This window comes from Neoarius graeffei, chromosome 23 (genome assembly GCF_027579695.1).
Source record: "Neoarius graeffei isolate fNeoGra1 chromosome 23, fNeoGra1.pri, whole genome shotgun sequence".
In the NCBI taxonomy this organism is placed as follows: Eukaryota; Metazoa; Chordata; class Actinopteri; order Siluriformes; family Ariidae; genus Neoarius; species Neoarius graeffei.
In genome coordinates this window covers 32,721,981-32,794,069 of record NC_083591.1, presented here as the reverse complement: position 1 = coordinate 32,794,069, position 72,089 = coordinate 32,721,981, and the positions used below count along the sequence as shown (strand labels likewise).

The window sequence follows — 72,089 nt, the reverse complement described above, 5'->3', positions numbered from 1 at the left end:
GAGGGCCTTTCTGTGTGGAGTTTGCATGTTCTCCCCGTGTCCGCGTGGGTTTCCTCCGGGTGCTCCGGTTTCCCCCACAGTCCAAAGACATGCAGGTTAGGTTAACTGGTGACTCTAAATTGACCGTAGGTGTGAGTGTGAATGGTTGTCTGTGTCTATGTGTCAGCCCTGTGATGACCTGGCGACTTGTCCAGGGTGTACCCTGCCTTTCGCCCGTAGTCAGCTGGGATAGGCTCCAGCTTGCCTGCGACCCTGTAGAAGGATAAAGCGGCTAGAGATGAGATGACTAAGCGTATCAGCAGGCAGAGCAAGCGTATCAGGCCTGATACCAGGGCTCTACAGTGCGCACATTTCACTCGCATTTGCGAGCGAATTTTTCGGCATGCGAACGATGAAAAAAAAAACATGCACATTCGTGCGAGGGCTTCTTGCGGCCGACAATTTAGGAAAGCACTGAGCACAGATGCGACGAGTTTAACATTCTAAAATGTATCAAACATTAAACTGCAAAGTATGTAAATCCAGCGCTGGATAGCCTACCTAATATAGTGTAACGAGTAACGGCCTGTATTGTTGTGTGTGTGTGTTCAGTGTTGTGTACGTGCATGTGTGTGTGTGTTCTGCCTGCGCCTTGCTCCCTGTCTGTAGTTGCGTGTATTGCCTCTGTCTTGCACTGCGGTGGTTCCCACGGTATCCAGGGGGAGTGAAAAAGTTAAATTTTTTTTTGCCGTTCTGCCATGCCAGTGCGTTTTACCGGGACATGAGATTTCAGCATTTTTATTCTTCTCGGTCTGTAGCTTGAATAAGTTTAGGCTACTGAATAACACTTTCAGTTAAAGTTGAGTCTGGTGCTTTTGTGCTGACGCTACAATAGCCTACTATCACAATAAATATCCCCCGTAACATTTCCCGTTTTCTACTCATCTTTCTGTGATTGCCCCTCTTTCCCACGGTTGTATGTTGTGGGTGTGGCATTAGGTGGGAAAAGTGCTTTTTAGGGATTCATCAGATCATTCAACTGAGAGATAACTGAGAGCTGGTTCGGACCGAGCTGAGAAATATATTTGCTATGCAGAGAATAATGGCGTTTTTTAAAAGCAATGATGGTGGAAACAAGAATAAAAGAATGGACGAGGAAGAAAGTGTAGTGAAGAAAGCTAGAATGATGGGAAAAGGTGCGGGAAAATTATATAATGAGATGGAAAGCACACACCCCAGTGCAAACATTTAGATGGGAACATACAACACAGCAGAAAAACAAATAATATACAGTATATACAAATGGTGCATGTCACAACACAGCAGAAAAACAAAGAATATATATATACACAACTGGGCGTGTTGAGTTGCAGATGTTAATTGCACATTAGTTATAGAAACTCAGTTCAGCTACAAAACTCAGAATATTGCACTGTATTTGGTATTGCATTGTATTGGGTATGGATGTAAAAGTGTAGAAATATAAATATAAAATATACAAAAGCTATAAAAACTAAAAAGTTGCTCTGTGAGGTTGCACTGTAATAAGTATTGCACTGTATCAGGCAAGTGTGAGAATATTGTCCTTTTAGGTCCTTGTTGGTGCATTGTTGCACCTGCCAGAAGTGGCATCAGTCAGTGCATGTAATTAGCCTTTTTCACATTACATCACTTGCAGAAGAGCCTCACATCCATTTTCAGCCTTTTGAATGGAAGAAGAGGTGGCATGCTAATCTGCTGGCTAACAAGTAGTAACCATAGAAAGTCAGTAAACTTCCTTTCCAAAACAAGGCAGATTGGTGACTGGAATTGTCGCTAACAATACGTAATGATAAACAACAATGCGCAATATTATTATCAATCTTATCTGTGAATGACACAGTTTTGTTAACATATGTTGCCGCCATATACCTCTTCTTCCATTCAAAAGGCTGAAAATGGATACGAGTTCCCCTGCAAGTGACATAATGTGAAAAAGGCTAATTGTTCAAGGTGGTTATGGCCTGTGGGAAAAAACTGTTTTTGAGTCTGTTGGTCCTTGCTTTGATGCACCTGTAACACCTGCCTGAGGGCAGCAAGTCAAAGAACTCAGAGCCAGGGTGGGAGCTGTCCTTGATGATGTTGTTAGCTCTGCTGAGCTACTGTTTGTTCATTCATTCAGTTGTTCGTTATTCATTTGTTTGTTCATTCATTCATTCATTCATTCATTCATTCTCAATTGAATTTTGCATTTTATGTGTTGGTGTGTCTAAGGTTTGCGCTGCAATAAACCTTTAAAATGAAAACCTACTTGTGCTTGTGCCCCCATTTTTTCCCTGTGCTCCTAAAATTTTTAACTTAGGAGCACATGTGCTCCTGAAAAAAAAAAAAAGTTAGTGTAGAGCCCTGCCTGATATGCTAAAACGCTTTGGGGAAAACCATGCAAGAACAGGCATGTACAAATATTGGAAATTTTTTTAAAATCAAAAACTATAAGTTCATCTCGGCCTAAAAAATTTGGGCAGACGCTCCCACACGGCACATGCCAGCAATTGCCCCCCCCCATGAAATGAGCAATAAGTAGGAGAGTTATACACGGCATCATACCTAAAATTTTATCAGAAATATAGATATGATACTATGGTTCTCCCCAACACGCTACATTAGATAAGCTAACCCCATTTATAAAAAGATACACACTTATATATGATATGTATTTGAGATATATATATATATGCACACACACACCATGGCATTGATTCGTGCGATATACATTATATTATGAATCACTGAACAGGCAAAATAATTTTCGCCCTACCTTTGGGGTTTTTGGTGTATATGTGAAGTTCAATAGCCCTTGCCCCTCTACTAGCGTAGTTTATCATGTCAGAACACAATGAGCAAAGTACTTTTCCTGGGACATCTATTTTCTGTATGTGATCACCGAGCTTCATTGGGACAGTCTGCTTGTCGATCTCGACATTCAGTGTTCTTGCTAACCAAGCCCATCGAAAACAGTTCTTTATTCCTGCACATTTATCAATCTCCCTCGCTCGATCCTCTTCTTTCTTATCTCGGACTTTTGCCATTGTTGGTATGCTAAAATATCCCGCCTGAATACATGTGTCTTTCCGATGTTACAAATGCGTATCGTCAAACAGCGTGCACGGTCGGTGAACGGCGATTGCAAGCCACACGTGGAGAGCATACACACTTGTGTTTATACACTGCACGTGATGGGATTTCCCAAAAATTCTACCGCAAATAAGTCAAACACTGTCGCAAAAGTGAATGTTAATTACGACATGTCGAAAGACTCGAGTGTGTTAACCCGGAGCCCACCAAGAATCAAGATGTTTTAAGGTGACCACAGATCGTTAACCATGCCCCCCGAAAATTTCTCAACGGATTTACATCGATCTCAAAAACGATCATTTTGGTCTGAAAAAGTCAGAAATCCGCCAATCTGCAGAAAATTCTCATCCCTGCTGCTGTATTTTGTCACACAACTCATTGAACATGTTAAATTGATGGTCAACCTCATTTACATGCTCTTTATCACCCATCAATTTAGCAGTAGATTCTTTTACTTTAGACAATTTACCAAAATTAGACTTTCTTTTCTAAAATGCTTATTATTTCCAACAAAGCTTTGGGTGTTAATTTAACCACACGTTTTTCAGTTACAGATTTTACCCCTGCACCCACACCAAGTTCAGTCTCATGGCCAAGTTGGCCTTTTTCCTCTTCGGCCATAATGACCACACAGAGTGAATTGGCTTCTTAATCAACAAGCCAGCAAAATAGTTAGTTGCGCAACAACTCGTCTAGACGCACAGAGTTATTTTTAGATGGTAACGAGTCTGCTACCAATGCATTGGATTTACGCGAATGTGTGCGCACACAAATTACCATGGCCATTCACAATATCAGCGCTGATCAACACATACCCCAATCGAGTGTTGGCCGGCTTTGATGAATGATGTCCCGGTGTGATGATGCTGGTATTCCGCTGGCCCTGTAGCTCGCTCCTGTACAGCTCCAATTAGCAAACGGCAACCCTAAACATTTGCCCACCTCACATCCGTGATTTCCAAACGAACACATACATAAATCCACAAATGTAACAGGTCCGTGTCCTCTTGATGAACAGTAATCCAAATCGAAGCAGTTTTTCGACCTAAATTGTATTGACTAAGTCCTAAATGAAGTCTAGTACTGGTTGCTAATACGGAGGATTTAGTTTAGACGTGCGCCCAGTGCACGCGAACATAGAAAAACGGAGAGTTCAGTATAGTTACAATTATCTCGAAGGTTTATTTTCCTTCACATCTAGGGCGTAATTTTGGGTAAGGACGCTAGGGACGTGTCCCTACCAATATTCAGCCGCTACTGTGTAATCACGATCAATAAATCCGATGTCCTAACCTGAGCAATGATTATATGGCACACAAAGGGTTAAATGTATGACACTGCTAATAATCCCCCCTCTAACGTAGATATACATTCTCTGATTAGCTACCTGTTTCTCACTAACTTACATGGTTGGCTATCCCAGCTGTCACTCCATCTGCTGTAAAAGCAGCACACTTCCCACAGCAGCCGTGACTACCCGCCCATCAACCCCCCGTATCTCACACATACACACCTGACCTACCCCACGCACCCCCCACTCTCCGTCAGCCTACAAATTGAGCTGGACTTTGATGTCCATGCATGCTTGCCCTACGACTCGCATGCTGACTTGAGTATCATGGATGGGGGCCGTCATCCATGATACTCAAGTCAGCATGCGAGTCGTAGGGCAAGCATGCATGGACATCAGTAGTAGAAAGAGGTCTCTGTAAAATGGTGAACGCAGCAGACTCAGCGGCTGTCACGCTGTTGATTCTGAAATGCAAGTCGCACAACTGCATGGCCATGCAGATGTGCGACTTGCATTTCAGAATCAACAGCGTGACAGCCGCTGAGTCTGCTGCGTTCACCGTTTTACAGAGACCTCTTTCTACTACTACTAGGCTAGGCTAGATACAACAAATCCATGGTCCTTTACTGCCACCTACTAACAAATATTGGTAACTGCAGCATGAACATAAAAGAAGTCACAAGCACATCTGCAGTGAACATCATAACACACGTTACGAACACAGAAACAGGCAACAAAAAGACATAATATGGAAAATGGAGGGGCAACAAAAAGACAAAAAAATGGGGGGTATACTACAAATGCAATACTAATGTAATCATAATCATGCTATAATAGGCAATCACTAAATTATACCGTATATCCAAATATCATTTTAACTATATTTGAGCTTAATTACAGAATAGAAAATGCCACCAGTAGCACCTATTTATGAGTGTCTCAATAAGGCAGTCAGTGAATTTTGAGACACCCCCCCATGTCAAACAATACAGATATTGAATTTAAAAAACAATATTTAATGCTAAAAATGCTTAAAGTCTTTAATACTTATTTTCATGTATTTCTGTGGAAGAGACAGAACGACTGCTTAAACACAAATTAGGAATTGTGTGGTGTAAAAGTAATAAATCATCAGATTCTAGCAATGTTGGGCTAGGTGCCTTGCTCAAGGGCACTTCAGCCATGGATGGAGATGTAAGGGTGGGATCTGAACCTGCAACCCTGGGATCCAAAGACCAACTACCTAACCATTAGGCCACGACTGCCCTTGTAAACCTATAAGATCTGCATGACATGAAATTATGATTACTCATGGGAAAAAAACACCTTTCAGAAGCTCTGCCTTGGATCACTTTTGTGTCCCCACCAATGTCAAAATCAAAGTTACTCCCTTGCTTCACATATCATACAGCGGCAATAACGCTAACTCATAATACATGTAACTAAAAACAACACACCAAATTGCTATCAAAGCACATAGGCACAGTAAAAAAAAAACCTGTTTGTTTCCTAACTCAGCAACACCTGTGTCTGGGTTTCCCTAGGCTAAATGGCCTAATTGGGCCGACCTGAGGTCAGTTGAGCTACACAGCAATTACAGCCCCCTAGTGACACGGAGTACAATTACATAAAATAAAGCAAAATGAATATGGCTCATACATGCTGCAGCATTCCACCGGAATTGATGGTATATATATATTTAGGCACTGCTTAAAAGCTGAGCCCCCAGTGAGTGTAAAATATGTTTGTAAGTGGCGACCAGAGCTGTCACTCATTATTCAGGTTATGGATAGAGCTGTCAGCCCAGAAAGTTGTATTTGTTACGCTACAGACACTCACTGCTGTGTTTATATTCAAGTGCCTCCATCAGAGGTTTAGCGTGGTATGTTAAAGCCTTGGTGTCTTTCATCCTGATATGTTATTTATGCACAATGTAGAGTTTGTGTGTGCTGTTTATTGAGTGTTTTGTTTGTGTTCAGTGAACTATAATGTAGCACAAGACTTTGAACACAGAGGATAATGGTGCACATTTGGCTAACTTGGAGAGGTTTGTGCCCTTAGTTGAGCGGAGCAAGGTGTGTACCATTCAGAACATGGTCTGTAAACATTACTCTGCAAAAGTGTGTATTTGTTTATAACAAAATTACATAATTACTTTTGCTTTCTTTAGTTTTCATGTTGCTTGGTGTACAGTGTTTGATGCTGTACTTGTGTTCCAGAGGAATAAAATACATGCACCCATCAGAGACTCTCTGCTGTTGTTGGTAATGCCAAGAGCTGCTCCATTTTTAGCAAATAAGCCCACATTATGTTTAAAAAAAGTAAAATAAAAATAAGCACTGGATAAAAACCCATCTATCTTATGGAAATACCAATACAAATTTAATTGTCTGGTGGTCAATCATTTGAGATACATAGCCTTGCACTCACACTGGGGTACCCCTGTGGTGGTACACGTATGGACAGATGTCATACGGTCACAAAAGCCATCAAAAATCAGGTTGGTGCATCACCAGATTCTCTTAAGTATGGAGCTTTGCTCTGCTGTCATGATTACTGCTGAGGCCAACACCATCAGCATTAACATTACTACTTACTGTGAAAGAGTTAAATAATATTATATTGCCATGATTTTAGTTACCGACTCTCCCATTACACCCCCAAGCTTCTACTGATTAACATTATCATAAGACAGAATGCAGAATCAACAAAACAGACAATGGTCAGGCAAGGCACAAACATTACATCAGAGGTGATATCAAAAAAGCAAAATCTAAAACAAAAACCAGAGAAGGGATTCAATAATCACAAGGCTGAGTAAAGTCAGACATAAGGAAATAAACTTATACATCACAATTATTGAGTGCTGAGTGTGTGCTTATGGAGTGTGCTGCGGTGATTGGGTCTGGGTGTGTGCAATCAGTAATCAGGAGACTGTGAGTGCTGAAGTGCAAGGCTGGTAGTTGTTGTCTGTAGTGGCCATATTTGAAGGCCACTGTGAAATCTGGGAAGTGGAGTCTTGAGTGTAAGAGGGTGCAGATGTGACAAATTTGCATTTGCCTCCTGATATATGTTTGGCATGCTTGAAACTGGTACAGGCTGGTCTGATTTGCTACTGGTTTTTGTTGGTTAAATCCTTGAGATTTCTCTTCACTCACACATTCTGCTCTCTGCTTAATGAAGGTCACTTTGACCAGTAATGTCTTTCTTCTTTTCATAAGATTATGATCCTGATGGATGATGTAATGGTACATAATGTCACTCTTGTTTCATATAGTGTAGTCCAAACCAGTGATGTAATGCTTCATCACTCATTTACATTACCCTGTCATACATAGATAACTTACCTTCATCAATCACATCATCATTATCCAATCACATAGCAAAAATACATTCTTGAATGTGGATATTTCATGGGAAGCCATGGCCTAATGGTTAGAGAAGAAGATTTGGGACCAAAAGGTCGCTGGTCTGATTCCCTGGACCAGCAGGAATGACTGAAGTGCCCTTGAGCAAGGCACCTAACCCCCAACTGCTCCCAGGCTGCTCTGGGTACATTGTACCATATGTCGCTCTGGATAAGAGCATCTGCTAAATGCCATTAATGTAATGTAATGAATATATACTCATGTTTGTCTTACAATAAACTGTGAGAACATCAGTGACTGTTTGCTCCTGGAAATCTGTGAGGTAGAATTTCCTGGGTGGCAGAGGTCTACATCACACTTTGTCAATTCAACCTCCTTCAGTGGAGACAGATCAAAACCTGTCACCTCTGAGTTAGGTATTAAAGAACATATTTTATTGACATCTAAAAAAATATGTTTATGTTTTAGCATTGTTGTGTAACTTTTAAGGCCATTTGAAAAACATTCTATGTTTGAAAAACTTTTTGTAACTGTCACTCAAAAAGATACATTATCCAGGTGGAAATTTATGTCAAAGAATCCACAAAAAAAAAAAATAATACAATAAAATAGAAGTAGCACATTCAGAGCAAACATAAGTCAATGTCAGTCAGCCTGAGTCATAGTCTGATAAGGACTTCACAGTACAATCATAAACCGAGGCATAATAAACTACCCTTTTGCCAGTGTAGACGTGAGCCTAATTACAACACATGACAAGCAGATAAGAGTTCAGACAAAGAATTAGCAGTATAATCATTCATTTTTTACTGTAAGCATTGACCAATCTATGTCATCAGACATTATGCCTTCAAGACACTCCTTGATTCTTAAGTCTTGCCCCAACACCCTTCTCCCTCAGTTGACAGGACACATTGTTTTGATAGGCTACCGAACACATCAGTAAAAATAAGATAGAAAACTACCACAGCTCCCACTGCTGAATCTTAAGGTAGAAGTGGTAAACTAAAAAGGAATACAATGGCAAGGCATGCATGGCTTTGCCTTCTATTAATAGCTGTGATGATCACTGAAGCATCATTCAGGTAAGTTTATATAATAGGTACGTGTAATATATATATATATATATATATATATATATATATATATATATATATATATATATATAAAATGTGTGTGTGTGTAATGTAATATATATATAAAATGTGTGTGTGTATTTATTTTTTCCACAGTAAGCCTTCGATTAATCTTCCTGATTGGAAGCCAAATGCAGGTTAGAATTTAACCTTTATACTTTGTTGTTTGCTGTCTGATAAATTTGTCTTAAGATCACTGTAGTATCATTGACTTGGTGATTTATTTAACAGGAAAAAAGTTCATCATGGTTTGTTCTTCCCTTCATCTCTTAATAGTTTTTTTCCACTGCTTGTATTTGTTCCAGATTATATTACAAAGTGTGATTTTGACAGTGATCTCTCTCCATTCTGTGACTGGACTGCACAGGGGTTAATCAGAAGCCAAGCAGGACACGGTAAATTTTCCTTGCAGAAACACTTTTAGCAAATGCTATACATTCCCATACTCACTGTACAGATAAAAGACACATTGTATGACTAACATTTTAGCTACTACTGCATATAATTTAAAGAGCTTAGACAGCTGCATTTGAAATCAGGTTAATACACAGAGTGATTACTAGATTGGGCAATAACTTTCTTTAATATGTCATTAATAGATGTGAACAAATCATTAGGTATTCAACATTTGACACAAATAAACGTTTATAAAGGAGTTCATGTTAGTGTTAATGTGTCCATGTAGTTGCTCATGTGGTGACCATCCACATAAGTTAGTCAGACTAACCCAGAAATGAGCCATTTTGTGGCCCACTACAGGTGTGGAATACTGACCAGTTCCTGGATGAGGGCCTTGCAATCATAATTATTCAGTCTCTCTCAGGAAGTAAAATTTTGTTGTTCATGCATATGTCACAGATATGGTTTGGAATCTCAGGGAAAGAGAGTCACAGAGCTATCAGCTAAACACCACTTGGTGTTCCATACAGCTCTGGAAAAATTAAGAGTCTCTTTTTTTTCCCCATAGACGTATGTTAAAAAATAAAATTAATTTCAATTTACACAAATACCTCATCTCATCTCATCTCATCTCATCTCATCTCATCTTATCTCATCTCATTATCTCTAGCCGCTTTATCCTGTTCTACAGGGTCGCAGGCAAGCTGGAGCCTATCCCAGCTGACTACGGGCGAAAGGCGGGGTACACCCTGGACAAGTCGCCAGGTTATCACAGGGCCGACACATAGTACACAAATACCTGATTCAGTAAATCTGTTAAATTAAATAAATTGTGTTCAATTCAAGTATTATAGCAAACAAATAATTCAGTACTATTTCCAATATTATTCTGAATTATTTAGCCATCAGTTTAATTTTATCCAATTAGAAAATGAAAAGGAAACAGTACTTCCGAAAATGCTCAAATAAAAACATACAATAATGAGCCTTATTTGGCAAAAGCACAGGAATCATTATATTTATCTAACAAACATTGTTCATTCTGTTCACTGCCCTATACGCTTCAGAGAAATTCTACCTCTCAAGAGATCCAATGAGCCCTGTAACTTGGCTAAAGAGCGAGGTTTTGTATCTCTCTGGCAACTCGTGTCTTGAGTTCTGGTATTACAAACCAGGGCATGACAGCTCAGAACTGAGAGTCCTGCTCGGTGATGATGATCGAACACAAATTTGGAGCTCTCTGCACACTCAGGGCCACACCTGGAGGCAGGTGCTCATTCCACTGAGTAACTTGGAGATTCCTGTGAAGGTATTTTTTTTAATCCTTGTTATTGCAAAGAGCATTTTAAGGTATTTGCTAGCTTTATGAAAAGGTATAATTCTTTATAAGTTTATTCTGTACAGTATTAATATTACGCTTTGCCTCACAGTGTTTATTCTACACCTGAGTTTCTGTAAAAAAAATCTAAAGTCTATTTTTAAATTGCAAAAATACTCATGTCATTGTTGATTTTGCTTAGCTTTATGCATAGTCACAGTGTAATATACATTTTAAATGCTTGTTCATGCCTACAGATTATTTTTGAACTTATACAAAGACAAGGAACAGAAGAAGCTGTCTTTGACAGGATTGGAGTACAGCGGGGACAGTGTGGTGAGTGGATCTGTTATTATACTAATAATTCGTCAGTATATTTGTAATAACTAAATTTAACCACCTTATACTGTATACTCTATACGCTTATATTGTATATACTGATTACTGTATATAATGCTAAACCATTGTATTCACCACTTCTTCCACAGACTCTCAGTGCCAGTCAGGCACTCAGTTCTGGACAGATGAATCCACTCAGTGCACCTGTATTGAAAGTCAGTTGACCTGTGCCCAAATTACCTGTGGGGATGGTCAACCCTGCAGTAAGACTGTTCAATACAAACAGTCAAGTGACTCATTCGCATCTGGGATCTGCAAAGTTACGAGTGATTTGCGATACACCACATTTGATGGGATCAAATCCCTTTTCATGGGTCATTGTATTCATGTACTGACAGAGGTGTGTGATGAGGCTGGACTGCTTCCAGGCTTTGTAGTGGAGGTGAAGAATGAGCAAATAAGCAAATCATCTAAATTCCAAATCCAGCAAGTGAATGTGAATATACAAAGTCTAACAGTGACTCTGCTGAGAAGAAACAAAAAAAAAATCATGGTGAGTAGATTCACTGCTTTTATATGGATATCTAATCACTGTGGTACTCAGGGAGGGATGCAGTTATTTGCTTTATTCTTTGACAACCTAACCTTAGTTAATTAATGAAGTCTACTGCGATCTGATTCAAGAATGAACAGAATGTTTTTAGTATAATTGGCTGCTCTGTTGTTAGTTGGAATAAATGTCTGAAACTACAGGCTTCCATATCATTAATGTTCTATGGTGTTAACTAAGTGAATTTCTGAGTTTATGAGATTCACTGGCCACCACAAATAATTAACAGTTACTCCATGAAATCGAGTCATAGCGGAGCTCCCGCGCGGGCGGAGCACCATACCTAAGAAAAAATGGTAAACCCGTCGAGTCGATTTTTTGTGGTTTGTACGTGTACCACCACTCATACACATCACCTAGTGGTCAGTGTTAGTAATTACCACTCATACACACCGCCTAGTGGCCAGTGTTAGTAATTACCACTCATACACACCGTCTAGTGGTCAGTGTTAGTCACTCATACACATCGCCTAGTGGTCAGTGTTAGTAATTACCAGTCATACACATCGCCTAGTGGCCAGTGTTAGTAATTGTCAGTCATACACACCGCCTAGTGGCCAGTGTTAGTAATTACCAGTCATACACACTGCCTAGTGGCCAGTGTTAGTAATTACCACTCATACACACCGTCTAGTGGTCAGTCACTCATACACATCGCCTAGTGGTCAGTGTTAGTAATTACCAGTCATACACACCGCCTAGTGGCCAGTGTTAGTAATTACCAGTCATACACACCGCCTAGTGGCCAGTGTTAGTAATTACCAGTCATACACACCGCCTAGTGGCCAGTGCTAGCCAGTAAAGAAATAAAACAAAAGAGACTGGCTATGATATAAGAAAATTCTACAACCCAGAAACAGATGGGAGCTCCGCTTTTAGGCAGTGCCTAAATCTATATATTATATGAGCTGATAGCTGACGAGCCATGGAGTGCTGAGTTGGCTATAAGTCATGTACAATGAGATTGAGTGGAATAATTCTTTTATTCTATCCACATTCACTGGATTTTGAGAAACAATATTTTTTTTTGCAAATTCCATAAATAAAAACTTCATACAAAATGTCTGACAAAATCATTTCCACTTAGAATGTAAACAAACCAGTGAAATGACAGTAGCAATTTGTGGAAAATGCTGTAATAATAATTCTTGAAAACTAAAAAAGATACATTCTTACCATGAAATACTTTCACTCCATATTTTGTTTTTTTTTTTTTGTATTTCTGGCAGTTTTGTTTTTGAGTAGAGTTTTTATTTCATCCTCAGTTGGTTCAGTAACACATTCCATCATTTTCTTCTTCTTCTTTTTTTTTGGTGGTTGGCAAACCAACTTAAAGGTGCATTACCCCTAGCAACTGAGCTGGAGTGTGGAAAAGAGATATTGGGGGAAAACTATATTCTTTTAGCTCTTTCTTTTAAATACTTGATTACAAAGTGATATATCTGACTTGATGCACTCCGCCATTTTGTTTTTCTCTACTCACAGTATATGAGCTGAGATCCTAGTAGCAGAGTAGCCAATCAGAGCACATGGTTCCTCATATCCAGTGAATGTGGATATAATAATAATAAATATTCTAGAGTATATTTAAAATGCTATTACATTAAAAGGTAAAACAAAAAATTGCTTCTATGTACATGGCTGCTAGATAAGTTTGATCGTCTGTATTGTTTAGTATTTTAAAAGACTAGTGCCACAATTATCAACAACCAGATAAATAATTTGCTATTACTGTCTTTTTTTAGGTCAATGGGATTTGGAGGAATCTCCCCCTGAGTCTAGATAAAGACACAATAAAAATCAGTGCCAATGGACCAGCTGTGATGCTTCAGACAAACTTCAACCTGTCCATTTCCTTTGCCATGTCTGGTGCCCTTCATGTAACTGTACCTATCCAGTACTCAGACAAACTATGTGGCATGTGTGGCAACTTTAACACTGTAATGGATGATGATAAGAACATGCCAGACATATCTCTGATCAAGGACACCCAGATTCTGGGCCAGAAGTTCTGGGCCAATTCACTCTGCCAAGAGCCCATTGTTTCAGGCATGTGCTCAGAATCTGAGAAGTTGGAATATGCAAGCAAGATGTACTGTGGAGTTCTGATGTCCCAAAATGGCCCATTCTCCAAGTGCTCTTCTTCTCTTGATACTTCAAGTCTCTTCAGGAGCTGTATATCTGAGATGTGTACTGCTAAAGGAGATCATGAGGCCTTCTGTAATGTCTTGCAGGCAGTTGAAAAGTCCTGCAGTGAGGTTGGAATTTCTGTGACTGGTTGGAGAAATGCAACTAACTGTTGTACGTCTCTCAATATTTTCTTTTCTTCTTCATCACAAAGAAAACCATTATTTTTAGTTTGGAAAAAAAATAAATACTAACAAATAAAAACCATTTTTTAACCAATGAGTTAAGATTATACCATTTAGACCTCCCTAATTATCCCTATGGATGTTTGTCAAACAGTGAGTCCTGAATTACACAATTTCACATACTAAATGTCCTTTGTTGCTACTAGTGACATGCAATCATTGAGGAACCCTAAGTATGATATTTAGTTTAAAAAAAATCACATCAGTAAAGCTAATAGGTTTCCTGTGGTTCTATTCTAGCTCTGACCTGTGGGTCTAATAGCCACTTTAATGCATGCTCAAGAGATTGCCCTGCCACTTGTTCTGGCCTGGATGCTATAGAGTATTGTGGAAGGTGTCAAGAGAGATGTGACTGTGATGATGGTTTCCTGCTAAGTGGAGGAAGCTGTGTACCTATCAAAGACTGTGGATGCTGGGTGGATGGACAGCACTATGAGGTAAATATAGAGAAACACCAGGAATAGATAAGCACATAAGTACCACATATGGCACCGGTATGAACTACAATCACACATTTTTGCACTTGGAATTTTTTTTATATTGTAAATAAATAATGTATAATGAATATATCTTGTGGGCGGCACGGTGGTGTAGTGGTTAGCGCTGTCGCCTCACAGCAAGAAGGTCCTGGGTTCGAGCCCCGGGGCCGGCGAGGGCCTTTCTGTGTGGAGTTTGCATGTTCTCCCCGTGTCCGCGTGGGTTTCCTCCGGGTGCTCCGGTTTCCCCCACAGTCCAAAGACATGCAGGTTAGGTTAACTGGTGACTCTAAATTGACCGTAGGTGTGAATGTGAGTGTGAATGGTTGTCTGTGTCTATGTGTCAGCCCTGTGATGACCTGGCGACTTGTCCAGGGTGTACCCCGCCTTTTGCCCGTAGTCAGCTGGGATAGGCTCCAGCTTGCCTGCGACCCTGTAGAAGGATAAAGCGGCTAGAGATAATGAATGAATGAATGAATGAATATATCTTGTAGGACTGCTTTTTTATCATTGCTGTTACAACTCTTCCATTTGTGTGACTTTCAGAGAGGAAAGACATTTATGGAGGCTGACTGTAAGAGACTGTGCACATGTGTAGGCCATGGCAATATTGAGTGTTCAGCTACTTCCTGTCTGGCCCATGAAGTCTGTAAAGTCAAGAATGGGGCCATGGGATGTTTTCCCTCCAGTCCAGTGACCTGCAGTGTCTATGGTGATCCTCATTACATCACCTTTGATGGCAAGGCCTATTCTTTCCAGGGAACCTGCAACTACACTATTGCTAAAACATGTAGTGCTGATGCAGTTCAGTTCACACTAACAGCGCGGAATGAGGGGCTGAAAAATTATACATCATCTCTGAACTCTGTGGTTCTGAATGTGGATGGCTTGCACCTTGCAATCAGAAAGAGCAAGCTGGTTTATGTGAGTACTGCTACGTTTATTATGTTATTAGATAAGTTAGATTGTTTAAGATGTGTCACGTGGCATTTTGCTACAGCTTTGTAACTTTTTTTTTTTTTTAATACAGGTGAATGGAAGCCAAATCACGCTTCCTTTTTTACACAACACCTCAGTGAGTGTGTCCCAAGCAGGTCCATATGTGATTGTGGAAACAAACTTTGGTTTGAGGGTCCTGTTCAATGGAAATGACCGACTCTTTGTGCAAGTAGATGAGAGACAAAAGGGCAGGATGTGCGGACTCTGTGGAACCTACTCTGGAAGTCAGCTTGATGACTTCTTGACACCTGGTGGCAATGTAGTCCCATATCCACACGATTTTGCTAATAGTTGGAAAACTCATGACAAGGACTGGCCGTAAGCAACCATTTATTCAAATTAAGCCAGAGTATGTCTATAAAGGGGTTGCACGGTGGTGTAGTGGTTAGCACTGTCACCTCACAGCGAGAAGGTCCTGGGCTCAAGCCCAGTGGCCAGCGAAGGCCTTTCTGTGTGGAGTTTGCATGTGCTCCCCATGTCTGTGTGGGTTTGCTCCGGTTTTCCCCACAGTCCAAAGACATGCAGGCTAGGTTAATTGGTGGCTCTAAATTGACTGTAGGTGTGAATGTGAGTGTGAATGGTTGTTTGTCTCTGTGTCAGCCCTGCAATAACCTGGCAACTTGTCCAGGGTGTACCCTGCCTCTCTCCCATAGTCATCTGGGATAGGTTCCAGCTTGCTTGCGACCTTTTAGAACAGGATAAGCGGCTACAGATAATCAATGGCTGGATGGATATGTTTATAAAGACTTAGAGGCTCAGTATCAAAATCTGTCTGAATACAGATTTTAGACATAAGTACTACAAAGTGGTCTGCAAAATTAACATAATGGCTGTTTTAAAAATGTTTGATTAATAGGATTCTTGTTTATTGACCTTTTTAATTCAGTTGTATCAACGGCTCTCAGAATAAACCCGCATGTTCACCTGAGCTGGATAACAATGGATTTCAGGAGTGCAGTAAGCTGTTTGGAGATGCCTTCAAAGCCTGCCACTGGTTCGTGCCCCCTCAGATTTTTGTTAACAGCTGTGTGCAAGATTACTGCACCTCAGGGGGGGATCAGAGCCAGCTATGTACTTCTCTACAAAATTATGTGGCAACCTGTGAAGTGTCTGAGGTGTTTCTGGGAGACTGGTGGAAGGGCACAGTCTGTGGTGAGTGCAGACTTAAATGAATCCTCTTTTTTTATATTAGTAAAGGCTTTGTTCCAGTTTGATTAAGCATTGAACTATTAACAAAGACTACAGTGTTTACATCATTGTGGTAACTATGCTAAATACAAAAGGACCATATTGTTTTATCCAAGACTTTTAATGTAACCTTGGATGAATTAAATAATAATGTTAAACGAATACTTGTAACAGAATCAAAATAACGATGGTATGAAAATCCTTGTGTGAGATTTTTAACCATCGTCTTTTATTGTGTAGATGTTCCAACCACACCACCAACAGTAGAACCAAGCACCCTGACACCATCACAACCCACTACCCCAAATTCCAGTGCAAGTAAGCCATGAGACTGTCCATACTCTCATTCATTTCTCTGTGAGTTAACAAAATTGCAACTAATTGGTCACGGATTGGATTACACAGGTTGTTCATGGAGCTGCAATTTTGACCAGAATGAATGTGGATGGGAACAATTAATCCAGGACAGTTTTGATTGGAAAAGATGGTCTGGATCAACACTTTCAAGTTTCACTGGCCCAACCAGTGACCACACCACAGGAAGTGAGAGAATGGCCAAAAATTATTTGGTCTGGCAAATTTAAATGTAAAAGCATAGTCTATGGATAAATGTCATGTTTAAGATTCATGTAAAATAGTTTACATATTAAAGAAATATGTATTTTCCATGTATCAAAAGTATAACCTATAGACATTTGATTATTGTATAAAATACTTTAATTAGATTATTTTATTACTTGTTGCCTATTGCTCTTCAGGTGGGTTTTACATGTATATTGAGGGTGATGGAGTCTATCATGGTGACTCGGCACGTATGATGAGTCCAGTATGCAATAGTTTGGGCACCCAGTGCATGACCTTCTGGTATCACATGTATGGTTTGGCAACATCCATGATGCTTAATGTCTACTTGCTAGAAGATAACCATGTCACCAAAATATGGTCTAGATCCAATAGTCAGGGTAACCACTGGCACCTAGCCCAAACTGAGATCAACCCACTGGGACCATTCCAGGTATGTATTGGATATGCAAATATGTACAGTAGGTCTGTAAAACTACAAAAGATTTTTAATCTATGGATATTTTATATCCATCACTGCCATTTATTTTAATATCCTATTAATACAGCCCTGTGATGACCTGGCGACTTGTCCAGGGTGTACCCCGCCTTTCGCCCGTAGTCAGCTGGGATAGGCTCCAGCTTGCCTGCGACCCTGTAGAAGGATAAAGCGGCTAGAGATAATGAGATGAGATGAGATCCTATTAATACAAATTTAGAAATTGGATCAATGTATTTACAATAGTATGATAAAATAAATATTACATGCAACTAAACTCTGAAAAAATTTAAATAATGTGGCATGGATCTACTCTTAAATAGGTTTCTAGTTTTCATATGTGCTGGGAAGATTCATATCAAAAAACACTTACATACATTGTTTCAGATTATTGTGGAAGGCATTAGAGGTTCAAATGCTCAATCAGATGTGGCATGGGATGATGTTACCATAGTGCATGGAAAATGTGGAGCAGTTAGCATGATGCCAGAGTCTGAGGTACCATCACCAACCAGTGGAAACATGTCTGTTACTGCCTCAGGTAAAGTCTGAACTTAGCCCATCATCATTCATCTAAAAAAAAAATCAATTCATTAAGCGAATGTGGTACAGAGAAATGAAAATGTAAAATAAACTTTAATTAGAAATTAACACACAATGAAACTACTGCATAGTCTGTCTAATTCTTAGGCAGTACAATTAGACACTGTGCTGACAATTTTCTGCAAGATAATGAGTATTTGATTTAACTGTTGACCATTTTTGAAATATGTTATGTGTAGTATGAGAAAGTGTTTCAATAATTAATTTAATATATTGACAGTATGCAGAATGAACTGCAATTTTGATAACAGCCTTTGCACGTGGACTCAACTGTTGACTGATGTTTTCAATTGGACGAGACACCGCGGTCCTACCCCTACATCGATGACTGGGCCCTTGTCTGATCACACAACAGGAAGTAAGAATCCTTATTTTTTTTACTCTTATTGTAATTGACGATCTTTATGAGATTACCAGATAAGCAAATCATGACCAAAAATATGTTTATCGTTCCCCCTCTTTCTCTAATTCTCTATCACCAGCTGGTTACTATGTGTATATTGAGGGTGACAGTGCTTCTCATGGAGACACAGCACGTCTCCTCAGTGAGGAATGCTCAAATGTCCAACCCCAGTGTCTACAGTTCTGGTACCACATATACGGCTCCAGCTGGACTATGGGTCTGAGTGTCTACCTATTGCATGGGAATGTGGCCCAGGAGGTCTGGAGAAAGAGAGAAAACCAGGGGAACACCTGGCATCAGGCTCTAGTGGACATCACACCCCATGACAAATTCATGGTCAGGTTACCAACATACTAATTGCAATCATTGTTTGTATGACTGGTCTGTCTGTCAAATTAATACTTTTGTAAGGGTCTACAGTATGCTGAAAATTTGAGTATATCATTAATAAAGACTGAAGAGTTAAGTTAAATGTCAATCCTGTCTCTGAGAAGAAGAGACAGGGGACATCTTACAAAATGTTAAATTCATACAGATAACTGATTAGTTTCATCTGCCTAACAAGCACTGACATCAGCAACCAAAAAAAATTGTCTTGTCTTTAGATTTTGTTTGAAGGACGCAGAGGAGACAATGCTCGGTCCGATGTTGCTCTGGATGATATTTCTATGCACAAAGGATCGTGTGCAGGTGGGTTTTTTTAAATTATTATTATTATTATTTTTTTTTTTTTTTAATTCATGGAAACCATATCAATGTTCAAGATTGGGCTTAAATCCAATAAAGGCTTATTTATACACACACACACACACACACACACATTTTGTGTGTGTGTGTATATGGGCGGCACGGTGGTGTAGTGGTTAGCGCTGTCGCCTCACAGCAAGAAGGTCCGGGTTTGAGCCCCGTAGCCGACGAGGGCCTTTCTGTGCGGAGTTTGCATGTTCTCCCCGTGTCCGCGTGGGTTTCCTCCGGGTGCTCCGGTTTCCCCCACAGTTCAAAGACATGCAGGTTAGGTTAACTGGTGAATGTGAATGGTTGTCTGTGTCTATTTGTCAGCCCTGTGATGACCTGGCGACTTGTCCAGGGTGTACCCCGCCTTTCGCCCGTAGTCAGCTGGGATAGGCTCCAGCTTGCCTGCGACCCTGTAGAACAGGATAAAGCGGCTAGAGATAATGAGATGATATATATATATATATATATATATATATATATATATATATATATATATACACACACACATATACTGTACATACATACATACATACAGGTACATATACATACACACACACACACAGTATGTGGCAGCGGGGGCGTGGTCAAGCATCGGTCTGTGACAGGAGGGCGGAGTCAGGGAAGGTAAGTGGCAGAATCATTACACCTGTCGTTAATTAATGTGTTTGTGTGTCTTCCCAGTGACCGCGCCCTATTTAAGGAGAGAGAGCGAGAGAAGAGGGAGCTCTCTCCCGAACCAGATGGCTGATGTGTGTGCGCATGTGTCTGAGTGTTTAGAAAAGCTGAATAAAAGAGAGTGAACTCAGTTCTGGCCTGCCGTCCTTCTGTGCTCATTCCCGGGTCTCGGCACCACTGTGACAGTTCATGTAGGTGGGTGGAGTACAGAAGGACGGCAGGCCAGAACTGAGTTCACAAAACTCTCTTTTATTCAGCTTTTCAGCTTTTATAAACACTCTCACACACTCAGGCACACACATCAGCCGTCTGGTTCGGGAGAGAGCTCCCTCTTCTCTCGCTCGCTCGCTCTCCTTAAATAGGGCGCGGTCACTGGGAAGACACACAAACACATTAATTAACGACAGGTGTAGTGATTCTGCCACTTACCTTCCCTGACTCCGCCCTCCTGTCACAGACCGATGCTTGACCACGCCCCCGCTGCCACACAGTCACTTAAAGTTTTTATGTTAGGTTGTAGATGATGATAAATTCACAATAAGTGGACTCATAGAAAAAGAGTTCCCCAAGGGTTATTTGACTAGTTATCTATCATAGTTTTCTGAAAAGATTTTATTTGGAATATTTTATAAGTGAGAGGGGTTTTTTTTTTTTTGCATCGTTATATGTAGATTTGGAATAACTGCATGTATGTAGATTGTATGTAGATTTGCAATAACTTCAAGGGTTCCACCACAATGACAATCCAAAATAATGTGAAGTTTTTAGAATTACTTCATGACATATGAAAAAAAAAATTTAAAAATTGGAACCACATTTTCTCATTAGTTATTTATTTTTGCTGTTTTTATCTATTAGTGCTTGTTAAATTGTTATTTTCAACATGCACTGTGCCACCTGTTTAAATTTGTCAGGATGCAGGCACTTACAGATGTATATGCAGGGGAGAGCAGGGAAAGCAAACTGGAAACAAAGCCAAAACACGAGACTAGAATCAAGGTCATGGGAAAGGTGAGGGTCGATTGATTGGTAGACGGGGCAATTCGGACAGGGCTAGAGAATAACGAGAAAGATATGAGCATGAGAGTCGAGAACACAATAAAGCAGGCATTAGAATAAAGACTTGGTATGACATGAATGAACAATACTTCACATCGAGTGAGAGTGGGAGAGGTGAGTATATAGCAGGGACCAATGAACCAGGAAATGAGTGACAGGTGTATTTAATAAACAGATGATAGAGGACACTGTGGTTTGTGGGTGTTGTAGTTCTGAGCGGCCAAGTTTGTAGTTGGGTTTGGACTGGCTCTCTTGACAGCATTACTGACAAAATTAAATGACCTGGAATCGGTATAATATGAGAAAACTGACAAAAATAATTGATAGTAAAGAAAAAGCTGAAGACACGACAAAAAAAATGACATCTAAGCATTTGAAAATATTTTGAAAATAGTTAATTTTTCTTGTGTTATATGATTGCAACAAACCAAATGTTAGATTATTAAGCATATTTCCAGATAATAGTAATGTTGTGTTGACATACAATGTTCATTGTAAGCATTTATATTTAAAAGGTAAGTAAAAATATCTGCAAATAGAATAAGAAATTTAAACCTTGAAATTAGTTTGTAAATAAATACATCTCATCTCATTATCTCTAGCCGCTTTATCCTTTTACAGGGTCGCAGGCAAGCTGGAGCCCATCCCAGCTGACCACGGGCGAAAAGCGGGGCACACCCTGGACAAGTCGCCAGGTCATCACAGGGCTGACACACAGACACCCATTCACACTCACATTCACACCTACGGTCAATTTAGAGTCACCAGTTAACCTAACCTGCATGTCTTTGGACTGCGGGGGAAACCGGAGCACCCGGAGGAAACCCACGCGGACACGGGGAGAACATGCAAACTCCGCACAGAAAGGCCCTCGCCGGCCACGGGGCTTGAACCCGGACCTTCTTGCTGTGAGGCGACAGCGTTAACCACTACACCACCGTGCCGCCCCTAAAAGAATGAATTAATTAATTAATTAAGTCTAGACATAGGTTTCATAACCTTATATTTTATTGACTGTAATCATGGAATTGGAAATACTACATGAATAAGAATATATTCAAAATATTTTCACTTGCTGAAATGGCTTTTTTATTCTGTATCAATAACACTTATTATTTTTATATTTGCTATCATTTTGGTGAACTATAGATTTAATAAACCATCAGATTGTTTCACCCATACCTGGAAAGCCAACACCAATCCCTACAGTCACCAGTGCAACTACAAAACCTGCATCATCACTTATGTGCACATTCAACTGCAACTTTGACAACAGCCTGTGCACATGGAGTCAGTTAGCGACTGATGTTTTTGACTGGACAAGACACAGTGGTCCCACATCTACAGCAATGACTGGCCCCCCATCTGATCACACAACAGGAAGTAAGCATCCTCATTTATATAATAACTTTGAATTATGAAAAAGAGTATGTATTAAAATGAATATACAGTGGTGCTTGAAAGTTTGTGAACCCTTTAGAATTTTCTATATTTCTGCATAAATATGACGTAAAACAACATCAGATTTTCACACAAGTCTTAAAAGTAGATAAAGAGAACCCAGTTAAACAAATGAGACAAAAATATTATAATTGGGCATTTATGTCTTCATAAATTTTTCGCAAAGGGTTCGCAAAATTTCAAGCACCACTGTACTGTATACACACACACACACACACACACACACACACACACACATATATATACAATTTCACGTGGAACATTATTGTATCTCGACTATAATATGAAAAAGCATCATGAATTCTATATCAGTACCTCTAAACGATCTTCTTCCTCCACCTCTCAATTGCCAGCTGGTTACTACCTGTACATTGAGGGTGACAGCGCTTCTCATGGAGACACAGCACGTCTCCTCAGTGACGAATGCTCTGATGTCCAACCCCAGTGTCTGCAATTCTGGTACCACATATACGGCTCCAGCTGGACAATGGGTCTGAGTGTCTACCTATTGCATGGGAATGTGGCTCAGGAGGTCTGGAGAAAGAGAGAAAACCAGGGGAACACCTGGCATCAGGCTCTAGTGGACATCACGCCCCATGGCAAATTCATGGTCAGGTTACCAACATATTAATTGCAATCATTGTTTGCATTACTGTTTGTTATATCATTCAAATTAACACTTTTGTAAGGGTCTACAGTATGCTGAAATTGTTTTGATACATCATTAATAAAGATTGGAGAGTTAAGTTAAATGTCAATCCTGCCCCTTAGAAGAACAGACAAGGGACATCTTACATATTGTTAAATTCATACAAATAACTGATTAGTTTTGTCTGTTTAACAAGCACTGACATCAGTAAACAAAAAAAAATTGTCTTCTTTTTAGATTTTATTTGAAGGACGCAGAGGAGATAATGCTCAGTCCGATGTTGCTCTGGATGATATTTCTATGCACAAAGGATCCTGTGCAGGTGCTTTTTTTTTTTTTTAATTCATGCAAACCACATCAATGTTCAAGATTGGGCTTAAACCCAATAAAGGCTTCATAGATACAACAAGTCACTTAAAGTTTTAATGTTAGGTTGTAGATGATACTAAATTTGCAATAACTGGACTCATAGAAGAAGCGTTCCCCAAGGGTTATTTGACCAGTTATCTATCCCAGCTTTCTAAAAAGATATTATTTGGAATATTTTCTATGTGAGAGAGATTTTTGCTTTTTTTTTTTTAGTTTTTCTTTGTCTGTTTGGGGTTTTTTGTTTTGCATGATTATGTGTGGATTTGGATGTAGATTTGCAATAACTTCAAGGGTTCAACCATAACGACAATGCAAAGCAATGTTACGTTTTTAGAATTACTTCATTATGTATGAAAAAAAATATAAAAATTGGAACCACATTTTCTCATTAGTTATTTATTTTTGCTGTTTTCATCTATTAGTGCTTGTTAAATTATTATTTTCAACATGCATTGTGTCACCTGTTTAAAGTAAATTACCTGGAATTGGTATAATATGGCAAAACTCACAAAAAAATAATTGATAGTAAAAATAAAGCTGAAGACACAACAATAAAAAAATGATACCTAAGCATGCGAAAATGTTTTCAAAATAGTCAGGGTTTTTTTTCTCTGTTATATGATTGCAACAAACCAAATATTAGATTATTAAAACATATTTCCAGATAATAGTCATGTTGTGCTGGCATACAATTTTCATTGGAAGCATTTATTTTTACAATGTAAGCAAAAATATCTGCAAATAGAATAAGAAATTTAAGCCTTGAAATTAGTTTGTAAGTAAATAAATAAATAAAGTCCAGAAATAGGTTTCATAACCTTATATTTTATTAACTGTAATCATGTAATTAGAAATACTACATGAATAAGAATATATTCAAAATACTTTCACTTGCTAAAATGGCTTTTTTATTCTGTATCAAATAATTTTTATTTTGATATTTCCTATCATTTTGGTGAACATTTTCTATCATATCATTTTATAGATTTAATAAAGCATCAGACTGTTTCACCCATACCTGGAAAGCCAACACTAATCCCTACAGTCACCAGTGCAACTACAAAATCTGCGTCATCACTTGTGTGCACATTCAACTGCAACTTTGACAACAGCTTGTGCACATGGAGTCAGTTAGCGACTGATGTTTTTGATTGGACAAGACACAGTGGTCCCACATCTACAGCAATGACTGGCCCCCAATCTGATCACACAACAGGAAGTAAGCATCCTCATTTACGTAATAACTTTGAATTATGAAAAAGAGTATATATTAAAATGTGTGTATATATATATATATATATCATCTCATTATCTCTAGCTGCTTTATCCTGTTCTACAGGGTCGCAGGCAAGCTGGAGCCTATCCCAGCTGACTACGGGCGAAAGGCGGGGTACACCCTGGACAAGTCGCCAGGTCATCACAGGGCTGACACATAGACACAGACAACCATTCACACTCACACCTATGGTCAATTTAGAGTTACCAGTTAACCTAACCTACATGTCTTTGGACTATGGGGGAAACCGGAGCACCCGGAGGAAATCCACGCAGACACGGGGAGAACATGCAAACTCCGCACAGAAAGGTCCTCACCGGCCACAGGGCTCGAACCCGGACCTTCTTGCTGTGAGGCGACAGCGCTAACCACTACACCACCGTGCCGCCCCATATATATACACACACACACACACACACAGATACTAGTGCATCTCAAAAAATTAGAATACCATGAAAAAGTTCCTTTTTTCATAATTTAATTCAAAAAGGTAAGCTTTCTTATATTCTATATTCATTACATGTAAAGTGAAATATTTAAAGCCTTTTTTTGTTTTAATTTTGATGATTATGGCTTATAGCTCATGAAAATCAGAAATCCAGTTATCTCAAATTATTAGAATATTCCCTAAGATCAATCAAAAAAAGGATTTACAATACAGAAATGTCCAACTTCTGAAAAGTACATTCATTTATACACTCAATACTTGGCTGGGGCTCCTTTACCATGAATTACTGTATCAGTGCGGTGTGGCATGGAGGTGATCAGTCTGTGGCATTGCTGAGGTGTTATTGAAGCCCAGGTTGCTTTGATAGAGGCCTTCAGCGTATCTGTATTTTTGGGTCGGGTGTTTCTCATCTTCCTCTTGACAATACCCCATAGATTCTCTATGGGGTTCAGGTCAGGCAAGTTGGCTGGCCAATCAAACACAGGAATATCATGGTCAGCAAACCATTTGGTAGTAGTTTTGACACTGTGGGTAGGTGCTAAGTCCTGCTGGAAAAGGAAATCAGCATCTCCAAAAAGCTTGTCAGCAGATGGAAGCATGAAGTGCTCTAAAAACTCCTGGTAGATGGCTGTGTTGACTTTGGACTTGATAAAATACAGTGGACCAACACCAGCAGATGACATGGCACCCCAAATCATCACAGACTGTGGAAACTTCACACTGGGCTTCAAACACCTTGGATTCTGTGCCTCTCCACTCTTCTTCCAGACTCTAGAACCGTGATTTCCAAATTAAATGCAAAATGTACTTTCATCTGAAAAGAGGACTTTGGACCACTGAGCAACAGCCCATTTCTTTCTCTCCTTAGCCCAGATAAGACACTTCTGACATTGTCTCTGGCTCAGGAGTAGCTTGATATTAGCTACTCAATTTGATCAAGAAAGTTGTATCCCCTTTCTTGAAGATGTCTGTTTGTGATGGGTCTTGATACACTGACACCAGCCTCAGTCCACTCCTTGTGAAGCTCTCCAAAGTTCTTGAATCAACTTTTCTTGACAGTCCTCTCAAGACTGCAGCCATCCCTGTTGCTTGTGCACCTTTTCCAGCCACCCTTTTCAGCAATGACCTTTTGTGGCTTACCCTCCTTCTGGAGGGCATCAGTGATCATCTTCTGGACAACAGTCAAGTCAGCAGTCTTCCCATGATTGTGGTTGTGTGTACTGAACTAGACCGAGAGATACACTGTGTTCATACTGTTTTACTAAAACTCGAAATGAAATATTCTAATATTTTGAGATGTTTTTTTTTGTTTGTTTTTGTATTGTATGCCATACTGATTAAAATTAAAATAGAAAAATGCTTGAAACATTTTAGTTATGTGTAATGAGTCTATAATATATAACATTTTCAGTTTCTTAAATAACTGATGGAAAATATTGAACTTTTTCACAATATTCTAATTTTTTGAGATGCACTAGTATATATGAAGACATTCATTTACCATTTCACATGGAACATTATTGTATTTGGACTATAATATTAAAAAGCATTATGAATTCTATATCAGTACCTCTAAACCATCTTCTTCCTCCACCTCTCAATTGCCAGCTGGTTACTACCTGTACATTGAGGGTGACAGTGCTGCTCATGGAGACACAGCACGTCTCCTCAGTGAGGAATGCTCTGATGTCCAACCCCATTGTCTACAGTTCTGGTACCACATGTACGGCTCCAGCTGGACTATGGGTCTGAGTGTCTACCTGTTGCATGGGAATGTGGCTCAGGAGGTCTGGAGAAAGAGAGAAAACCAGGGGAACGTTTGGCATCAGGCTCTAGTGGACATCATGCCCCATGGCAAATTCAGGGTCAGTCTGTTCAGAAATGCTATTAATTATGGCACTGGTAATTGTTTACATTCATGTACTGTGTCTCTTAGTCTATCAATTAATGTTAACAGAACAAAACATCAATTAAAAAAAAATACCAAACAATATTAATGTTAATTAAGAAAATAAAATGCTGCGCTACTATTGTATATGATACTGAAACATTCTACACTAAAATGTTTACATTCTGAAATGTTAGAGGCATGGAGAATGTTTTAAGACTCAAAATTTCACAAATAAAATTATAAATAAGGATACAAGATAAAGATGTCCACCAAGAGGCAATGAATAAGTGAGAAAGTCTTTACTTATCACTTATGTCCTCGGGATAGCTAAAAACACTGCCTGATGAAAAACCTCTGGTATTAATGAACCTAACAATTTTGGTTTGCTTGTAGATTTTATTTGAAGGACGTAGAGGTCACAGTGATCGGTCAGATGTTGCTCTGGACGACGTCTCTTTACACAGAGGACCCTGTGCAGGTGCTTATGTGTTTATCCTAAACTAGATCAAGTTTACAGATCTAAGCAGGAAAAGATTGATATAAATAGCAAATCACTTAAAGTATTCTGTTAATTAAATTAAAGGAATTCTTCATCCAAATCTCAACAACAGGAGGTTTTTTTCATTATTATTAATCATCTTTGTTTTCAATTTTAATGGTGCTAAATTACTTTTCTTGGTTACATTTATATTGGAATTCAACAGCTTAAATAAACTTCTATGACATGTCATTTATAAGATTTACAAAGACAAAATATAGAATAACTACAGCTCATATTATAATTATTTCAGTTGTATTTATATTAATGATATTTTTGCTATACAGGTTTACTGGAAGATCCAATTGTTTTAACTTTACCTGAGATATCAACAGTAATCTCGACAGTCAGCAGCACAACTACATCTCCACAGCCATCTACAAAAAACACCCGAATTGCACCTGTTCAAAGAAACATCCCTGTACCAGTGAAATCTAATTTCTCACCTGGTTGCAGAATGAACTGCAGTTTTGACTATAATTTGTGCACATGGACTCAGTTATTGACTGATGTTTTTGACTGGACGAGACAACAAGGCTCCACCCCTACATCAAAGACTGGTCCCTCATTTGATCACACAACAGGAGGTTAGCATCGTACCTTTTATATAGTGCTCAAAGTAGGTGACTCCATTACAAGCAAAGTGGGGCACAAATGTTAGTCAGAAGCAAGTTGTGTATAACGAAAAGCTTTTTTCTATTGTATTTAACACAGTAAATTCATGCTGAACCTAAATTTTATGTCTATTGCCCCCCTTCTTTCTTTAATCCTCTATCACCAGCTGGTTACTACCTGTATATTGAGGGTGACAGCGCTTCTCATGGAGACACAGCACGTCTCCTCAGTGAGGAATGCTCTGATGTCCAACCCCAGTGTCTGCAATTCTGGTACCACATATACGGCTCCAGCTGGACTATGGGTCTGAGTGTCTACCTATTGCATGGGAATGTGGCTCAGGAGGTCTGGAGAAAGAGAGAAAACCAGGGGAACACCTGGCATCAGGCTCTAGTGGACATCACGCCCCATGGCAAATTCATGGTCAGGTTACCAACATATTAATTGATTGATTGATATATTGATTGATATATACTTTATTATCCCAAAAGAGAAATTTGTCTTGGACTCATGCACTGCGTACAATGCTCAACAATAAAAAACAAACAAACAAAAACTTACAAGACAGACAACTCAATATAAATAACCAGGGCTTAATTTGAGCCGGAACATGATGGAACAAGATCCGGAACCTGCGTTGTCAGATCTGGCAGCTATTTTCATTTCATTCGGTGTTCTGGCAACTATTTAAATGGATCAGATCACCTCCGTGACCATCACAAAGGGAAAAAAATCAAACAATAAATCTCATCTCATTATCTGTAGCCGCTTTATCCTTCTACAGGGTCACAGGCAAGCTGGAGCCTATCCCAGCTGACTACGGGCGAAAGGCGGGGTACACCCTGGACAAGTCGCCAGGTCATCACAGGGCTGACACATACAGTGGTGCTTGAAAGTTTGTGAACCCTTTAGAATTATCTATATTTCTGCATAAATATGACCTAAAACATCATCTGATGGCGGCACGGTGGTGTAGTGGTTAGCGCTGTCGCCTCACAGCAAGAAGGTCCTGGGTTCGAGCCCCGGGGCCGGCGAGGGCCTTTCTGTGTGGAGTTTGCATGTTCTCCCCGTGTCCGCGTGGGTTTCCTCCGGGTGCTCCGGTTTCCCCCACAGTCCAAAGACATGCAGGTTAGGTTAACTGGTGACTCTAAATTGACCGTAGGTGTGAATGTGAGTGTGAATGGTTGTCTGTGTCTATGTGTCAGCCCTGTGATGACCTGGCGACTTGTCCAGGGTGTACCCCGCCTTTCGCCCGTAGTCAGCTGGGATAGGCTCCAGCTTGCCTGCGACCCTGTAGAAGGATAAAGCGGCTAGAGATAATGTGATGTGATGTGTGACATCATCTGATTTTCACACAAGTCCTAAAAATAGATAAAAGAGAACCCAGTTAAACAAATGAGACAGAAATATTATACTTGGTCAATTATTTATTGAGGAAAATGATCCAATATTACATATCTGTGAGTGGCAAAAGTATGTGAACCTCTAGGATTAGCAGTCAATTTGAAGGTGAAATTAGAGTCAGGTGTTTTCAATCAATGGGTTGACAATCAGGTGTGAGTGGGCACCCTGTTTTATTTAAAGAACAGGGATCTATCAAAGTCTGATCTTCACAACACGTGTTTGTGGAAGTGTATCATGGCACGAACAAAGGAGATTTCTGAGGACCTCAGAAAAAGCATTGTTGATGCTCATCAGGCTGGAAAAGTTTACAAAATCATCTCTAAAGAGTTTGGACTCCACCAATCCACAGTCAGACAGATTGTGTACAAATGGAGGAAATTCAAGACCATTGTTATCCTCCCCAGGAGTGGTCAACCAACAAAGATCACTCCAAGAGCAAGGCATGTAATAGTCAGTGAGGTCACAAAGGACCCCAGGGTAACTTCTAAGCAACTGAAGGCCTCTCTTACATTGGCAAATGTTAATGTTCATGAGTCCACCATCAGGAGAACACTGAACAACAATGGTGTGCATGGCAGGGTTGCAAGGAGAAAGCCACTGCTCTCCAAAAAGAACATTGCTGATCGTCTGCAGTTTGCTAAAGATCATGTGGACAAGCCAGAAGGCTATTGGAAAAATGTTTTGTGGGTGGATGAGACCAAAATCTAACTTTTTGGTTTAAATGAGAAGCATTATGTTTGGAGAAAGGAAAACACTGCATTCCAGCATAAGAACCTTATCCCATCTGTGAAACATGGTGGCGGTAGTATCATGGTTTGGGCCTGGTTTGCTGCATCTGGGCCAGGACGGCTTGCCATCATTGATGGAACAATGAATTCTGAATTATACCAGCAAATTCTAAAGGAAAATGTCAGGACATCTGTCCATGAACTAAATCTCAAGAGAAGGTGGGTCATGCAGCAAGACAACGACCCTAAGCACACAAGTCGTTCTACCAAAGAATGGTTAAAGAAGAATAAAGTGAATGTTTTGGAATGGCCAAGTCAAAGTCCTGACCTTAATCCAATCAAAATGTTGTGGAAGGACCTGAAGCAAGCAGTTCATGTGACAAAACCCACCAATATCCCAGAGTTGAAGCTGTTCTGTACAGAGGAATGGGCTAAAATTCCTCCACACCAGTGTGCAGGACTGATCAACAGTTACCGGAAATGTTTAGTTGCAGTTATTGCTGCACAAGGGGGTCACACCAGATACTGAAAGCAAAGGTTCACATACTTTTGCCACTCACAGATATGTAATATTGGATCATTTTCCTCAATAAATAAATAAATGACCAAGTATAATATTTTAGTCTCATTTGTTTAACTCGGTTCTCTTTATCTACTTTTAGGACTTTTGTAAAAATCTGATGATATTTCAGGTCATATTTATGCAGAAATATAGAAAATTCTAAAGGGTTCACAAACTTTCAAGCACCACTGTAGACACTGACAACCATTCACACTCATTCACACCTACGGTCAATTTAGAGTCACCAATTAACCTAACCTGCATGTCTTTGGACTGTGGTGGAAACCGGAGCACCCGGAGGAAACCCACGCGGACACGGGAAGAACATGCAAACTCCACACAGAAAGGCCCTCGCCAGCCACGGGGCTTGAACCCAGACCTTCTTGCTGTGAGGCGACAGCGCTCAAACAATAAATTAAATAAGTAAATAAAATTTTGTTTAGTGTTCGGTTTTGATTTTGATATCTGTTGTTGATTTCTCTCCTATGACATCCACAAAATCTATGCGAAAGGGGAAGAGGGAGGGACATGGGGTGTATACTTCCGCTCAATAGAACACCGGGTTTTTTGTAGCCGTTAGCTTGTGCTGTTGAAAAAATGGCAAAAAAAAAACCAAGAAAGCTTACTAAAATTTTTAAAATGAATTTCCGACTTGTTTTGTAAACCCTTTATTTCTTCACTATTACTTGAATTGATTGCACTTATGTTTGCTGGCACTGCTTTTAAATTATTCTCTTTTTTGGGCTTTTTCCACCTTTATTGGATAGGACAGTGTAGAGACAGGAAATGAGCAGGAGAAAAACAGGGAGGGCTCGGAAAAGGACCGCAGGGTCCCCGGATTTATGGTATGGCGCCTTATCCACCTGAGCCACCAAGTCCTGCTGGAGCTGCTTTTAAATACTCATTTAACTCATAAATAGTCATTTAACTCAAGTCTTGTGTGATCTGGTCTCCAATGGTGAAATAAACCGGTTGTGATATAAGTGCAGTCTGTTATTTTAGAAGATAAATTTAATATATAATTTAATATATAGCCTAAAAAATATTTTATAACATATCACGACATATTACTGTCTGTAACTGTTCATCACTAAAGCGTTTTCTAAGATCATAATGTCTGATATTATTATTATTTTTTTTTTACACACACAATAGGCGTGTGCGTAAAGTAAACCACCCCCCGCCTTTTTTTTTTGAGCCGCCGGACCCACCCACCTCCTGCGTTCCGGGACCTCCCACTTTACAAATTAAGCACTGTAAATAACACATAACAAACAGACAACCCCCCCACCTCCCCAAAGATTGCAACCTTCCCATAAACACCATGGCACCATTGCACAGTGACTACAGCCTCAGGCAGCATCAAGCCAACAATCAAAATCTCACAAGACAAACAACTCAGCATACATAACACATAACAGCCTGCCCCCCCCGAATGCACACTTCCCGTAAACACCATGGCACCATTACCCAGTGACCACAGGCTCAGGCCGCATCATTTAAAAGTTTGATGGAAGTAGGCACAAATGACTTTCTAAAGCGGTTCAGTTTACAGTGTGGAACTCTAAATCGTCTACCTGAGGGCAAAAGTTCATACTCTGCATATAGAATATGTGATGGGTCAGTCAATATCCTCTGAGCTTGCCTAAGAACAGATTGATCATATAAAGTTTGAAGGGACTGGTAAGCCTTCCTACCCATAACCTTCATGGCAGTTTGAATCAGACGGTTGAGCTTGTTTTTCAGTTGCACAGTGAGGTTGCCAAACCATACTGATATCCCATATCTAACCAAACTCTCCAATACCGCCTGATAGAATACAAACATAATCCTCTGATCCACACCAAAGACTCTGAATCTACGTAAGAAATATAGTCTCTGCTGTATTCGACAACAGAGACTCTCAACATGTACCTTCCAACTAAAAGTATTATCCAGGTGAATTCCTAGGTACCTGTATGTGCTGACCTGACTAATGTGTGTGTCATGTCTGACCACAGGACTGTGGTCCCCAACAGACCTGGGGTCCAGGATCATCTCCTTAGTCTTAGAGATGTTTAAAATGAGATGGTTAGCGTTGCACCACTGCACAAAGTTTCCTATTTCTGAGAAATAGGCTGAAGTACATGTGTCTTTATGCAGTAGGCTAAGGATGGCTGTATCATCTGAAAATTTAAAAACATAATTCCCAGGGTGACTGCTTGAGCATTCATTTGTATACAGCGTGAACAGGACTGGTGAGCTAACACACCCCTGTGGGGCACCTGTGCTAACTATTCTTGCTTCCTAGAGGGTGTTGTTGACTCTGACACACTGACTACGGTTGGTTAAAAAAGGAAAATACCATTTAGTTAAAAAAGGTTTCACATTCATCTGCTTCAACTTTGAGATAAGCAGATGAGGCTGGAGTGTGTTGAAGGCTGAGCTAAAATCAGCAAATAAGATACGTATGTATGCTTGGATATTCTCCAAGTGTTTGACATTGAGGTGAGTGATGCTGGCTATAGCATCATCTGTTGCCCTGCTATATTTATACACAAACTGATATGGATCAGTATGATTTTTTTTTTCTTCCGGCGCCGACGAGAGTGGCAGCAGGTCTCAGTAGCTCCGTGTTTTGTTTGTCTTTTTAGTTCGTCTTTGTGCCGTTTTTTATAATTTTATAATTCCGTCTCTTTTCTTTTTAACTTCTGCTTGCTGCAAGAAGTGTTTTTTATTTCTATCCCATGGATACGGATAATACTATGCAACATTCCGGCAACAGCAAACTTGTTTACACAAGGAATCAGCTGTTTGCGCTATACGCAAGTTTGCCAGCAGAGCAGCACACGGGGATATCCCTAAGGAACTGTTTTGTTTTCGTGGATGCAGAGCTGGAGTCGCAGTCAAAGCTAGGCAATGTGAGAAGAAGTGGAGAATTAAGCCCTCTGTTCCAGCAATCGTGATGGGAAACGTGAGTTCACCGACCAACAAAACCGATGAGTTGTCTGCCCTGGTAAGAAATCAAAAGTTGTTTAGAGAGTTGAGTCTGATTTGCCTGACGGAAACGTGGCTAACTAGCCTCACACCTACTGCTAATGTTGACTTGCCGGGCTTCAGTGTGGCTAGACTGGACAGAGATATTTTACTCTCGGGGAAAAAGAAAGGCGGTGGACTGATCATGTACATTAATAACAAGTGGTGCCATCCGGGACATGTTACGGTGAAGGAGACAGTGTGCAGCAAAGATGTGGAGCTACTGGCAGTGAGTTTGTGACCTTACTACATCCCAAGAGAGTTCTCACATGCCGTCATTATCTGTGTTTATATACCACCGCGAGCCGTACCCGACAATGCCTGTGATGTCATTCATACGACTGTTGCGAGGCTACAAACACAACACACAGATGCTTTCTTCGCAATAACTGGAGATTTCAACCATGTTACCCTCGACTCCACCCTAACAAATTTCCATCAGGTTGTCAACTGTGCTACAAGGAAAAATAGAACAATTGACCTCCTTTATGTAAACGTGAGGGAAGCATACAGTGCAACTCCCCTTCCCCCACTGGGTTTATCCGACCACAATCTGATCCACCTTCGGCCAGTGTATGTTCCAAAAGTACAAAGGCTACCAGCTACCACACGCACCTTCAGGGTATGGACACCAGATGCAGAGGAGGCGCTGAGAGACTGCTTCGACACCACTGACTGGAGTTTACTACAGGGCAGTGATGACCTGGAGGAGGCCACAGCATGTACAATGGATTACATAAACTTCTGCATGGACATTGTTGCACCAACTAAGACTGTGCGCTGCTACCCCAATAATAAACCCTGGATAACCAGGGATGTCAAACAACTCCTCAACAAGAAAAAGAAATTCTTCAAGGAGGGCAACCTGACGGAGCTGAGGGATGTACAGCGGGATCTCAAAAGCAGCCTGAGGGAGGCCAGGGTGGCATATGGGAGGAAGGTGGAACTGAAAATGAAAAACAGCACTAAAGAGGCATGGCAGGGGATCAAAAACATCACTGGTTGTGGGAAGAAGAGAGGCATGGCTGATGGCGACCTGTCTATGGCCAATGACCTAAACCACTTCTACAACCGGTTTGGTAACTCTGTGATGGGGGCAGCCAATTCTATTGTCACCCCTATAGCCCCCCCCACCCCCGCTACGCCCATGTGATAACGACTCAGACAATGACCCGGACATCGGCTGCTCAGCCAGCTCCCATCCCCCTCACTCACTACCCCCCATCCCCAGTGTGGACATGGATATTACATCCTCCCGTCCCCAAGCTCACACAACTGGCTCACCAACTCCCACTGCCTCCATTTTCCACCCTGCCCTCTCATCTCTGCTATCAGAAACAACCTACCCACCACCCACCTCCCCACACCCAAACCCAGCACACCCACCACCTACAGTCACCAGAGGCCAAGTGAGGGGGGCACTGAAAGGACTGAAGTCCAAGGCGGCTGGGCCTGATGGCATCTGTGCAAGACTGCTAAAGTCATGTGCAGAGTCACTAGCCGAACCACTCCATCACCTGTTCAATAGGAGTCTGCAGGAAGGCAAGGTACCTACATTGTGGAAAACTTCGTGTCTTATACCGATCCCAAAGAAAGCACATCCCAAAGAACTCAATGATTACAGACCGGTTGCCCTCACCTCTCACCTAATGAAAACATTAGAACGTGTGCTGCTGCACAACCATCTCAAACCCCAGGTACAACATGCACTGGATCCTCTGCAGTTTGCCTACCAAGAGAACGTAGGAGTGGAGGATGCTATTCTGTATCTTCTTCACAGGGTGCACTCTCACTTGGACAAGGGTGGATGTGCTGTGAGAATCATGTTTTTTGACTTCTCCAGTGCTTTCAACACCATCCAACCACTGCTGCTGAGAGATAAACTGGTGCAGATGGGAGTGGAGCCTGGCCTGGTAACCTGGATCACAGACTACCTCACCGAGCGGCCCCAGTTTGTTAGACTGGGAGGCATTACATCTGAGACGGTGGTCAGCAGCATAGGAGCGCCACAAGGAACGGTGCTCTCCCCGGTGCTCTTCACTCTGTACACAACTGATTTCAGCTACAACTCTGCGATATGCCACATGCAGAAGTTTTCAGATGACACTGCAATTGTTGGTTGTATCAAGGAGGGTCAGGAAGAGGAGTACAGGGGTCTGGTGGAGGACTTTGTGGGATGGTGCCGGACCAATCAGCTGCACCTGAACACCACCAAAACCAAGGAAATGGTGGTGGATTTCAGGAGATCCACCCCGCCTGTGGTGCCGGTCTCTATTGAGGGAGAGAATGTGGAGATTGTCTCCACTTACAAGTACTTGGGGGTGCACCTAGACAATAAGCTGGACTGGTCTACAAACTCCGAGGCACTCTACAAGAAGGGCCAAAGCAGACTCTACTTCCTCAGGAGGCTGAGGTCCTTCAATGTCTGCAACCGACTTCTGCTGATGTTTTACCAGTCTGTCATGGCCAGCGTGCTCTTCTACGCTGTGGCATGCTGGGGTGGTAGCATTAGGAGGAGGGACGCTGGACGCCTGGACAGATTGGTGAGGAAGGCAGGTTCAGTGGTGGGCATGGAGCTAGAGACCCTCACCTCAACAGCAGAGAACAGAACTCTGAACAAACTGGATTCTGTAATGGACAATCCAAACCACCCCCTTCACACCATTTTCACCAACCAAATGAGTCTTTTTAGCCACAGATTCCGTGCCCCCTCATCCAGGACAGACAGGCTACGGAGGTCCTTTGTCCCACGGGCCATTCAACTGTTCAATAGCACACAGAAGGATAACAAGGACATCATCATTGGGGACTGGACTGCCTAACACCCATGTCCTCCATTTATTCCAGGCTTCTATGCTTGTGTGTGTGTGTGTGTGTGTGTGTGTGTGTGTGTGTGTGTGTGTGTGTGTGTGTGTACTGTGCAATACACTTTTCACTGGATTTCTCACTGTGAAAATTGATAAGTCTGTTCTTGTTCACTGTAATCCCTGTGTGTGTGTGTGTGTGTGGGGGGGGGGGGGGGGCGTGAGTGTGGGGGTGTGTGTGCTGTGTGGGTTTTTTTTTTGACTGTGCAATACTTTCTTCACTGGACTTTTTATTGTGACAATTGAGAAGCATCCCCCCTATCATGGCTGACACTTGCTATTTGTTCACTTGTTATTTGTTCACTTAATGTTTCCCTTTAATAACTTTCTTTGCACCATACCAGAAGTTTTTGTTTTTGCTCTTTGTTGAATTAGTGAAATTTAGTGTTGATTTGGTGTAATTTAGTGTAATGTTGATCTAGTGTAATTTCTTCCCTCTCTGTATTTTAATATGTGTTTTTTGTACATTTGTGTAAGCTACTTGACACTTTAATTTCCCTCTGGGGATAAATAAAGTTACTCTACTCTACTCTAGGATTAACCCCAAGCTTGAGCATCGACACCATGTATTTTTCAAAACATTTCATGACTGTAGAAGTCAATGCCACCGGTCTAAAGAGTTATTTTCAGTTGGACAATTCTTTTTGGCTATTGGCACTAAGATTGATTTTTTTCCAGAGGGTGGGGACAGTATGTAAGTCCACAGATTTCTGAAAAATGGGACACCACACTGGAGTGAGCTCTTCTGCGCATGCCTTTAAGAGCATCGCAGAGATGCCATCTGGGCCTGTGGCTTTTTTACTACGTCTGTGTTTAAAAATTGACTGAATCCCGCTGAGGGTCAACTACAATCCTACACCCAGGATCGGTAGAAATATTGTCTATTAAGTTTTCACCTTCCTCTAAAAAGTTACAAATTTCAAACCTTGAGAAAAACCCATTTAATTAATTTGCTTTGTCCAGATCATTATCAGAAAACATGCATTTCCTGGTTGTATTCATATTAGTTATGACCTTCACAGAGTGCCACATCTTTCTAGAGTCCATTGACATAAAATGATTTTCTAAAATGTCCTTGTGATGCCGTCTGGCATCCCTGAGCATCTGATTAAGCTCCTATTGCACTACCTTCACCCCTGCCTTATCATTATTCATGAAAGCTATCTTTTTCCTGTTTATACAGTTCTCCACATCATTTGTTATATATGGCTTGTTGTTGGGCTAAACTAGAATGTCCTTTTTGATGACAGCACAGTCAACACAGAACTGTATGTAGTCCGTTATTGTGTCCACAGCCACATCCAACTCCAAGTTATGGAATAAGTCCCAGTCTATGCAAAGCAGGGATGCTTTAAGTGTCTCTATACTGTCTGTATCCCATATGGCCACTCTTTTAATTTGTGGCTTATTCCTTTTCAGAACAGTCTTGTAGATGGGTATGAGCTGTACAGTATTATGATCAGAGTTTGACAGGGGAGAGGTTAATTTGGAGATATAAGCATTTTTAATATTTCCATAGCATGTATCTAAAACTCTGCCATCCCGTGTTTTACGTGTTACATATTGTTCAAAGCCAGATAGGGTTATTTCCAATCTACAGTGGTTGAGATCCCCTAAAATGAAGATGGGGCTCCAGGCGAACGTTGCAATTGCTGGTTAAAACAATCAGCTATTTTGCTCGCAGCTCTCGCCGCATTTCCACCGGGAGGGACATACACTGCACATATTAAGATGTAATTGCAATCATTGATTGTATTTCTGTTTGTTCTATCTTTCAAATTAACACTTTTGTAAGGGTCTACGGTATGCTGAAATTGTTTTGATACATCATTAATAACGATTGGAGAGTTAAGTTAAATGTCAATCCTGTCCCTTAGAAGAACAGACAAGGGACATCTTACATATTGTTAAATTCATACAGATAACTAATTAGTTTTGTCTGTTTAACAAGCACTGACATCAGTAAACCAAAAAAAAATTGTCTTGTTTTTAGATTTTATTTGAAGGACGCAGAGGAGACAATGCTCGGTCTGATGTTGCTCTGGATGATATTTCTATACACAAAGGATCCTGTGCAGGTGCTTTTTTTTCTTTTTTAATACAAGCAAACCATACCATATCAATGTTCAAGATTGGGCTTAAACCCAATAAAGGCTTCATAGATACAACAAGTCACTTGAAGTTTTTATGTTAGGTTGTAGATGATAATAAATTTGCAATAACTGGACTCATAGAAGAAGCGTTCCCCAAGGGTTATTTGACCAGTTATCTATCCCAGCTTTCTAAAAAGATATTATTTGGAATATTTTCTATGTGAGAGAGATTTTTGCTTTTTTTTGTTTGTTTGTTTGTTTGTTTGGGGTTTCTTTGTTTCTTTGTTTTGCATGGTTACAGTATATGTGGATTTGGATTAACTATGTATGTAGGTTGTATGTAGATTTGCAATAACTTCAAGGGTTCAACCATAACGACAATGCAAAGCAATGTTACGTTTTTAGAATTAGTTCATTAGGTATGAAAAAAATATATAAAAATTGGAACCACATTTTCTCATTAGTTATTTATTTTTGCTGTTTTCATCTATTAGTGCTTGTTAAATTATTATTTTCAACATGCATTGTGTCACCTGTTTAAATTAAATTACATGGAATTGGTATAATATGACAAAACTGACAAAAAATAATTGATAGTAAAAAATAATGCTGAAGACACAACAATAAAAAATGACATCTAAGCATGTGAAAATGTTTTGAAAATAGTCACATTTTTTTTCTCTGTTATATGATTGCAACAAACCAAATATTAGATTATTAAAACATATTTCCAGATAATAGTCATGTTGTGCTGGCATACAATTTTAGTTGGAAGCATTTATTTTTACAATGTAAGCAAAAATATCTGCAAATAGAATAAGAAATTTAAGCCTTGAAATTAGTTTGTAAGTAAATAAATAAATAAAGTCCAGAAATAGGTTTCATAACCTTATATTTTATTGACTGTAATCAGGTAATTAGAAATACTACATGAATAAGAATATATTCAAAATACTTTCACTTGCTAAAATGGCTTTTTTATTCTGTATCAAATAACAATTTTTATTTTGATATTTCCTATCATTTTGGTGAACATATCATATCATTTTATAGATTTAATAAAGCATCCGACTGTTTCACCCATACCTGGAAAGCAAACACTAATCCCTACAGTCACCAGTGCAACTACAAAATCTGTGTCATCACTTGTGTGCACATTCAACTGCAACTTTGACAACAGCCTGTGCACATGGAGTCAGTTAGCGACTGATGTTTTTGACTGGACAAGACACAGTGGTCCCACATCTACAGCAATGACTGGCCCCCCATCTGATCACACAACAGGAAGTAAGCATCCTCATTTATATAATAACTTTGAATTATGAAAAAGAGTATGTATTAAAATGTGTATATATATATATATATATATATATATATATATATATATATATGAAGACATTCATTTACCATTTCACGTGGAACATTATTGTATCTACGGTAGACTATAATATTAAAAAGCATCATGAATTCTATATCAGTACCTCTAAACCATCTTCTTCCTCCACCTCTCAATTGCCAGCTGGTTACTACCTGTACATTGAGGGTGACAGTGCTGCTCATGGAGACACAGCACGTCTCCTCAGTGAGGAATGCTCTGATGTCCAACCCCAGTGTCTACAGTTCTGGTACCACATGTACGGCTCCAGCTGGACTATGGGTCTGAGTGTCTACCTGTTGCATGGGAATGTGGCTCAGGAGGTCTGGAGAAAGAGAGAAAACCAGGGGAACGTTTGGCATCAGGCTCTAGTGGACATCACGCCCCATGGCAAATTCAGGGTCAGTCTGTTCAGAAATGCTATTAATTACGGCACTGGTAATTGTTTACATTCATGTACTGTGTCTCTTAGTCTATCAATTAATGTTAACAGAACACAGAACATCAATAGAAAAAAAGTACCAAACAATATTAATGTTAATTAAGAAAATAAAATAATGCGCTACTATTGTATATGGTACTGAAACATCCTACACTAAAATGTTTACATTCTGAAATGTTAGAGGCATGGAGAATATTTTAAGACTCAAAATTTCTCAAATAAAATTATAAATAAGGATACAAGACATAGATGTCCACCAAGAGGCAATGAATAAGTGAGAAAGTCTTTACTTATCACTTAGGTCCTCGGGATAGCTAAAAACACTGCCTGATGAAAAACCTCTGGTATTAATGAACCTAACAATTTTGGTTTGCTTGTAGATTTTATTTGAAGGACGTAGAGGTCACAGTGATCGGTCAGATGTTGCTCTGGATGACGTCTCTTTACACAGAGGACCCTGTGCAGGTGCTTATGTGTTTACCCTAAACTAGATCAAGTTTACAGATCCAAGCAGGAAAAGATTGATATAAATAGCAAATCACTTAAAGTATTCTGTTAATTAAATTAAAGGAATTCTTCATCCAAATCTCAACAACAGGAGGTTTTTTCATTATTATTAATCATCTTTGTTTTCAATTTTAATGGTGCTAAATTACTTTTCTTGGTTACATTTATATTGGAATTCAACATCTTAAATAAACTTCTATGACGTGTCATTTATAAGATTTACAAAGACAAAATATAGAATAACTACAGCTCATATTATAATTATTTCAGTTGTATTTATATTAATGATATTTTTGCTATACAGGTTTACTGGAAGATCCAATTGTTTTAACTTTACCTGAGATATCAACAGTAATCTCGACAGTCAGCAGCACAACTACATCTCCACAGCCATCTACAAAAAACACCCGAATTGCACCTGTTCAAAGAAACATCCCTGTACCAGTGAAATCTAATTTCTCACCTGGTTGCAGAATGAACTGCAGTTTTGACTATAATTTGTGCACATGGACTCAGTTATTGACTGATGTTTTTGACTGGACGAGACAACAAGGCTCCACCCCTACATCAATGACTGGTCCCTCATTTGATCACACAACAGGAGGTTAGCATCGTACCTTTTATATAGTGCTCATAGTAGGTGACTCCATTACAAGCAAAGTGGGGCACAAATGTTAGTCAGAAGCAAGTTGTGTATAATGAAAAGCTTTTTTCTATTGTATTTAACACAGTAAATTCATGCTGAACCTAAATTTTATGTCTATTGCTCCTCCTCTTTCTTTAATCCTCTATCACCAGCTGGTTATTACCTGTATATTGAGGGTGACAGCGCTTCTCATGGAGACACAGCACGTCTCCTCAGTGAGGAATGCTCTGATGTCCAACCCCAGTGTCTGCAATTCTGGTACCACATATACGGCTCCAGCTGGACTATGGGTCTGAGTGTCTACCTATTGCATGGGAATGTGGCTCAGGAGGTCTGGAGAAAGAGAGAAAACCAGGGGAACACCTGGCATCAGGCTCTAGTGGACATCACGCCCCATGGCAAATTCATGGTCAGGTTACCAGCATATTAATTGCAATCATTTTTGTATTACTGTTTGTTCTATCTTTCAAATTAACACTTTTGTAAGGGTCTACGGTATGCTGAAATTGTTTTGATATATCATTAATAAAGATTGGAGAGTTAAGTAAAATGTCAATCCTGTCCCTTAGAAGAACAGACAAGGGAAATCTTACATATTGTTAAATTCATACAGATAACTGATTAGTTTTGTCTGTTTAACATGCACTGACATCAGTAAACCAAAAAAAATTGTCTTCTTTTTAGATTTTATTTGAAGGACGCAGAGGAGATAATGCTCGGTCCGATGTTGCTCTGGATGATATTTCTATGCACAAAGGATCCTGTGCAGGTGCTTTTTAATTCATGCAAACCATATCAATGTTCAAGATTGGGCTTAAACCCAATAAAGGCTTCATAGATACAAGTCACTTAAAGTTTTTATGTTAGGTTGTAGATGATAATAAATTTGCAATTACTGGACTCATAGAAGAAGCGTTCCCCAAGGGTTATTTGACCAGTTATCTATCCCAGCTTTCTAAAAAGATATTATTTGGAATATTTTCTATGTGAGAGAGCTTTTTGCTTTTTTGTTTGTTTTTTTGTTTTGTTTTGCATGGTTATATGTGGATTTGCATTAACTATGTACGTAGATTGTATGTAGATTTGCAATAACTTCAAGGGTTCAACCATAACGACAATGCAAAGCAATGTTACGTTTTTAGAATTACTTCATTACGTATGAAAAAATATATAAAAATTGGAACCACATTTTCTCATTAGTTATTTATTTTTGCTGTTTTCATCTATTAGTGCTTGTTAAATTATTATTTTCAACATGCATTGTGTCACCTGTTTGAATTAAATTACCTGGAATTGGTATAATATGACATAACTGACAAAAACTAACTGGTAGTAAAAATAAAGCTGAAGACACAACAAAAAAAATGACATCTAAGCATGTGAAAATGTTTTGAAATTAGTCAGTTTTTTTTCTTTGTTATATGATTACAACAAACCAAATATTAGATTATTAAAACATATTTCCAGATAATAGTCATGTTGTGCTGGCATACAATTTTCATTCGAAGCATTTATTTTTACAATTTAAGCAAAAATATCTGCAAATAGAATAAGAAATTTAAGCCTTGAAATTAGTTTGTAAGTAAATAAATAAAGTCCAGAAATAGGTTTCATAACCTTATATTTTATTGACTGTAATCATGTAATTAGAAATACTACATGAATAAGAATATATTCAAAATACTTTCACTTGCTAAAATGGCTTTTTTATTCTGTATCAAATAATTTTTATTTTGATATTTCCTATCATTTTGTTGAACATGTTATATCATATCATTTTATAGATTTAATAAAGCATCCGACTGTTTCACCCATACCTGGAAAGCCAACACTAATCCCTACAGTCACCAGTGCAGCTACAAAATCTGCGTCATCACTTGTGTGCACATTCAACTGCAACTTTGACAACAGCCTGTGCACATGGAGTCAGTTAGCGACTGATGTTTTTGACTGGACAAGACACAGTGGTCCCACATCTACAGCAATGACTGGCCCCCCATCTGATCACACAACAGGAAGTAAGCATCCTCATTTATGTAATAACTTTGAATTATGAAAGAGTATGTATTAAAATATATATAGATATATCTGGTATGTGTGTGTGTGTGTGTGTGTATGTGTGTATATATATATATACACACAGACCACATACATCTACACACACACACACACACACACACACACACACACACACATATACACACATATACACACATATATATATACTATGCTAGAAACACCTCATGGATGCACTGGGACGCATCCTCAGTGATGTATCCTGGGGTCCTCGGGTGTTTCGGGTCTCGCAATATCATACACCCTCACCCAGGCGACCCAGCCAGGGTTGATCAAGCCCCGACTTGCATCCCAGTAGCAGTCCATGGATCACCCCTTTTAATCCAAAGCCACCGTGTGGCTTTCTCTGCGGCTTCGCTTGCGGATGCAATGGTCCTCTTCTTAGCTGCTCCTACAATGCCCAAGCAGCTCAAGACTTTGCAGAGGGAGCACCCTGCAAAACACCTACAGCCGACTTCTATGGGCTTGTAGAAGGTTCTCCAACCTCTCTCCATGCACTCCTCCACCAGCTCCTGGTACTTGGCTCTTTTCCTCTCATTGGCCTCCTCAAGACGCTCTTCCCAGGGAACTGTTCATTCCAGAATGATGAGGTGTTTTGAAGCCTCAGATGTTATCACCACATCTGGACGGAGAGTTGTTGCTGCCACATGTTGGGGAAACCTCAGCTGCTTTCACAGGTTGGCCTGCAGCTGCCAGTCATTTGCCGTGTGGAGGAGGCCTGTTCTTATATGTTGGCGTGTTCGGGGTTTCTCTCCAGCTTTTACGAAGGAGACTGCCTTCTTTGGGGCATGATGGTGCTTGCAGGAGCTGATGGCAGAGGTTAAGCTTTCAGCAACTGCCTTAAGCACCTGGTCATAGTGCCACCGGTAGCGGCCATCAGCCAGGGCCTTTGGGCAGCAGCTGAGAAGATGTTCTAAGGAGCCTCTACCGGAGCACAGAAGGCAGGAGGGTGTCTCACTCTTTCCTCAGACATGGAGGTTCGCAGGGCTCAGCAGGGCATCATAGACAGCTTGCACTAGGAAACGGACCCGATGGAAGTCTGCCTGCAAGATGTTTGTCCAGGTGATCCTGCACTGTAGTGCGCTCTCCCACCTTGTCCATGCTCCCTGTTGCCAGAGTCCCACCGCCCTGCTCACACGCTCTTCCTCCACGCTTGCTCGGACCTCCTCCTGGATCAGGTGGTGTCTCTCCTTACCGTGGGTCTGGCTGATCAGGGTCTTTTGGTAGTAACCCAGGCCTGCTCTTCCTGTTGCCACGGTGCCCACCAGTGCCTTCTGTCTTAGGCGAGACTCTGCCACCTCCACTGCTCTCCCAGCCTTCCACTTCCTTCCTGTCCTCACCTTGATGCCAGCTGCTGACAACTTGCAGTCCCTTGAGTCCCTGTACTGTAAGACTTCTCTGGTGCGTACCACCATGAACTCCTCGGTGAGGCTGCTGAAAGGAAGCTGCAGAGTGTTACTCGCCCCATACAGTCCCGCACTGGTGAGACTGCATGGGAGGCCTAGCCACTTTCAAAGAAAGCCACTGATCTTCCTTTCTAGGGACTCAACTGCTGTCATTGGGACTGCATAGATCAGCATGGGTCAGAGGATTCGTGGCAAGATAGAATGCTGATAGATCCAGGCTTTAAATCTACCAGGCAAACCAGACTTGTCAACCTTGGTGACCCAGGTTCCAGGTTCCATGCTGGACTTCTGGATGGCAGCTGAGTCTTTCAGGCTAGAGTCGAAGAGTTTCCCCAAACTCTTGACAGGTTGCTCTGTGATGGTTGGAATGACAGTTCCTGAGATGGAAAACCGGAACTTGTCAATCACTTTCCCTTTCTTCAGCACCATCGATCTTGACTTGGAGGGCTTGAAACTCATTCTTGCCCAGGTAATGAGTCTCTCGAGCCCTTGCAGGATCCACCTGCACCCTGGGACCGATGTTGTAGTGATGGTCAGGTCATCCATGTAGGCCCTGATCGGGGGCTGCCGTACACCTGACTTAGTCAGGGGCCCTCTGCATTCCACCTCGTCTGACTTGACCACCATGTTCATGGCTAGCGCGAAAAGGATAACAGAGATGGTACAGCCTGTTATTATTCCTTTCCCAATGTGATGCCAGTCTGATGTTTCTGACCCAGAAGTGACCCTCATCCTGAAATTATTGTAGTAATCCAAGATGAGGTCCTTGATCTTAATGGGAACATGATGGAGGCGCAATGCAAGCTCGACCAGCTTATATGGTATGGACCCGTAGGTGTTGGTCAGGTCCAACCACAAGACCACTAGGTCGCCTCTGTTCTCATGAGCCTCTCTAATCAGCTGTATGACGACTCCAGTATGCTCCAGACAGCCGGGTATTCCAGGGATCCCTCCCTTCTGCACTGATGGGTCGATGTAGTTGTTCTTGAGGAGAAACTCTGTCAGTCTCCGAGAGACGATGCTGAAAAACACCTTCCCTTCAACACTCAGGAGTGAGATGGTCCGAAACTGGTTGATGTTTTTCGAGTTCTCCTCTTTGGGGATCCATACTCCCTCAGCACACCTCCACTGGTCAGCGACTTTTCCCCTTCTCCAAATCACCTTCAGGATCTTCCACAGGTGCCGTAGAAGCTCTGGACAGTGCTTGTAAACCAGATAGGGAATACCACTGGGGCCTGGAGCAGATGCTGAGCGAGCTGCCTTGATGATATGCTCGACCTCTTTCAGGCTTGGCTCCTTCAGGTTGAACTCTGTTGTTGGAGGGGCGGGGCTGATGAGAGATTTGTTGGGTTCCAGGTCTTGTTCTCTCAGAGGATCGCACACTGTGTCCTGGAGGAAGCGATTCACTTACTCTATCGAGCACTCAAGCCGGCCACTGTGCTTGTCCCCAAGCAGTTGTTTTGTAAAGCCAAAGGGATTGGCAATGAATGCAGCTTGCTTCCTCGCTCTCTCTCTTCCCCGTCTCCGGTGCCACTCTGCTCTGCGAAGGGTCATCAGCTTCTTCCGCAGGATGTTTTTCAGCTCTGTTAAAGGTTGCTTCTCCTTATCAGCAGCAGTCTTATACTGCTTCTTCAGAGTGTGCAGCTCCTGGCACAGGCGATGTATCCTAGTGGCCCTGCGATTCATTGTGTAGGAGGTGGGCTTAGATCCTCCTTTCTCTACCTGCCCAAATCTCTCTGAGGCATAGCTGAAGATGATGGTGGTCATCGATTGGAGTCGGCTGTCAACATCTCCTTTGGCTGTAGCTTGGATGATGTTGGATACATCCTGGTCAAACGCCAACCACTCACTCCACTTGCTGGCTGGGGGCCACTTAATCCACTGCTGTGGAATTACTCTGCTGGGATTGGGAGGCTCAGGTACGTGGAGGGACTGGGCTTTGTGGTTTGCCTCCTGGCCGGGCACCTCCTGTGTCTCACCAGGTTCTGGACCTGTGCGTTGTACCTCAATCTCCTGCTCCAAGCATTTCATTCTGGTCTGATGGATTTTCAGGCCACGCTGGTTCTTGCACAGCTTTCCGCAAATGCATGTCACATTCGTCATCTGTCCATTTGCATGGGTCGTCAACGTTTGGTCTGTCCGATTGGAGATCTCATCCACCCCCCCTCTCAGGATCTCCTGGGTGTGTGTGTATATATATATATAATTCATTTATATAATTTACCATTTCATGTGGAACATTATTGTATCTAGACTATAATATTAAAAAGCATCATGAATTCTATATCAGTACCTCTAAACCATCTTCTTCCTCCACCTCTCAATTGCCAGCTGGTTACTACCTGTACATTGAGGGTGACAGTGCTGCTCATGGAGACACAGCACGTCTCCTCAGTGAGGAATGCTCTGATGTCCAACCCCAGTGTCTACAGTTCTGGTACCACATGTATGGCTCCAGCTGGACTATGGGTCTGAGTGTCTACCTGTTGCATGGGAATGTGGCTCAGGAGGTCTGGAGAAAGAGAGAAAACCAGGGGAACGTTTGGCATCAGGCTCTAGTGGACATCACGCCCCATGGCAAATTCAGGGTCAGTCTGTTCAGAAATGCTATTAATTACGGCACTGGTAATTGTTTACATTCATGTACTGTGTCTCTTAGTCTATCAATTAATGTTAACAGAACACAGAACACCAATAAAAAAAAGTACCAAACAATATTAATGTTAATTAAGAAAATAAAATGCTGCGCTACTATTGTATATGGTACTGAAACATCCTACACTAAAATGTTTACATTCTGAAATGTTAGCGGCGTGGAGAATATTTTAAGACTCAAAATTTCACAAATAAAATTATAAATAAGGATACAAGACATAGATGTCCACCAAGAGGCAATGAATAAGTGAGAAAGTCTTTACTTATCACTTAGGTCCTCGGGATAGCTAAAAACACTGCCTGATGAAAAACCTCTGGTATTAATGAACCTAACAATTTTGGTTTGCTTGTAGATTTTATTTGAAGGACGTAGAGGTCACAGTGATCGGTCAGATGTTGCTCTGGACGACGTCTCTTTACACAGAGGACCCTGTGCAGGTGTTTATGTGTTTATCCTAAACTAGATCAAGTTTACAGATCCAAGCGAGAAAATATTGATATAAATAGCAAATCACTTAAAGTATTCTGTTAATTAAATTAAAGGAATTCTTCATCCAAATCTCAACAACAGGAGTTTTTTTTTTTCGTTATTATTAATCATCTTTGTTTTCAATTTTAATGGTGCTAAATTACTTTTCTTGGTTACATTTATATTGGAATTCAACAGCTTAAATAAACTTCTATGACATGTCATTTATAAGATTTACAAAGACAAAATATAGAATAACTACAGATCATATTATAATTATTTCAGTTGTAGTTATATTAATGATATTTTTGCTATACAGGTTTACTGGAAGATCCAATTGTTTTAACTTTACCTGAGATATCAACAGTAATCTCGACAGTCAGCAGCACAACTACATTTCCACAGCCATCTACAAAAAACACCCGAATTGCACCTGTTCAGAGAAACATCCCTGTACCAGTGAAATCTAAGTTCTCACCTGGTTGCAGAATGAACTGCAGTTTTGACTATAATTTGTGCACATGGACTCAGTTATTGACTGATGTTTTTGACTGGACGAGACAACAAGGCTCCACCCCTACATCAATGACTGGTCCCTCATTTGATCACACAACAGGAGGTTAGCATCGTACCTTTTATACAGTATAGCGCTCATAGTAGGTGACTCCATTACAAGCAAAGTGGGGCATAAATGTTAGTCAGAAGCAAGTTGTGTATAACGAAAAGCTTTTTTCTATTGTATTTAACACAGTAAATTCATGCTGAACCTAAATTTTATGTCTATCGCTCCCCCTCTTTCTTTAATCCTCTATCACCAGCTGGTTACTACCTGTATATTGAGGGTGACAGCGCTTCTCATGGAGACACAGCACGTCTCCTCAGTGAGGAATGCTCTGATGTCCAACCCCAGTGTCTGCAATTCTGGTACCACATATACGGCTCCAGCTGGACTATGGGTCTGAGTGTCTACCTATTGCATGGGAATGTGGCTCAGGAGGTCTGGAGAAAGAGAGAAAACCAGGGGAACACCTGGCATCAGGCTCTAGTGGACATCACGCCCCATGGCAAATTCATGGTCAGGTTACCAACATATTAATTGATTGATTGATATATTGATTGATATATACTTTATTATGCCAAAAGGGAAATTTGTCTTGGACTCATGCACTGCATACAATGCTCAACAATAAGAAAAAACAAAAAAACTTACAAAACAGACAACTCAATATAAATAACACATAACAAACAAACAGACAACCCCCCCACCTCCCCAAAGATTGCAACCTTCCCATAAACACCATGGCACCATTGCAGTGACTACAGCCTCAGGCAGCATCAATCCAACAATCAAAATCTCACAAGACAAACAACTCAGCATACATAACACATAACAGCCTGCCCCCCCAAATGCACACTTCCCGTAAACACCATGGCACCATTACACAGTGACCACAGCCTCAGGCCGCATCATTTAAAAGTTTGATGGAAGTAGGCACAAATGACTTTCTAAAGCGGTTCAGTTTACAGTGTGGAACTCTAAATCGTCTACCTGAGGGCAAAAGTTCATACTCTGCATATAGAATATGTGATGGGTCAGTCAATATCCTCTGAGCTTGCCTAAGAACAGATTGATCATATAAAGTTTGAAGGGACTGGTAATCCTTCCTACCCATAACCTTCATGGCAGTTTGAATCAGACGGTTGAGCTTGTTTTTCAGTTGCACAGTGAGGTTGCCAAACCATACTGATATCCCATATCTAACCAAACTCTCCAATACCGCCTGACAGAATACAAACATAATCCTCTGATCCACACCAAACACTCTGAATCTATCTAAGAAATATAGTCTCTGCTGTATTCGACAACAGAGACTCTCAACATGTACCTTCCAACTAAAAGTATTATCCAGGTGAATTCCTAGGTACCTGCATGTGCTGACCTGACTAATGTGTGTGTCATGTCTGACCACAGGACTGTGGTCCCCAACAGACCTGGGGTCCAGGATCATCTCCTTAGTCTTAGAGATGTTTGAAATGAGATGGTTAGCATTGCACCACTGCACAAAGTTTCCTATTTCTGAGAAATAGGCTGAAGTACATGTGTCTTTATGCAGTAGGCTAAGGATGGCTGTATCATCTGAAAATTTAAAAACATAATTCCCAGGGTGACTGCTTGAGCATTCATTTGTATACAGCGTGAACAGGACTGGTGAGCTAACACACCCCTGTGGGGCACCTGTGCTAACTATTGTTGCTTCCGAGAGGGTGTTGTTGACTCTGACACACTGACTACGGTTGGTTAAAAAAGGAAAATACCATTTAATTAAAAAAGGGTTCACATTCATCTGCTTCAACTTTGAGATAAGCAGATGAGGCTGGAGTGTGTTGAAGGCTGAGCTAAAAATCAGCAAATAAGATACGTACGTAGGCTTGGGGATTCTCCAAGTGTTTGACAGTGAGGTGAGTGATGCTGGCTATAGCATCATCTGTTGCCCTGCTATGTCTATACGCAAACTGATATGGATCAAGTACAGGATTAACCCCAAGCTTGAGCATCGACACCATGTATTTTTCAAAACATTTCATGACTGTAGAAGTCAATGCCACCAGTCTAAAGTTGTTATTTTCAGTTGGACAATTCTTTTTGGCTATTGGCACTAAGATTGATTTTTTCCAGAGGGTGGGGACAGTATGTAAGTCCACAGATTTCTGAAAAATGGGACACCACACTGGAGTGAGCTCTTCTGCGCATGCCTTTAAGAGCATTGCAGAGATGCCATCTGGGCCTGTGGCTTTTTTACTATGTGTGTGTTTAAAAATTGACTGAATTCCACTGAGGGTCAACTACAATCCTACACCCAGGGTCGGTAGAAATATTGTCTATTAAGTTTTCACCTTCCTCTAAAAAGTTACAATTTTCAAACCTTGAGAAAAACCCATTTAATTAATTTGCTTTGTCCAGATCATTATCAGAAAACATGCATTTCCTGGTTGTATTCATATTAGTTATGACCTTCACAGAGTGCCACATCTTTCTAGAGTCCATTGACATAAAATGATTTTCTAAAACGTCCTTGTGATGCCTTCTGGCATCCCTGAGCATCTGATTAAGCTCCTATTGCACTACCTTCACCCCTGCCTTATCATTATTCATGAAAGCTATCTTTTTCCTGTTTATACAGTTCTCCACATCATTTGTTATATACGGCATGTTGTTGGGCTAAACTACAATGTCCTTTTTGATGACAGCACAGTCAACACAGAACTGTATGTAGTCCGTTATTGTGTCCACAGCCACGTCCAACTCCAAGTTATGGAATAAGTCCCAGTCTGTGCAAAGCAGGGATGCTTTAAGTGTCTCTATACTGTCTGTATCCCATATGGCCACTCTTTTAATTTGTGGCTTATTCCTTTTCAGAACAGTCTTGTAGATGGGTATGAGCTGTACAGTATTATGATAAGAGTTTGACAGGGGAGAGGTTAATTTGGCGATATAAGCATTTTTAATATTTCCATAGCATGTATCTAAAACTCTGTCATCCTGTGTTTTACATGTTACATATTGTTCAAAGCCAGATAGGGTTATTTCCAATCTACAGTGGTTGAGATCCCCTAAAATGAAGATGGGGCTCCAGGCGAACGTTGCAATTGCTGGTTAACACAATCAGCTATTTTGCTCGCAGCTCTCGCCGCATTTCCACTGGGAGGGACATACACTGCACATATTAAGATGCAATTGCAATCATTGTTTGTATTACTGTTTGTTCTATCTTTCAAATTAACACTTTTGTAAGGGTCTACGGTATGCTGAAATTGTTTTGATACATCAGTAATAAAGATTGGAGAGTTAAGTTAAATGTCAATCCTGTCCCTTAGAAGAACAGACAAGGGAAATCTTACATATTGTTAAATTCATACAGATAACTGATTAGTTTTGTCTGTTTAACAAGCACTGACATCAGTAAACCAAAAAAAATTGTCTTGTTTTTAGATTTTATTTGAAGGACGCAGAGGAGACAATGCTCGGTCTGATGTTGCTCTGGATGATATTTCTATGCACAAAGGATCCTGTGCAGGTGCTTTTTTTTTTTTTAAATTCATGCAAACCATACCATATCAATGTTCAAGATTGGGCTTAAATCCAATAAAGGCTTCATAGATACAACAAGTCACTTGAAGTTTTTATGTTAGGTTGTAGATGATAATAAATTTGCAATAACTGGACTCATAGAAGAAGTGTTCCCCAAGGGTTATTTGACCAGTTATCTATTTCAGCTTTCTAAAAAGATATTATTTGGAATATTTTCTATGTGAGAGAGCTGGTTGTTTGTTTGTTTGTTTGTTTGTTTGTTTGCTTGCTTGCTTGCTTGCTTGCTTGTTTGGGGTTTCTTTATTTTGCATGGTTATATGTGGATTTGGATTAACTATGTATGTAGGTTGTATGTAGATTTGCAATAACTTCAAGGGTTCAACCATAATGACAATGCAAAGCAATGTTACGTTTTTAGAATTACTTCATTACGTATGAAAAAAATATATAAAAAATGGAACCACATTTTTTCATTAGTTATTTATTTTTGCTGTTTTCATCTATTAGTGCTTGTTAAATTATTATTTTCAACATGCATTGTGTCACCTGTTTAAAGTAAATTACCTGGAATTGGTATAATATGGCAAAACTCACATAATAATTGATAGTAAAAATAAAGCTGAAGACACAACAATAAAAAATGACATCTAAGCATGTGAAAATGTTTTGAAAATAGTCAGGGTTTTTTTTTCTCTGTTATATGATTGCAACAAACCAAATATTAGATTTTTAAAACATATTTCCAGATAATAGTCATGTTGTGCTGGCATACAATTTTCATTGTAAGCATTTATTTTTACAATGTAAGCAAAAATATCTGCAAATAGAATAAGAAATTTAAGCCTTGAAATTAGTTTGTAAGTAAATAAATAAATAAAGTCCAGAAATAGGTTTCATAACCTTATATTTTATTGACTGTAATCATGTAATTAGAAATACTACATGAATAAGAATATATTCAAAATACTTTCACTTGCTAAAATGGCTTTTTTATTCTGTATCAAATAACAATTTTTATTTTGATATTTCCTATCATTTTGTTGAACATGTTATATCATATCATTTTATAGATTTAATAAAGCATCCGACTGTTTCACCCATACCTGGAAAGCCAACACTAATCCCTACAGTCACCAGTGCAACTACAAAATCTGCGTCATCACTTGTGTGCACATTCAACTGCAACTTTGACAACAGCCTCTGCACATGGAGTCAGTTAGCGACTGATGTTTTTGACTGGACGAGACAACAGGGCTCCACCCCTACATCAATGACTGGTCCCTCATTTGATCACACAACAGGAGGTTAGCATCGTACCTTTTATACAGTATAGCGCTCATAGTAGGTGACTCCATTACAAGCAAAGTGGGGCATAAATGTTAGTCAGAAGCAAGTTGTGTATAACGAAAAGCTTTTTCTATTGTATTTAACACAGTAAATTCATGCTGAACCTAAATTTTATGTCTATCGCTCCCCCTCTTTCTTTAATCCTCTATCACCAGCTGGTTACTACCTGTATATTGAGGGTGACAGCGCTTCTCATGGAGACACAGCACGTCTCCTCAGTGAGGAATGCTCTGATGTCCAACCCCAGTGTCTACTGTTCTGGTACCACATATACGGCTCCAGCTGGACTATGGGTCTGAGTGTCTACCTATTGCATGGGAATGTGGCTCAGGAGGTCTGGAGAAAGAGAGAAAACCAGGGGAACACCTGGCATCAGGCTCTAGTGGACATCATGCCCCATGGCAAATTCATGGTCAGGTTACCAACATATTAATTGCAATCATTGTTTGTATTCCTGTTTGTTCTATCTTTCAAATTAACACTTTTGTAAGGGTCTACGGTATGCTGAAATTGTTTTGATACATCATTAATAAAGATTGGAGAGTTAAGTTAAATGTCAATCCTGTCCCTTAGAAGAACAGACAAGGGACATCTTACATATTGTTAAATTCATACAGATAACTGATTAGTTTTGTCTGTTTAACAAGCACTGACTTCAGTAAAACAAAAAAAATTGTCTTGTTTTTAGATTTTATTTGAAGGACGCAGAGGAGATAATGCTCGGTCCGATGTTGCTCTGGATGATATTTCTATGCACAAAGGATCCTGTGCAGGTGCCTTTTTTTTTTTTTTTAATTCATGCAAACCATATCAGTGTTCAAGATTGGGCTTAAACCCAATAAAGGCTTCATAGATACAAGAAGTCACTTAAAGTTTTTATGTTAGTTTGTAGATGATAATAAATTTGCAATAACTGGACTCATTGAAGAAGCCTTCCCCAAGGGTTATTTGACCAGTTATCTATCCCAGCTTTCTAAAAAGATATTATTTGGAATATTTTCTATGTGAGAGAGCTTTTTGCTTTTTTGTTTGTTTTTGTTTTGCATGGTTATATGTGGATTTGGATTAACTATGTATGTAGATTGTATGTAGATTTGCAATAACTTCAAGGTTTCAACCATCATGACAATGCAAAGCAATGTTACTTTTTTAGAATTACTTCATTACGTATGAAAAAATATATAAAAATCCGAACCACATTTTTTCATTAGTTATTTATTTTTGCTGTTTTCATCTATTAGTGCTTGTTAAATTATTATTTTCAACATGCATTGTGTCACCTGTTTGAATTAAATTACCTGGAATTGGTATAATATGACGGAATTGACAAAAAATAATTGATAGTAAAAATAAAGCTGAAGACACAACAATAAAAAAATGACATCTAAGCATGTGAAAATGTTTTGAAAATAGTCAGTTTTTTTTCTCTGGTATATGATTGCAACAAATCAAATATTAGATTATTAAAACATATTTCCAGATAATAGTCATGTTGTGCTGGCATACAATTTTCATTGTAAGCATTTATTTTTACAATGTAAGCAAAAATATCTGCAAATAGAATAAGAAATTTAAACCTTGAAATTAGTTTGTAAATAAATAAAGTCTAGAAATAGGTTTTATAACCTTGTATTTTATTGACTGTAATCATGTAATTAGAAATACTACATGAATAAGAATATATTCAAAATACTTTCACTTGCTAAAATGGCTTTTTTATTCTGTATCAAATAATTTTTATTTTGATATTTCCTATCATTGTGGTGAACATTTTATATCATATCATTTTATAGATTTAATAAACCATCAGACTGTTTCACCCATACCTGGAAATCCAGCATTAATCACTACAGTCACCAGTGCAACTACAAAATCTGCATCATCACTTGTGTGCACATTCAACTGCAACTTTGACAACAGCCTGTGCACATGGAGTCAGTTAGCGACTGATGTTTTTGACTGGACAAGACACAGTGGTCCCACATCTACAGCAATGACTGGCCCCCCATCTGATCACACAACAGGAAGTAAGCATCCTCATTTATATCCTAACTTTGATTTATGAAAAAAATGTATGTATTAAAATGAATACACACACACACACAGTATATACATGTGTGTGTGTGTGTGTGTGTGTGTGTGTGTGTGTGTAGATATTCATTTACCATTTCACCTGGAACATTATTGTATTTGAACTATAATATTAAAAAGCATCATGAATTCTATATCAGTACCTCTAAACCATCTTCTTCCTCCACCTCTCAATTGCCAGCTGGTTACTACCTGTACATTGAGGGTGACAGTGCTGCTCATGGAGACACAGCACGTCTCCTCAGTGAGGAATGCTCTGATGTCCAACCCCAGTGTCTACAGTTCTGGTACCACATGTATGGCTCCAGCTGGACTATGGGTCTGAGTGTCTACCTGTTGCATGGGAATGTGGCTCAGGAGGTCTGGAGAAAGCGAGAAGACCAGGGGAACATTTGGCATCAGGTTCTAGTGGACATCATGCCCCATGGCAAATTCAGGGTCAGTCTGTTCAGAAATGCTATTATTAACAAATGGAAAACTATCCAGCTAACTCAAAAATACTTTTGTTTTACACATCATATGAGATCAATGAGCCTACAAAATTGCTTTGCTTTTAGATTTTATTTGAAGGACGCAGAGGACACAATGCTCGGTCAGATGTGGCCATGGATGATGTCTTCATCCACAAAGGAACCTGTGCAGGTATTTTTCTCCTATAACCTATCAAATCTACGACAAGGTTTTAAAAACAGAAAATTCTTTACATTTTTTATTTTATTTAAAATGTCTGTTTAATAAACTACCACATTCTTGCATATTCAATTTTTTTTTTAAATCAAAAGATATTCCAAAAATATTTTCTTTGTTTGTTTACTTGGTTTCTTTCCCTTGATTTATTTAACATTATTTTTTATCTTTTTTAACTTACATTATTTGTCAATTGGTGTGTTTTAATAATGTTTTCACTTTTGCAAATTCAATGATTTTGCATCTGAATTGTATTAACATTTGACATATAATTCTTAGTAGTATCAGATATTTTTTTCAAAAATATCTGATACTACTAAGAATTATATGTCAAATTTTAATATAATTCAGATGCAAAATCATTGAATAGATATTTTTTCAAAAATATCTAATATATTATTGATAATTTTTTCCCATCTAGATTTAATGAAACATTTGGTTGGTTCAGCTACATCTGACATTGCTCAGCAGTAATGTCTGTGGTCAGCAACAAACCTGCAACTTCACTGCCTCTTAAATAAATCACTGCAGTAACAGAATGCAATCCTTTCACGAACTTCAGCACTTGGACCATAACATACCACTTCTCAGTCTCCTAACAATCAGGATTTTGGTTTAAGTTACCAATCTTATATAACTCATCACTGATACTGAATGATGAATTTATAATTGCTTTTTGATAGATTATCTAACAAAGTACAATTCTGTTTTTTTGTGCACTTATGTTCAATTTCCAATTAACTGCACTCGCAAATATGAGTTGCATGTGTGTTTATCTTTCACATTTTTTTTTACTTTTACTCACTATTTTTCAAAGAGAAATCTGTCCTATCGATTCAGTACTTTTTAATCACTTGAATAAAATATACAATCTAACAGATGGTGAATGATTGCTTGGTATACCCCTTTATAAATTTCTACTTTTTTCGACACATGCATGCATTCACAGTATCTCCTTCAATGTAAAAACAGTGCATGTGATTTGGTATCTATGGTCATTTTGCATTTACCTAGCCAGTTTGTATCATGACTGCTATTAGCTTGGAAGGTAGATTATACAGGCAAATATAATAATAGCTTTCAGAAGTTCCTTATATTTCGATATTATTTGCTTGTGTTCCTTGGATTCTTGTTGTAATGTGCACTAATTAACTGCCAGTAAACAAATGTGGTGTAAGATTGAGGTGCAGACTTCTTTCCCCTCCATGATTCTTTCTTGTAAATTATACTTTATAGTCTTATATATTTTAAAACAAGCAAGTTAAATTTACACATTTAATGTATTAGTATAGTATTTGCATTTTTACTGCTACTTTCAACAATAAAATTATTATTATTGATAATAATAATTTTACTTTTGCTGACCCTGAAGGATACAGCAGTGACATTGTTATGAGTAGCTGCAGATATATATGACAGAGTGTCTTTCCAGAGGGATATCCAAATGTTTTCTCAGTAATGGAAACTATTGTGGAATAATGACTGTAGTTACCAGGAACATTTTTCTCTATTTTTCAATATTGATTTTGACATCATTAGATCAAATGTGACTTTAATAGACTTATTTATTTCCATGTTAAATTTTATATAAAATAAGATAAAAATAGTCATTATAGTATGCAAGGGACATTTTTGTCTGTGATATGACATCAATGAGTGCAGTTTATTTGTTGATTTGACACCGTTAAGGTAAAATGGTCTTTACTAGAGCTTTAATCTGCATTATCTTTTTATGTGTCTGCCACTGAGTGATGGAGACACTATGTTTCCAGTTTGTCCATTCATCCATCCAAGATTCTTTTTACTGTAGCATGATATTTCAAAAAAGAGTGGTTGAATGTTTCTTACAGTACCAGTCAAAAGTTTAGGCATAACTTCAAATTCAATGGAGTTTCTTTATTTTTATTAATTAAAACACACTTCATGTCTTAAAGTGCATATCCTGGACCAATTTTATTTTATTTTTTATATGAAAGTATGTCCCTTTACACACTCATCCAGAAGGGTAATTTTGCACAAGGCCATCTGTCTACAGCAGAAAAAAATAAAATAAAACGCATCTGGAAAAATTCCAAGGGAGTCTGGAGCCAGATTCGTGATGTCACCTGCAGAACTGCCAGCAGGCTGAGAGAGCAGGCGCAGGCTGCGCGAGCTTTGTGCAGTCTCAGTGACAGCCTGTGTAGAGGAAGCACTCCCATTTCTCTCTCATTGTCCGGTCTTTTGGAAAACGCTGAGTACTAATCCCATCATGATTGGTGTTGCTACACCCTCCTACGATACATCTGTTAACCATTTTAATAATTACGTGATAACGTTGAAGAAATTTGCAGAAAACCACAGGCCGTTTCCTCATAAACAAACCAGCGCTGACGTAGGATTCAGAAGGAGGCGTCCCGCATGTGACGTCACGAAAATCAATGTTTGCCGGGAAATTCAAATGACAAGTTTTTTCAGAGGCGGACAAATTCACCTCAAATGGCTTGATTTCAACTGAATTTTTCTGGTATTGCGCAAGTTAAAAAAATTGCACAAAATGCAAAATGTAACACATATTTGACCAAAGTTTAATATAAAATAGGAGAATTACATTGCTCTTGCTCCTGAATTTATCCAAGATGTGCCCTTTAAAGTAATGATGGACTTTTGTTTGTCTTTCCTTAGTTGAACAGTTCTTGGCATACCATGGATTACTACGGTTGTCAAATAAGGCTATTTACTTATTATTATTCATCCTGACGCCCCACAGGCCAACTGGCCTGTCAGTTGCCAGCCTCTTACGGGGCTGTCTGTGTCTATCAAGAGCACACACACACTTAATCTACTACTGGCTTGCTCAGCCTATCGCAGCTTCACAACCATTCACACCTATGGTCAATTTAGAGCCACCAATTAGCCTAACCTGCATGTATTTGGACTGTGGGGGAAACCAGAGCACCCGGAGGAAACCCACACAGACATGGAGAGAACATGCAAACTCCACACAGAAAGGCCTCCATCGGCCGCTGGGGTCGAACCCAGAACCTTCTTGCGGTGAGGCAATAATGCTAAGCACTACACCACCATGCCGCCCAGTTATTTACTGTTTGTTCTCTCAAACACATTAAGAAGGCAAGAAATTCCACTACTTTTGACAAGGCACACCAATTAACTAAAAAGCATTCCAACCTCATGAAGCTGGTTAAGATAATACCAGCGATGTACAAAGTGTCAAGGTAAACGGTGACTACTTTGAAGAATCTAAAATAATAAACATTTTTTTAAATAAATTTTTTTGTTTACCACAATTCCACATATGTTCCCTATGTTATTTCATAGTTTTGATGTCCTCAGTATTTTTCTACAATGTATAAAATAGTCAAAATACAGAAAATCCTATGAATGAGTAGGTGTGTCCAAACTTTTGACTGGTACTGTATATGAAATTATCATTGTAACCAGCAGCACTGATTAGATTTTTCAATTGATGCAAATTGGATCAAGGTCACAGCAAATGTCTGAAATAATTTTCTTCAATAGCTTCCTTTATGGGGCAGCACGGTGGTGCAGTGGTTAGCGCTGTCGCCTCACAGCAAGAAGGTCCGGGTTCAAGCCCCATGGCCAGCGAGGGCCTTTCTGTGTAGAGTTTGCATGCTCTCCCCGTGTCCACATGGGTTTCCTCCAGGTGCTCCAGTTTCCCCCACAGTCCAAAGACATGCAGGTTAGGTTAACTGGTGACTCTAAATTGACCGTAGGTGTGAATGTGAATGGTTGTCTGTGTCAGCCCTGTGATGACCTGGCGACTTGTCCAGGGTGTACCCCGCCTTTCGCCCATAGTCAGCTGGGATAGGCTCTAGCTTGCCTGCGACCCTGTAGAACAGAATAAAGCAGCTAGACATAATGAGATGAGCTTCCTTTATGATTGAAGTATATTTTGAGGGTATTTCTGGCATACAAATTAGTACCAGAAACAACTAGACTTCTTGTTGATGGAGGCATCCCGATCAACACCACTGGCAGTGAGTTTGATTTGTTTCAATTATATAAATATTTAATAAACACACAATTATGTGTGTGGATGCCTATTTACATTCCCATACATTTACAACAGTCCCTACCTCAATAGCAGCCGTAAGACTATGTACAGTAATAGTTGATAGGACCAGCCGAAGCCTTTATGGGACCCTAAGCAGAATCTGATTTGGGGACCCCTACTGCCTTAGCATCGCAAATACTATTGACTATTGTCAATGTTTTATCATTTGCACACCTACTGTAAATCTAATCCAGCCATTATCAATTTTATTAGTTGTAGCTATGTTGTTTACATCATACCAGTATCAGCCTGGCATGTTTTTTCCCTTCTATGGTTTTAAATCTTAAAAAGTAGCAAACTCACAAGAGTGGTCAGGTGTTAATTTGCACTTTAATATTCAAAGTGATGCATTACTAAGTGGCATACTGAAAGTGTTGTACTGAAAAGTAACAAACACCAGCAAACAATGCATTTACTGTAAATAAGTTTAACCCCTTTAATCTCTTTTGGTTAAAAAAAATTGCAACATGGAAAGATGCAGAACAACAATCAACTCCACTTAAAACTAAGAACTTAGAAAAACAGTACCTCCATCAGTAAAGTTTCCTTTTTTTATAAAATAAATGCAAATTAAAAAAAAAAAAACAGACAATATTAAATACATGAAATACATACTTAAATCATGACAAAATGAACAGAGGAACTTGTAACAAGATAATTATGGTTCAAAAATAAAATATAAAACTGAGTAATTTTGAAAACTATGTACAGAGTTTAAAATTCAAAAATAAGCTACTTCATACATTTACTCTTCTTATTCCTTTTACAAACTTCATGGATTCACTGTAGCTTTTTTTTTTTATAAATTTATGCAATGTCACAATATTTATTTCAGTCCAGAGTTGTATTAATTTTTCACCAAGATCTTGTGTTGAGGATGGGAGAATCAAACCACTGCATTAAAGTCTCCAGCACATCCCAAATATTCTCATTGGGGTTAAGATCAGGACTCTGTGATGGCCAATTCATGTGTGAAAATGATTTATCATATTTCCTGAACCACTCTTTCATAATCTGTGCCCTAATTTTATGCCCATGCCATCAGGGAAGAAAAAATCCATTGATGTGATAACCTGGTCATGCAGTACATTCAGGTCATCAGCTGACTTCAATTTTATTGCCCCATAACTTTGCTGAGCCTTGACCTGACCAACTGAAGCAACAACAGATCACAACACTGCCTCCAGAGACTTGTACAGTGGCCACTATGCATGATAGATGCATTGCTTCATGTGCTTCCCTTCTTACCCTGACACACCCATCACTCAGGAATAGAGTAAATCTGGACTTATCAAACCACATGACCTTTTTCCATTGCTCCAGAATCCAATCTTTATGCTCCCTAGCAAATTGAAGCCTTTTCTCCTGATTAGTCACACTCATAAGTGGTTTTCTTATGGCTACACAACTGTTTATTACCAATCCTGTGAGTTCTCATCACATTGTGAGTGTGGAAATGCTCTTAATTTCACTATTAAACATAGCCATGAATTCTACTGTCGATTTATTTATTTTTTTAAAGGATTCCACAAAGTTGGTGGTTCACCACTATCCTTCCAGGTGTTAATAATGTGTTGGACAGTTCTTAAACCAATTTCAGTCATTTCAGCAATCTCCTTAGTTGTTTTCTTTGCTTGATGCAGGCCGATAATTTGACCCTTTTGAAACCCAGTAACATCTTTTCCATGAGCATGGGACATGTCTTCTGACATGTTTGTTTAAGAAATGAGAAGCTACTCATTGCATCACTTAGGGTTAAAATAATTGTTGCCAGCTGAAACACATTAATCACTGCAGTAATTATCCAGTCAAAGCCTCTATTATATTTGCTTATTTAAATCCAAATGTTGATTTTTTTTTTTGGATCGGGCAGTATACCTCAATAGTATTATTATCCATCCGTCCATTACCTGTAACCACTTATCCTGTGCAGGGTCACAGGCAAGCTAGAGCCTATCCCAGCTGACTATGGGTGAGAGGCAGGGTACACCCTGGACAAGTCACCAGATCATCGCAGGGCTTAGTATTATTAGTATAATAGTAGTATGATTCTGTTTGCTGAGAAGAGGAGCTGACTTTTTGCATGAGCCTAGTAAATCTAGTCATATGTCTATCAAAGAAAATGACAAACTTTACAGTCAAAGAAAACTATGCCCAATATTATTTTTTTAAATAGGTAAAATTATTTATACGTACACCTGGGTCTTATTGAAACTGAGTAGTGGTGCATAGAATTGGCATACAAAGCATTCAAGTAAATTGTGATACATTGCTCTGCATCATACAGTGGTGCCTGAAAGTTTGTGAACCCTTTAGAATTTTCTATATTTCTGCATAAATATGACCTAAAACATCATCAGATTTTCACACAAGTCCTAAAAGTAGATAAAGAGAACCCAGTTAAACAAATGGGACAAAAATATTATACTTGGTCATTTATTTATTGAGGAAAGTGATCCAATATTACATATCTGTGAGTGGCAAAAGTATGTGAACCTCTAGGATTAGCAGTTAATTTGAAGGTGAAATTAGAGTCAGGTGTTTCTCATCCCAGTGACTGAAATCAGGTGTGAGTGGGCACCCTGTTTTATTTAAAGAACAGGGATCTATCAAAGTCTGATCTTCACAATACATGTTTGTGGAAGTGTATCATGGCATGAACAAAGGAGATTTCTGAGGACCTCAGAAAAAGTGTTGTTGATGCTCATCAGGCTGGAAAAGGTTACAAAACCATCTCTAAAGAGTTTGGACTCCACCAATCCACAGTCAGACAGATTGTGTACAAATGGAGGAAATTCAAGACCATTGTTACCCTCCCCAAGAGTGGTCAACCGACAAAAATCACTCCAAGAGCAAGGCGTGTAATAGTCGTCAAGATCACAAAGGACCCCAGGGTAGCTTCTAAGCAACGGAAGGCATCTCTCACATTGGCTAATGTTAATGTTCATGAGTCCACCATCATGAGAACACTGAACAACAATGGTGTGCATGGCAGGGTTGCAAGGAGAAAGCCACTGCTCTCCGAAAAGAACATTGCTGCTCGTCTGCAGTTTGCTAAAGATCCCTCACTTGCAGAAGGTCAATCGTATTGACGCGCAGGTTCAACAACGGAGGAGAGAGAGAGGAGCCGCCGCAACTTCAACCCCTTTCCACCACCCGCCTTGTCCATCGAACCCATGCAGGTAGATTGGGTATGGATGTCAGCGGAGGAACGACTGCACCGACAGAGTACAGGGGCTTGTTTCTACTGCGGTCAGCAGGGACACATCTGCCGAGCCTGCCCTCTAGAAGGACGAGCCCACCAGTGAATCGAGTGGCCCTGGTGGGCAATGCTCAGAACCAGTCCCCTGCCAACCGACCGTTGCTCCCCGTTATCATCACTCTCAACAACCGGCATTGCCATCTTCAGGTGCAGACAGGAACCTGATCTGCTCCGCCACCGCCAAGGATCTCGGAATCCCATTACTCGCCCTCGAGGTCCCTCTCACTGTCCTGACACTCAATGGCACTTGCTTGACCACCATCACTCACCTCACCACTCTGCTCACCCTAAGGATTTCAGGCAATCACTCCGAAACTATACAACTTCATATCATGAACAACCTTCACGTTCCCATTATTCTCGAATTACCCTGGTTGATGCAGCACAACCCCCACTTAAACTGGACTGACCACACCATCTTAGGCTGGAATCCTTCCTGCCTGAACTCTGCTCTGCCTCCCACCAAACCACCTCAGCCAGCAAGTTTCCCAACCTTTCTCATGTGCCTCCGGAATATCTGGACCTCAAGCCTGTCTTCAGTAAGACCAGAGCAGCGTCCCTTCCCCCTCATAGGCCCTATGACTGCAATATCAACCTCCACCCAAGGGACATCTCTACTCTCTTTCCCCCACCGAGACAAGCCATGGAGAAATACATCACTGAGTCTCTGGCAGCTGGATTCATCCCTTCCTCCTCCCCAGCAGGGGTGGGATTCTTCTTCATGGAGAAGAAAGTCACTCCGCCCCTGCATTGACTATCGAGGTCTCAACGCCATCACAGTCAAGAACCGCTACCCACTACCGCTCATGACTACAGCCTTTGAACTACTCCAAGGAGCTGAGGTGTTCACTAAACTGGACTTACACAATGCCTATCACCTAGTCAGGATCAGGGAAGGGGACGAGTGGAAGATGGCCTTCAACAACACCACAGGCCACTATGAGTACCTCGTAGTCCTTTTCGGCCTGACTAACGCACCTGCGGTATTCCAGGCACTGGTTAATGATGTCTTGAGGGACTTTCTTAACACCTTTGTCTTTGTTTACCTGGACAATATCTTGATTTTCTCTTGCTCCCTGGAGGAACATCGGGGTCACGTCCGGCAGGTTCTCTAACACCTGCTGGAGAATAAGCTGTTCGTTAAGGCAGAGAAGAGCGAGTTCCACCAAAGCTCTGTCTCGTTCCTGGGGTTCATCATTTCACCAGCCAAGATCCAGATGGACCCCCTCAAGCTGGAGGCAGTCGCTGACTGGCCCACCCCATCTTCGAGACGAGAGCTCCAGCGCTTCCTGGGGTTCGCCAACTTTTACAGGCTTTTCATCCGCAACTTCGGCATGGTGGCCGGACTTCGACCAACACCAAGTGGGGGGAGGAAGCAGAGAAAGCCTTTTCTAGTCTCAAGCACAGGTTTACCACAGCTCCCATTCTCACCATACCCGATTCTACCAAGCAGTTTATTGTCGAGGTTGACTCCTCTGAGTCAGGGGTCGGAGCCATCCTATCCCAGAGGGCCAATGACAGCAAGGTCCACCCATGCTCCTTCTTCTCCCACCGGCTATCCCCAGCCGAACAAAACTATGACATCAGCGACCGAGAACTACTGGCCGTGAAACTAGCTTTGGAGGAGTGGAGGCACTGGCTCGAGGGGTGTGACCTCCCGTTCCTAGTCTGGACCGACCATAAAAACCTGGAGTACCTCAAGTCTGCCAAATGTCTCAACTCCCATCAAGCCCGTTGGTCTCTCTTCTTCTCCAGATTCAACTTCAAGCTCTCCTACCGCCCAGGCTCCACAAACAGCAAACCCGACGCCTTGTCCAGGACGTTCCCTTCCCACCAAGAGGAGTCCAAGCCACCCTAGACTATCCTTCCTCCACGTTGCCTGGTGGGAGCCACTATTCTAGAAGTTGAGACGCTCATGCAGACGGCCCTGGAGCAGGACCCCGGTGAAGGTAACTCCAAGAATATTCCTTGCAACCATCTGTTTGTTCCCTGTCATGTGCGAACTCAGGTGCTGTAGTGGGGTCACAGTTCTAAGCTGGCCTGTCATCCGGAAGCCGTCCGAACCCTGGCTCTCATCCAGCAGCACTTTTGGTGGCCATCCATCAAGGAGGACGTCCAGGAGTTCGTGGCAGCCTGTGACACATGCTCCCGGAACAAGACAGCCAATCAACCCCCTGCTGGCTTACTAAGACCCCTTCCTAATCCACAGCGACCTTGGTCTCACATTGCCCTGGACTTCATCACAGGACTCCCCAACTCAGGTGGCAATACATGCAACCTCACTGTCATTGACAGTTTTTCTAAGACCGTTCATTTCATTCCTCTACCCAAGCTCCCCTCAGCCAAAGAGACCAAAGAACTACTCATCCACCATGTTTTCCGCCTACATGGTCTGCCTACTGACATAGTTTCTGACCAGGGTCCTCAGTTCACTGCACAGTTCCGGAGAGCCTTCTGCAAACTCATCGGGGCCACCTGTAATCTCTCCTCAGGCTTCCACCCACAGACCAACAGCCAGGCAGAACGGGCTAACCAGGCTTTGGAGGTTGCACTCAGGTGCATGGTGTCCAGGGATGCCAGTTCTTGGAGCAAGTACCTACCTTGGATCGAATACGCACATAACACTCTCCCTTCCTCTGCCACAGGTCTCTCTCCATTCCAGTGCTCACTAGGGTACCAACCACCACTGTTCCCCAGCCAGGAGGAGGAGGTCGCCGTACCATCAGCCCAGGCCTTTATACACCACTGCAGGAGAATGTGGGCATTGGCCCGGAGAAGACTCATTCGCTCCGCACTCGCATCCAAGAAGCAGGCCGACAAACGTCGCTCCAAGGCACCCACCTACCGAGTGGGTCAACGAGTTATGCTCTCCACACACCACCTGCCACTTAGGGCTGTCTCTCGCAAGCTGGCACCCAGGTTCCTTGGACCCTTCCTCATCAGGAAGGTAATCAATCCTTGTTCCATTAGACTGGCATTACCACTCACCATGCGAAGTGTTCACCCCATCTTTCATGTATCACAGCTTAAACCTCTGGTCTCAAATTCTTTGCTCCAACCCTCCAAACCCCCTCCTCCTCCCAGGCTCATCGATGGCGGTGAGGCCTACACAGTCAAGAAACTGCTGAAGGTGCAGTGGCGAGGCAGAGGACTCCAGTACCTGGTGGACTGGGAAGGTTACGGTCCCGAGGAGAGAAGTTGGGTCCCTGCCAGGTTCATACTGGACCCAACACTTATCATGGAGTTCCACCGGCAACACCCTGACGCTCTCCCTAAAGTGCCTGGAGGCGCTCATTGGGGGGGGGGGGGGGGTACTGTCATGATCCACCCTGGACTTCCACTCTGGAGATTTACTATCTCCCAGTTCAGCGCAATTCGGATCAGGGATGGGACTTCCATCTTGTTGGCATTCACTTCCTGGTCTGCTCTGCTGTGTATAAATAGGCCGTTCTCAGAAGGGGACTTTGCCAGAATGTCTTGTCTGTTTCTCATGTCGTCTCTATGCCATTTTTTGCTTCCTGATTTTTGCTCTCTGTTTTGCCTAGTCATAGCCACGGTTTTTTGTACTCACATTTTCATTTTTTTTCTTGTTTTTTTGCACTATGGTTGTTGTCTGAGCTATTTATGGGTTTTTTTCATATTAGCACTTTGTCTTTGTCTACCTCGTTGTTGTCTGGATTATTTTTATTTTTGTTTGTTAACTTTCTTTTGGACTTTCATTAAATAATTTTTTATTCATTGGATTTTCTGGTTTGTGTTGTGCTATTGGATCCTAATTCACCACATCTCGCCACCCTTAACAGTGAGAGAGGCCTTCAGTTGCTTAGAAGTTACCCTGGGGTCCTTTGTGACCTCGCCGACTATTACACGCCTTGCTCTTGGAGTGATCTTTGTTGGTTAACCACTCCTGCAGAGGGCAACAATGGTCTTGAATTTCCTCCATTTGTACATAATCTGTCTGACTGTGGATTGGTGGAGTCAAAACTCTTTAGAGATGGTTTTGTAACCTTTTCCAGCCTGATGAGCATCAACAATGCTTTTTCTGAGGTCCTCAGAAATCTCCTTTGTTCATGCCATGATACACTTCCACAAACATGTGTTCTGAAGATCAGATTTTGATAGATCCCTGTTCTTTAAATAAAACAGGGTGCCCACTCACACCTGATTGTTGTCTCACTGATTGTAAACACCTGACTCTAATTTCACCTTCAAATTAACTGCTAATCCTGGAGGTTCACATACTTTTGCTACTCACAGATATGTAATGGATCATTTTCCTCAATAAATAAACAACCAAGTATAATATTTTTGTCCCATTTGTTTAACTGGGTTCTCTTTATCTACTTTTAGGACTTGTGTGAAAATCTGATGTTTTAGGTCATATTTATGCAGAAATATAGAAAATTCTAAAGGGTTCACAAACTTTCAAGCACCACTGTATAGGCTGCAGATCTGATGATATGACCACAAAGTCAATCATCACTCTTTGGCCTAAGGTGTTCTGGTACCAGGTACACTTCTGAATCACCATATGCTCAAACATGGTGTGTGTTACGGCCAATCCACGATGAGCACAGAAATCCAACAACAGAACACCACTTGGGTTTAGATCAGGAAGGCCGTTCCTCCCCATCACCCCCCTCCAGACTTCTCAATCATTGCCCACATGAGCGTTGAAGTCCCCCAGGAGAACTATGGAGTCCCCAGGTGGCACCCCTTCCAGGACACCACCCAGCAACTCCAAGAAGGCCAAATACTCTGCACTGCTGTTTGATGCATAAGCACAAACAACAATCAGAGTTTTCCTCTCCACAACTTGCAGTTGCATAGAGGCGACCCTCTCGTTCTCCAGGGAGAACTCCAACACAGTGGCACTCAGCCGGGGGCTTATGAGTATCCCCACACCCATCCAGTGCCCCTCACCCTGGGCAACTCCGGAAAAGGAGAGAGTCCAACCCCTCTCCAGGAGTCTGGTTCCAAAACCGGTGCTGTGTATGGAGGTGAGCCCAACTATATCTAGTTGGTACCACTCTGCCACCTGCACCACCTCCGGTTCCTTCCCCACCAGATAGGTGACATTCCACATCCCAAGAACTAGTCTGTGCTGTCAAGGATCAGCACACCCAGGCTCCCGCCTTTGCCTACCACCCAGCTTACAATGCACCCAACCCTGGTGCCTGTCCTTGTTGGTGGTTAGCCCATATGGCAGTGGCTCCAGGTAATTTCTTCGGGCTGTGCCCAGCCAGGCCCCATGGGCCAAGGCCCAGCCACCAGGTGCTCGCAGGCCAGCTACCCTTCCAGGTCCAGCTCCAGGAGGAGGCCCTGGTTATCCACTCCTGGGCAAGGTGCTGTAGCTCCTATTTTGCCATTTCATCAGGGTTTATGAATCGATCTTCATCTGGCCCCTCCCCTGGAACCAATTTGCCTTGGGAGACCCTACCACAGGCTAATGCCTCCGACAACACAGTTCCCAGGATCACCGGGACACAAAACCCCTCCACTATATTAAGGTTGTGACTCTTCAGAGGAGAAAAGGAAATCAGCACCTCCATAAAACTTCTCAGCAGATGGAAGCATGAAGTACTCTAAAATTTCCTGGTAGATGCCTGCATTGACTTTGGACTTGATAGAAAACAGTGAACCAATACCAACAGAAGACATGGCACCCCAAATCATCATAGACTGCAGAAACATCACACTGGACTTCATACACCTTGGATTCTGTGCCTCTCCACTCTTCCTCCAGACTCAAGGACCTTGATTTCCAAATGAAATACAAAATTTACTTTCATCTGAAAAGAGGACTTTGGATCACTGAACAACAGTCCAGTTCTTTCTTTTCTTAGCTCAGGTAAGATGCTTCTGACATTGTTTCTGGTTCAGGAGTGGTTTGAAATTCAGAATGAGACAGTTGTAGCTCCTTTCCTGAAGGTGTCTGTGTATGGTGGCTCTTGATGCACTGACACCAGCCTCAGTCCACTCCTTGTGAAGCTCTCCCAGTTTCTTGAATTGACTTTTCTTGAAAATTTTCTCAAGGCTGTGGTCATTCCTGGTGCTTGTGCACCTTTTCCAGCCAGCCTTTTCAGCAATGACCTTCTGTGGCTTACCCTCCTTGGGGAGGGTGTTGTGGATCCTTTTCTGGACAACTATCAAGTCAGCAGTCTTCCCCATGATTGTGGATGCATGTACAGTGGTGCTTGAAAGTTTGTGAACCCTTTAGAGTTTTTGATGTTTCTGCATAAATATGACCTAAAACAATCAGATTTTCACACAAGTCTTAAAAGTAGATAAAGAGAAACCAGTTAAACAAATGAGAGAAAAATATTATACTTGGCCATTTATTTATTGAGGAAAATTGTCCAATATTACAGATGTGTGAGTGGCAAAAGTATGTGAACCCTTGCTTTCAGTATCTGGTGTGACCCCCCTTGTGCAGCAATAACTGCAACTAAACATTTCTGTTAACTGTTGATCAGTCCCGCACACTGGCTTGGAGGAGTTTTAGCCCATTCCTCTGTACAGAACAGCTTCAACTCTGGGATGTTGGTGGGTTTCCTCATATAAACTGCTCACTTCAGGTCCTTCTACAACATTTCAATTGGACTAAGGTCAGGACTTTGACTTGGCCATTCCAAAACATTAACTTTATTCTTCTTTACTCATTCTTTGGTAGAATGACTTGTGTGCTTAGGGTCGTTGTCTTGCTGCATGACCCACCTTCTCTTGAGATTCAGTTCATGGCAAGCTGTCCTGACATTTTCCATTAGAATTTGCTGGTATAATTCAGAATTCATTGTTCCATCAATGATGGCAAGCCGTCCTGGCCCAGATGCAGCAAAACAGGTCCAAATCATGATACTACCACCACTATGTTTCACAGATGGAATAAGGTTCTTATGCTGGAATGCAGTGTTTTTCCTTTCTCCAAACATAATGCTTCTCATTTAAACCAAAATGTTCTATTTTGGTCTCCTCCATCCACAAAACATTTTTCCAGTATCCTTCTGGCTTGTCCACGTGCTCTTTAGCAAACTGCAGCTGAGCAGCAATGTTCTTTTTGGAGAGCAGTGGCTTTATCCTTGCAGCCTTACCATGCACACCATTCTTGTTCACTGTTCTCCTGATGGTGGAATTATGAACATTAACATTAGTCAATGTGAGAGAGGCCTTCAGTTGTTTAGAAGTTACCCTGGGGTCCTTTGTGACCTCACCGACTATTACACGCCTTGCTCTTGGAGTGATCCTTGTTGGTCGACCACTCCTGGGGAGGGTAACAATGATCTTGAATTTCCTCCATTTGTACACAGTCTGTCTGATTGTGGATTGGTGGAGTCCAAACTCTTTAGAGGTGGTTTTGTAACAGTTTGTTGATTTCCCTGTTTAAAAGTAAAGTCAACTCAAGATTTTATTGTTAGGTTTTTGCAAGATAAATCAGTTCAAAATATGTACTGTAGGCCATTGATTTATATACAGGATCTCCAGAATGACTATGTTTATTTCTCCATATCAAGTCAAGTCAAAGTCCCTTCCACACCAGGATCTGGTCTTCCCAGGCAGTCTCCTGTCCCAGTACTAACCAGCTCTTTGAGATGCATGAGTGCAGTGCAGATCTCTGTTTCCATAGCTCTCTGCCTCTCGTCTATACAGCTAGGGTTACAGTGGGGGGCTAGTCCTCTGGTAATTTCTCCATATATAGTCTGTACAGTACCTATATACACACCATAAATGGTATCACCTCATAAATAGAACAGAACAGAGGGCTATCAAAAGATCATGAATGTGAGATACAAACTCATGTCACATTATGATCTTTTGAAAGGTAACATTTGCCTCAAACAACAAAAACATTTATGATTCTTCTGCATTTTATTGGAATGTGGCGTTTCATCACAGTTTTAGTTTTTCTAGCAAGGGTTTTCCTCAGTGG

The 72,089-nt window shown here is 40.6% G+C and overlaps 1 protein-coding gene and 1 pseudogene across 1 annotated transcript; one reads left to right on the top strand and one right to left on the bottom strand.

The window, feature by feature from the left end:
* The first annotated feature begins 13,377 nt into the window (after window positions 1–13,377).
* LOC132871277 (MAM and LDL-receptor class A domain-containing protein 1-like) lies at window positions 13,378–56,800 on the top strand. Its single transcript, XM_060905398.1, has 35 exons — window positions 13,378–13,812; window positions 14,949–15,326; window positions 15,433–15,596; window positions 16,288–16,553; window positions 16,830–16,907; window positions 18,473–18,610; window positions 18,735–18,991; window positions 19,261–19,345; window positions 22,274–22,507; window positions 22,939–23,195; window positions 23,472–23,556; window positions 24,589–24,822; window positions 26,936–27,192; window positions 27,612–27,696; window positions 28,092–28,343; window positions 28,538–28,794; window positions 38,938–39,022; window positions 40,091–40,324; window positions 40,557–40,813; window positions 41,235–41,319; window positions 41,666–41,965; window positions 42,160–42,416; window positions 42,692–42,776; window positions 43,792–44,025; window positions 47,821–48,077; window positions 48,498–48,584; window positions 48,971–49,232; window positions 49,432–49,688; window positions 52,605–52,689; window positions 53,774–54,007; window positions 54,206–54,462; window positions 54,739–54,823; window positions 55,844–56,077; window positions 56,323–56,579; window positions 56,699–56,800. Exons 1-35 carry the CDS (start codon window positions 13,378–13,380, stop codon window positions 56,798–56,800), a joined length of 7,116 nt encoding a protein of 2,371 aa, XP_060761381.1.
* LOC132871206 (uncharacterized) lies at window positions 44,319–47,361 on the bottom strand (annotated as a pseudogene).
* Window positions 56,801–72,089: the final 15,289 nt, after the last annotated feature.

Bases quoted from the DNA above. Each gene is read 5' to 3' on its own strand.
- LOC132871277 (XM_060905398.1), top strand. From the start codon at position 13,378: ATGCTTCAGACAAACTTCAACCTGTCCATTTCCTTTGCCATGTCTGGT. The intron at 42,777-43,791 runs GTGCTTTTTAAT...ATCATTTTATAG, and splicing joins GCACAAAGGATCCTGTGCAG to ATTTAATAAAGCATCCGACT. The intron at 49,689-52,604 runs GTCAGGTTACCA...TCTTGTTTTTAG, and splicing joins CGCCCCATGGCAAATTCATG to ATTTTATTTGAAGGACGCAG.